Consider the following 72,089-nt stretch of genomic DNA (forward strand, 5'->3'; position numbering starts at 1 on the left):
TCCAAAAAAGATCTCGGTCCGATTACTCACCTGGCTGGAGATTTACTGCTGTCAGCTATGCCTAAGTGATTGAGGGAGAGATGATAAAAGAAAATAAAAAAGAGCAGGTGTTTCAGCCTCTCAGCCCTTCAGAAGTTCACTGCAAATTTTTCAAAAGTGGACTCCCATCTGAATTCAACCCATGGCTTGTCCTCAGCCTGTTCAACAACTGTCTCGAGCTGCCTTCATACCTGATGACAAATATTAAACCAACAGAGGTAGTCAGTGGTGTCTCTTGGCGTGGGATATGTCTGTTTTCCTCTAACGAGCTGATAATGCCATTTCAGCATGAAGTAGTTTGTGCTATCATATTGTCAAATACTAATATTTATACATAGGCTAAGGATATTGCTGTCCATTTATCTGGAAATTAATAATGAGGTGCTGTAACATTAGCATCTGGCAACACAAAGATTTTATTGTGTACATAAACACACTGTTTTTAAATTCTGCTAATAAGTTTTTCCAGTCTCATTAAATAAATCTGATGGCACTTCTGCATGTGTATTTCTGACTCAGAACCTCAAAAAAACCCAATAACCCAACAAGGACTCCTAGCTTTTTTCTTACCCATGGACTAAAATGGTCATTTTCCAAACATGCCATTCATTTAACAAGCACGTTGTTTTGACCTGTTTTACTGAGCCAAGACAGTGGATGATATGCAAAATATTTCCAAAATTTCTGTAGCAAATTGACTCACTGTGAAGTGGTTAAGAAACTAGACCCCCTCCATCAGTCATGCACATGCCATCCTGATTTGTTAGATTCATTGCCTTTTTAACAAGAAAGCTCAAGATAGCATATCCACCAGAATAGCAAGCCAAAACAGCTTCATTTTGATATGTTCTTGGCAATAGTCAATAATGAAGAAGGTGTCATCTTTCCCTAGGATTCTTGTACTACCAAATATCTTCCTTTATCTGCATAATGCTATCAGTCTTCAAAAATTTTCCAATAACTAAGAATGACCTGATGGCTTAAATAATTTCCTAATTAAAAATCAGCACCCAAATTTTCAAATTTCAGCACCAAATTCTGGCTTAGAAATATGCATACTACACCTGTCTGTGATCTCTACTCAAACTCATTTCCTCAAGTAACCCATAAGCTTTGTAAAACTGTGAACCTGAGTATTCAGAGTTTATCCTCCTTCTTTCTCCATCTAAAAAATTCTGCCAAAATCTGAAACTGGTGATGCTGAACACATTCTCTAAAGAATTAAAAAATGTGGACTCCCAGGCTTCTAGCTGCAGGGTCTGTACCCTAGAGCTAGGTATTAAGAGCTCCATATATACCATACACACATCTTAGGCTGGGCTTGAAACAGGCTATTTGAACATTCGTGACAATTCAGGAGTCTAACTGAACCTGATCCTACACTTATCACCAATCTGAAGATCAAGCAGATTAGACAGGCACGAAGGAGATGCTGCCAAATTTGATGACAAAAATGAGCGTGTTCATTTCTGAAAACCCTTCACTACTATTGGGCTTACTATGCCTGTAGTTCTAAGTTAAAACTTGTATCTAGACTTTTGTTTCTGGTTCTGCTAACTGTGACACAAAGTCTTTAGTTTTACACTGGCTGTATTACTGGAAGTGTGTATGTGCACGTGAAAATATCCATACTTTTCCCTGAAGATTCATTTTCTAGCATGCACCATATAGCAAAGCTGTCTGTTTTCATTTTTGCATTACCATTCTAATATGTTGCATCACATTTTTTTGCAGTCACATAGGTATCCCCAGTTTCAACATCTCTCTGTTGTTCCTGTAATCTCCATCTTTTCTGTGACCCATATCCCTGCAAATCAGCAATCAAGCCACATTGGGTATACTGCTGGTGTCTGCGGGCAACCTCATCTACCTCTAGCTGAGTGCTCTTTTCACCCTTTTGCAGTGCTAATCAAACAGGAGAAACCCCTATGCATAAACCCACCTGTGTCATCTTTGCATCTGAGTAAATGTGCAATTTTCTTTTAAATCTGGCATTAAAATCATGACCTTAATCATAACATTTGTAACAACTTCCTATAATCTGGAATTGCCACTCTTACTGTTGTGAAGAGAAAGATGACAGGGTTATAAAGCACACCAAGGATTTTAAAGGTAAACTTTGTACTTAGCTGTGAGCCGGATTTTACTGTGATTTCTAAAGCACAGTAACAAAAAGGAAGTGCAGAAGCATATAAAAAAATTAAAGGTGGGTCAATATTTAGAGAATATACGGGCCCTGAACATTGCTCAGGGGAGCTCACTGATGCTGAGCATCTCTGATATTGTTCTGGTAGAAAAAATTGATTTCAAGGTCAAGTGGAATAGTTGTATCAGGGCAGTGAAGGGGGAGGTGTGGAATATCACTTCAGGCTGTTCAAACACTGAAAACAGAAATGGGTCTTTCTCACAGATCCTCACATGTGTAAGGATTTGATAGGAAAGGCTTGCTACCTAAGATGCCAAAAAGCATGTCTTTAACTTAAACCTCCAGGGTTATATGTCCATCCCTCATGTAAAAGACATGTACACCTGAAACTTCCTACCTATTAGGAGATTATAACTCCAAAGAGAAATGCTTCTCCTCAAATGTTAGCTGCAATTGTCAGTGGCTAGTTCAGAGATGAAACAGAACTGATATAAAACCATGTACAAGCTACAGAAGTATAGAAAAATAGAGTAATATAAAACGACAATAAAAACTGTACCGGATGTACTCACTCATCACTAGATATGTTACATGATTAATCACTTGTCCTCATTGTAACAACGAAGCCAGGAAATCCACAAAACCTCAATATGTATGTAATAGTGCATTTCTAGCTAACAAATTACAGCTATCAAGCTACAGAAAGAAGCATGCACTACATTTACTATAATTTAACATACTGGCCTTCCCTGAAAACCTGGCAATGTTTGCTAACGTATAAGCCCATAGGATCAAAACTACATATTTCAATGAGAGTAAAAATTCTAGTGTTCACCATTTACATGAGATTCAGCCAGAAAGACCAAGATAGCTTTGGGCAATCTGCATAAAATAGTTCATTTTGAAGGTGCTTATGATAGTCCGGCTAGGCCAACACATCCATTCCTAACCATTAAAAACAGAGCAAATGTTATAAACAGGTTGTGGTGGCATTACCTGGAGCCAAAGCACAAGCCTGGCTGCATCTCATGTCAAACCACTGACCAGTCCTACTGCTGTTTGGAAAGTATGGCTGACATCCGACTGCGGGCCGCCCTGTGAGGTTCACCAAACCACTGGCAGTAGAGTGGTTATGCTGCTCTCTTCAAAACATTTTTGTGGCTTTCTCGAGAACACAGTATTTGTCAGGTGAGTAGCACAGCCGGGATGGTCTTATCTTCTTACAATAATTAGATGTGCTTCAGTACCATTCCAGGGCCTCCTTCCTGATCAGTGGTATATAAAGTATATGAGGAACCACCCTCTAGCTTAGAGTAGGTTCAGGCATCAAAACACATTTTAATGCTAACAAGGGACATTTTTAGTCTTAGCTCCTGTACAATAAGTAGAAAATATCACCCAGTTATTTATATACCTCTGCTTCCAGCATTTTCTACTTTTTTTCCCAACCATAACTTAAATAACGTTTTTACCCCTTAAGCCATAGTTCTGTGGCAATCCATAATCAATCAATAATTTCTTAATGGGAGGGTGCTGCAATCCAGAAAATAGTTGCTTCAGTTCTTCACAAGAGGTGGTTCATTAGCTCCTGAATTAACTATGTGCATCTCAATTAATCCATAACCAGCTCCTAACATGCCTGTTAACATCCAGCTGCCACACACTGTTCACTGCTCCTGACCTGTTTCCCTGGAGCTTCCTCAGTCAGATTCAGTTTGGCAGGAGACTCCTCCTTCACATGGTGGAGAGAGGGAGAGGATTCCCACCAGCTCCCCGCATGGAGAGCAGTAAGTATCACCCAGCTTCACAGAAAGAGAAACTAAAAAGCACAAGACTGGAGACTTATCCAAAAGCTCTTTCAGAAGCCCCATATCAGAACTGTGTAGGGAACTCCCTTATTCCAACAAGGGCACAATGTTTTAGACATTGTGCATCTCACTGCAGTCTTTACTGCTCTGGCTTTAATAGCAATATTATGCCATTAAGAAAATGATACAAGGTGAGATAGCATCAGATGGAACTTCAGATACTTGCATTTATCATGTTTTCTCTGGAAATTCCTAGACTTCCTGGTCATGTAGCCATGGGTTATGCTACCATCTTGAAGGTATTCATCAGCTAAAACAGAAAGGAAGAGGGAGACATTTCATCATTCTAACCTACCAAGGAAAGGTTTTCTAAACTATGAGTCAGGTACTCACCAAAATAACTGGCTTCAAAATCACAAGGTCTTCTCTACAAACAGTCAGTTTGGGACTCTTGTTGCCTTCCGGTTTCTGGGTTTGTCAGAACAGAAACATGACACATTTTCAAGCTTTTCTTAGGAAAGGAAAGAAACTGAAGTTCTAAAATCTTCGTTTGACTAGATTTGGGAGTGTAAGGAAAAGCTAGGTTTTGTGGGATCTGGCCAAATACACCTTCAAACTTCAAAACTCATTAGAACTCGGGATCACTACTATTCCATTCTACAGAAGGGGAATATCAGGGGCCATAAGATGCACAATTAGCCTTGGGTCAAAACAAGGCATTGCCAGAGCTAGGTACTGAACCCAAGTTCACAAGCAAACTGAAAATAAAGCACTGCAAGTCTCACATATCTTCTTGTTTCCCTTCTGAGACAGTAATCTATGCTGATTTTTATCGTTCATGTGGCTGAGATTTGCCTGGCTACAGTTTATTGTGCATGTTTCACTAAAAAGGGAGAGGCTGAGCAGCAGAGGGGAAGGCTGGCTGTTTGACTTGTCCTGGCTGCTATGCTCCTATGCAGGCTGACTCAAAGGAGATTTCACTTTCTCTGAGAGTATCTGACCACCTTCAGGGTTAGAGAAGTTTCTAGACTACAGGACCTGAGGTTTGGAGACCTTTAGGAGCAGTGGAGAGAAGACCTGAAGCCAAGAAAGGCAGAGAATTCTAGGGGCAATACCCAAGAGGCTGCGTGGGACTAGCACAATCCACAAAGCCCACTGAAGGTTGCTAGACTGGGAAGGAGGTCCAGAGAAAAAGTCCCACCCAGCAAGGACACTACAGGCAAGAGGAAAGGAAATCTTTAAAACCTTTACCTAACCCTTCTCGTCCAAAAGGTTTTTTAGAGTTTTTCCTCTATTTTAAAGAATTATTTTCTCCTACTTTGTGTTTTGGTACTTCAATAAAACCTAGCTTTAGAGATTGGAAGCTGTTGGAGCATGTTAGCATGCTGACTTCACAGGAAAAGAAATGAGGTAAATCCAAGGTTCTGTCAAATTCAGTGTACCCTCACGGTACAAGACACAGCATTCTATTAAAATCTTACTTGCCAAGGGACACCTCTGTCCCTATATGCACAGCAACTTCGTTATACCCAGAAGAAAGCAAAATGCAATGGAAATGGTATTACTGCAATAATGATTCCTGCTTCCAGTACTGTTGGTATGATATCCGATATCAGTGTGTCACACACACACACACACACAGAAACTCAGCTCTGCACTACAGATTGGGGATTCACAGTCAAGAAGTGTCTTTTTTTCTTTTCTTTCCTTTTTTTTAATATGGCAAACGCTTGCAAAAATGCTGTGACCATACTGTGCCTCTCTTCTCAACATCCTGAGATTACAGAAAATGCAGACATTAAAACAGATGTTGAATTTATGACATGACTGTGTGTTTGAACACTGGACTTGAAAACAGAAGATAGCAGCAGGAAATTAATTCCTGTTCAAATTAACTGAGCTGCCAGGGTCAGGACAGTGTTATGACCACTGTTCGTTCTCCTCCTTTTTCTCTGTGTTAATTAGACATAATTACATGAGCTTTAGCCACAGTGCACTTCTAGTCTAGTTATCAAAAAAAAAAGGTTCACATTTTAGGAAAGAAAAACGAATGATGGTAACAAACAACCTTCTTATTGCTGACTTATGTACTCACACCAAGGGTTATTTCCCTAATTAATCTAAAATACTCATCCAGTGTCATCTGGATGACTGCAGCAAGGATGACTTCTTAATGCACTCAAATTTTCTCTTAACAGTTGCAGAAAGCTAATACACTGAAAAATAGTAAGTCAAATTTTAAACACACCAACTACAAGTCAGGCACATACCATAAACAGCAGCATTCCAAAACCTAAAGGAGAGGGGAAAAAAAGCTCACAAAATAATTTTAAGCAGAAATTATCATTAATCCTTCCCTAAAACCATGTCTCTAAGAGCCTCTCAAAGGCACTTTGATCACACTGATGAGGGCCCTCCAGACTCCTTGGGGAATTTCCAACACCCACCTCCTTATTTTCTCAGGCAGTCACAGGAAAAGAGGTTTTGCTGAAGATGCCAGCATGTACGAGGCTAGCCAGTATGTCTCAAGGTTAACTCTTTCATGACTCTCACCACCCTGAAGATATAATCTTCACCAGCCAGGTTACAGCATTAAATTGGGACATAAACCGGTTATGTCCCAAACCTCCTAAGCCAACAGCATCCAAAATGGGCATTTCCTGTTGCAGCAGAAACATTAGGTAAACATCTCGCAATCTTGCGGCAGTTATCTTGGAAGCTCTCTTGCGCACAGCCACAGTTCCAGTGGCTTTAAACTCCAGTACATTCACTAAATGTAAAATCTTACTCTTCTCTGATACATATTGCATAATGTACTTTAAAGAGGTCTGTTTAACAGGACAGTTGAGTATTGCCATTTCTCTGGAAATAATTTCTTTAAACAATTATGCTGGGATGAACTTCTTCCACAGTTTATTTTCCAGAGAGTCATATTCCACTTTCCAAAAGAAGCATTATACATCTCTTCTAAATCTCCAATTTGCAGGGTGAGGAGATGGTTCTCCATTGTATTTCTGTTCATATTGAACTAGCATTTTTTGGAGCATCATGAGTAGTATGACTGATTTTGTGTGGTTAATCAATTCAATTGCAGCATCTGCTCAGAGCACAGTATTATGGGGCGATAATTATGAAAACACCTCAATTTCTCTGTTTCTGAGAAGGATAATTGTGTCTACTGTTTGTTATTAATCATTACCATCTAAACTGAGACCTGATGTAAGTGGGTGAGACTACTGGGACTTTTCCAGCATTCACAAGGAACGAATTTTGCCCTGTTTGTGCCTGGAAGCAATTGTCATGCAGCACTCCAAATATACATCTACATGAATAACATAGTATGTTAAATTTACATTATACTTCAGTATCAACTTAAAACTTATTTTCAGATCAGCATAAAATCTAAGGGTTTTGTTAGCAATAAGCTGAGTTCCAAACCAAAGCAACCACAGATTACTTTCCTTCAGGAGTGAAAAACTCAGCCAAAAGCAAGTTTGGTTCTTCTTCACTGCTTGATGATTTCTGGTAGGCAGCGTTATTCCAAAGCCTCCCAACTGAGAAGACTCCCCTTATTGGTTTTAACCGCTTCCGCCAGCCAAGAACAAGAAGGCCAGAAGTCACATCAGGACAACAGAGTAGGGTCAGGAAAGAAGCAGAAGGCAACAGCCATGCTACAAATTGGGCAAGGGACAGAAGTAAGCAGAAACCAGCAAGAGCCACAAAGAAAGTATGGGATGAGACTTAGAGGTTATAGGAGGTGGAAACTGTACAAAATAAGAGATTCGTAATAAGTGGGCTACTGCAACAGATGGAAGAAAGAATACCACATTATCACACCATTTCATTCTAGATACTCATCTTATTCCTGGCTGTAACATTGGAACTTCAGGAAACCAAGTCAGGTCATCTACACAAGTGTCCTCTTTTGCCCCTTCCCCTCACCCCCCACAAATAATAATACTAAAATAACTCTTTCACAGTCCTAGGAGCAGCAGCAGTCACTTTAGGAAGAATGGAAGCAAGACAAACCATTTATTTTGGCTAACTGAAGGCCCCAGTTTCAATCTTCATAACTCCTGTGGAAAGGTGTCACGTGCTCACGGACTAGATAACCAATACCTTCACCACAGACACTAGTCTCATGCTTGTCATGGTTAGCTCCCTTGCCCCAAACAGTCACACACTTTGTGGTTTGCCTTAACAGCAGGGGAAGAAACAGCATTTGATTAACCTGGCATTCAATAAATAACCAGCAAGGTTAGTGTTCAGGGCACATTTCTTCAGCCTCAGCATGACTCATTTTCCCTAGCCAGCTTCCAGTCGGAGGCTTGGAGCGGTAACCAGCATGGAATTCAGTCACACCAGAAGCTCAGGCTATGGACAGGGAGGAAGGTACAGGCAAAAGCAGCAGGAGATGGAGTAACACACATGCTGGGGGAAGACTACGGAACAGCTGCAGACTCAACTCTCAATTTAATACACCAAGGTTAAACAAAGTGCATGGATACTGTTTTGTGGTTGAATAAAGTCAGCCAGAACCAGACTGTCAAAAGAAAGAAAAAAGTCCAGGCAGGAAGAAGAAAAGCTCAAGTAATCTTCCACATGCATATACCCTTCTTCTCCTACACAAAACCTCTTTTTTTGTCCCCAAACATGCCACTCCAATTTTTTTTTTTTTTTGGCTGTAAAATATTTTAGGAATAAGTTAAACATTTGCCTGATTCAGTTAGCATACATTTTCTACATGGTCGAACCTGAAGTATAACTCAAACACATAAATCTTCTAAATAGGTATGATAATGATACAAAAGAATGTTCCTTTTGGATACAAATAAATACAGTAACAACCTCCAATAAGGAAACATTGCAAAAATAAAGATTCATGCAAAAATGGGTACAACTACTGTTTTAAAAATAACTTTAGCAAAAAAATTCCTAATTCTTGAAATGAAACCCTGCTGAAATTATTAGTTTGCAATACAGTTGTATCTATGTGTTTTGAATTATATTTGCAGTAACAGTTTAATCTTAAATCTTAGAAACTGTCTATATACAACATCTTTGATCAGCATTATGATTTTGTGGTACTTGACAATAAGTTGTCTGGTAAACCTTAGTTCCTGAATGTATTTCACAAGATACCAAAATACTTCAGGATTTTAAATAAGCCTGTGAATCACAGAATCACAGAATCGCTGAGGTTGGAAGGGACCTCTGGAGATCATCTAGTCCAACCCCCCTGCTCAAGCAGGGTCACCTAGAGCATATTGCACAGGATTGCATTCAGGCATGTTTTGAATATCTCCAGAGAAGGAGACTCCACAACCTCTCTGGGCAACCTGTTCCAGTGCTCTGAAACTTTGTTTCGTATAACGTATTTCCATTAGCAGTATCTTCTTGTATTTATCCAGAAGACTCCAAAGCTGGCTTTTATGCTATCCCAAATAGCGTACCATGTGCTGAAGACTAACCGCATTCCACATGGAAATAGCAATACCAGTCTCCCTGACCTAGCTTTCAGGCAAGACATGAACACACCATGTCCAGCCATTAAGTATAAGAGAGATTTATGCAGACTGGTTATTAATGTCTGTCTTATACTGAGTTATTATAATGGATTTCTTGCCCAATCTCTCCTTACAGAATCCATGCATTTCTTTACTTCACATGACTGTAACACTAGTTTTACCTTCCAACTTAAAGACAGTAAAAGTGTTCTAACATCCTTCCCAGATGCTAATTTAATCCTGTAAAAAGTATGCCATCTACTGATGCACTAGCACTATTTACTATGAGTTCCTTCACACAGTCACTGACTAAGGCCAATCTTAGTTGCGAGAGCTGAAAAGAAAAATATTCTAAGAATTTACAAGAATGACAGTGCTCTTGAAGCCAGTGAAATGTGTTTTATTTAAGCCACTGCTAAAACAAGGACAAATTTAGTGCAACCTGGAGTTCATGATCTGAAAACTGAATATACTGTTAAATTACTAAAATAGCAAAACTTATCACCATTATACAGTACAAGACCTTCATATTCATTGAGTACAACTACATAAACACTTATAGTTATTCAAACTGCTTTTGGTATACAATTGCATCACTAACTGGGCTGTGAATTACCGTAACACTGCACAAATAAGCAGCAGTTCCAGCAAATTATAATAGATTTTAGTATTAAATACTATTCAGACATTACAACAGAACCAAGGCCCTCTAAAACTACAACTCCAGCTATACAACAGGAATGTACAAAGATGGTACAAAATAAAGTGACTACAGTGGCTGGGGTCTGTACTTGGCTCTTCAGAGCTCAAGTACAGTAAAAGCTTGACAGTAGTGGCTCTTGCTGAAAAGCTAGAATTCTTACACTAAAATCATTCCTGAAATTTGTATTTTTCTTTGCAAATCACCTGTGTAAAACTAGTTCTTTTTGCGCTGGTAACAGTGTTTACTATGTACTGTATTCCCATCTCCAACAATATGCATCTATTTATAGAAAAGGTCCCATACAAAGTTACATTAGAAAATGTAACATTTAAAATTTGATACTATCTTTGGGAGACCTAATTAGTCTCGGAATGTGTGTGGTTTTTTTAATTTATACAATCTTTTTAATCTCAAGAACAAAGATACTATGCAAATTACATGTAAGTACATGGCCTTAGCTTTTTCACATCCTCATTTTGAGACAGTAGATAGTCCTTAATTTTAGCATATGGTTTTGTTTTGTTTTCATAATGTTAAGGCTTTATGCACACTTTTGTATTATTTATGCACCTCTTTCTCAATGTTTTAAAGTTGTTGTAAATATGGTCACTTTTAGTGCTAATTTACAGAGGGACTATTTTCACAGTGCTTTTTCTACAGAATCTTACAAAGCATATCAAAACACTTCCATCATACAGAATAACAAATGCATTTATGAAGTGTTTCAGAAAAGACTGTTTTTCTTGAACAATATATATTTTCCTCAAACTGGAAATTATATTTCCAAGTCAGGTTTCCCATATAGAAAAATGCAAGATGAGACAAATTCTACTTTATTACGTTTGTTTATAAAGCAGATTTGTCTGGTTTAAACAGACTGAAATTTGGCCCTTCATGTTTTTACAGTTCATCTACATTTCTGTATGTGTTCAGGAGTTTTAAATAAACTCAGTAATGATGTAACTCAAGATTCAGTCCAGCGAAAAATAGCTTTCTTACCAAAGAGGCAGAAAACAACAATTAGATTTAATCAGAATAATGCTTCCCACAAACTACTGCAATTACTAATTTCTAATAATAATTGTGCCAAGCTGGTTTAATGCTTTTCCAATTCTGATACCCAACAGAAAAAAAAAAGGCAAAGCCTAAAGAACACAAATTTAAAATGATTTGTGTAGAAAACTACTGTTCTTGAAAGTAAAAATCAAGTATTTTACAACACATTTTTCTCCAGTAAATTTGGAAACTCTGCTACATTCCTCAGAGGCTAATAAACCAAAATTCTTCCTTAATATAACACCAGCAGAGCTACATGATGTATTTTATCCAGTCTGAAAACAACATTCCTTGCGTAAAAAAACAACAACAACAACAAAAAACTCTGAGTATAACTATTGTCTACTTAAGTTTTGATATCATTGTAAGCTTTGGGAATTGCAGAGTCTTCTGCTTTTCTTCAGAAAAGTGATTAAAAAGAAAAACAACATCAACTTTATAAAATCCAACATATCAAATAAATTAGTTAAAAACTGGCTGTTCTTGATTTTTTAAAATCTATTTATAGATAGCTTTGCACATTTATGATGTCTTGAATTTCTCTCTTTTGATTTGGACATGTATAGAAACACTATAGTAATTCCATTTTATCTTCATTTTCTGAAATTCCACTTTGATGGGAATGCAAGGGATGAAAAACCAGAGCAAAGTTCAGCCTTGAGGCACTGTTCTTAATATTTTATGTTCTTGTCATTTAAACTTTAAACTTAAATTTATGTCTGTAAGTACATTATTGCTCTGTTAAAGAGAAGATGTTACAACCAAAAAATGGTTTCAAATTTTTACCTGAAACAAAAGTTGAAATTCAACATTCTCAAAGACTACATCCTTTAAAAGGAAAAGAAAGGAAGATGGAGGATGGAAAACAAATAGGAAAAAAAAAAAGACAGCTTTTGTACAACCCGTCTAAGTTTATTACTAGCCCCATCTTCCAAATACAGAAATTGAGAACTTTTTTTTTCCCCTAGAGCCTCTAAAGATAGCCAAATCCTGGTGCTTTAAAATATCATATTGCCTGCAACAAGGCAAAATAATCTGTGATGTTTTTCATTCTTTCTTGTCACACAGCATATGTAGGTCTTTCAATCAGGGAAATGATACATAAGGTGAAGTAATAAACTATGAACATAATATAGAATTTTAAGCTAAAGATTTAGGTTATATGTCCATATAGGTGAGATTTCATACATATAGATACATATACAAATGTATACAATGTGTGGACATGTGTACACACACACATGCATTTATAAAAACTTAAAAAAAAAAATCTTCGATTCAGTTTGAAAGGTGAACTTTGTGAGGTCCAAGGCAGGGTTCCTTTTCAAATCCAGATGACAAAGGAAGGACTAAAACATACCAGGTCCCTGTAAAAATACCTTTACTGAACATTGGGATGCCTTCCTGAAACACAAAGACATTGCAAGGAGAGTGCTATCGAGTTCACCAGTGTGATGTCTTATAGTAATTTTGGGGGTAGGGAGGGGATCAGAATTGTATATATTCCACTAAAATTCATAGATGTAAGGACTCCATTTCTCAGGGTCTGATCCCAAGCCAGGAGACTTGCACACCTATCAACTGTATATTTTTCTTTGAAACAGCCATTAAAATTCTTTTATTCATCCAAAATAAGTGAGACTCCATGATTCTCTTGCAAGTGATATGAAAACTCATACAAGCTGGCAACATGGTAAGTACCAGCAAGTGCCTTTTTCTCTCAAAGGATGTATTAAAAAAAATAAATAAATAAAAATCCAAAAGCACTTTCAGACCATAGGATATGTAAAGATCCAGATTTCCGCTCCAATGGAAATGCAAGTCAGCAGCACTGGTACAAAACCTTAGATCAGACTGCTAAAAAGACTTGATTAAAAGTGCCTTAAAGAAAATAGCAAAGGTAGTTAAGAAAAATAAAAAAAACAATTTGCAGCAATTTTCTTCTTTATGTCTTAACTAACTTTCTCTCTTCACTAACTCTGAAGTGCTTATGGAGTAACAAAGTTATCTTTTCAGTGAAGAAAATTTATATATGGATGCAAAGAAAAATAAGTAGACTGGTCAAAAGATGGCCAAAATTTAATAAGAAGAAAAAGCTGTTTGCTACTTTTAACCTATCAGTGTGTGAGACAAACACACAAGTTCTTCAGACAAAATTAACGTCATAGAAGTACTTACACACAAAAAGCTTTAGTAAGGAAAAGAAAAAAGCGATTTAAATTTGATAGGCAAGCTTTGGCAAACCTTGCTGAAGAAGATTTCAGAAGTTATCTTCAGCTACCCACTCTGCCCTGCTGCCAGTAGTTATCCTTCTACAGAAGTCAAGAGAAGGGAACACATACTTGAACCTCAATGATTTTAATGCAAAATCGCACATAAAGTTAAACTTGATAAAGGCAGCTATGAAGCTAGTATTAAGAGGCTCCTTGGGCACTGTCACAGTTTTCCTCCTGCCAATGCTGCCCATGGGCATGTAACACCTGGCAAAGAGCGGTAATTTCTTTAGGGTCTGCAGCAAGATTTTCCAGAACTCTCCATCAGTGTTCTTAGTCTCACTGTGAATTTAGCACGCCTTGAAGCAGGAAAGAGCTACCCTGGCACAGAGGAAATCCTGAATATCACGCTGTCACCTCTGAACTACTAGCACAGATGATCTATATTTTCATAAACTATTTCAATGGTCCGAACACAGCAGTAAATACAAGTTATGTGTGGGTGGACAACACCGATTATGGACTGGATAAACACATCATGTACACAGTATCACAAAGCACAGCACAGCTATCTTGACTTTCACCTCAAAGTCTTTTAAATGCTGACAATTACTAGAACATTCATCAGTTAAATTTTACATTACATATCTGGGTTCTTCTTGTCTTCTTTTAAAAGGGGAATGAAGCAAAGAATGTTGCATCTTTGGATTTTTCAGACATTTTCCAGAAGCCAACCAACCAAAGACTTATTTAGGACTTGTTCTCCATCAGATGCCTTCTCTATTATTTCACAGTACTTCAGCACTGCTTGCAAGAGATCTCCCACTTTCCAATCACTTTCTCGCAGTCTTCTGGAAAGCTAAAGGAGAGATGGGGGAACACAAAACAAAATATTTGTACTAACACATCCTAATTAGAAGTTTTAGAAGTTATTCTTAAAACATTAGCTCATAAGAGAATAACTGTAAAGAGTTAATCATTAATCCCACAGCTATAAAAACAAAAACTTCCTCAAGGATCAAGCACTTCTCTTCAGGGCAGTTTTCACAGAAATTTCTTCTGGAGGGAGTGACATTTTCAAATGATGTGGTGCCACAGGTATGAGGGCTGTGGTTCATCAAGACTGCAGAAAACAGGAAATTCTGAACACAAGATTAAGACATTCGCTACCGCTCCCATCCCAATAATGCACATATAAAAAGACAAAACTCAGTCTTAATAAAAGGATGTGGATTTTGCTTTCACAACATATAGTGTGGTTTGGGTGGCACAGATGCTACCCTCAAAGGAAACAGTGTCTTCAGAGTTAGGAAATTATAGCGTCTTAGGAGAGAGGAAAAGGTGAGGATTAAGTTAAACTACCACTTGGAAGCAGAGGTCAGCGTAGCTGAAAACAATTTTTCCCCCGGGGTCCATGCAAGAAACTTTCCTTGATTACATGTCAAGATCAGCTATATACAGAAGAAAGCCTACCCTAAGACATAGATGAATTTGCCATTTTGCTTAAGAGTGAAAACTTCTAGTTTAAAAAAAAAAATCATTCTGGGCAGCTTTCTGAATAACTGTCAAAGTTGCATTTAATAGATAATTTACACAACATTTACCCTACTTATTTTTGGAACTGTAGATTTTCTTTCTTTCTTTTTTTTTTTTTTTTAAATAGCCTTCATCATGATATCCTATATTAAGTTAAAAAAAATCCCAAAGAAAGTTCAGTAAAATAGATCCCACATCTACCAAACAAAGAATTCCTAAGGATTCTTACTCCTAGAAAATATGTGTAAACAGCAATTAACTTCTTATAGGACATACTTGAACAAGCAAAAAAACCCAGACATCTAATCTTATACACAATATATCCTCAATATTGAAACTTTTCAGTGAAGAAGCCCATATATATTTTACATAAGCATATCCCGAAGACAACTGAAATCTGAAATTGTTTCTTTGAAATATTTGTGAAATTTAAAATATACCACAGGAAACAGAAGTTTCATTGTCTACAACATAGCTATTTTGTAAAGGGTGATTGTTGGTTTATAAGAAAATGGCAGTTAGTCTTATGACAAAGAAGTTTGGCTAATGTCCAAAGACCTGTTTAGTCAAATACAGTGTAAAGTTTCTGTCTACTTTTCAAATCACATTAGAAAAAGATACCATCATGTTAAGATACACAGATCTGGCTTCACTAATCTTGGTTTTAATTTAGAGTTCAAGGATCAACCCCATCATTTCTTTTTCTGATTGATCCGTTTCCTACTGTCAGACAAGTGAAATATTGAAGTTTATTCAAAATAGAAACCAGAAATTCTAAAATAACTAGATATGATCTGATTAAAAATTTAATATGTATGTATATCTATACACTTATATTTATTTTAATCCAGGCACTTGCATATCCAAGCTGCCAGGATTCGTGAAAGAGTCAAGAACCATCTATTTACAAGCCTCTTGTTTTAGCTCCTAATCAATGTATTTCACTTCATACATTAGGATTCATGTTATGCTCAGCAAGGCAGAAAGAAGTTGAATACCCGAGTAAGACTTCATACTGAGTTTCAGCAATTAGTACATTGCCTGATATATGCTAGGAGTACTTTTGTCCTTTAGAGAGCAACACCGCATCAGAGGCTTGTTATCATACTGTGATCAGCTAGCGTAAGCTTTTCTTCTCTTTTGGAACCTTCTGACTGCTTACAGTGAAAATTCTTGCTTTCAATGGGATCTCAAGCCCAGACTCATTCCCCACATTGCTTAGGCACCTTATCAAAGCACCTATGAGATGATCTAAAAAATCCTTTAGTTGGAGAGAGAGATCAGCATCTATAAAGGTCAATTAAGTTTTCTGTTAGGCTGCAGCGCCCTCTGGAGGTGCCTGTCTTTACTCCTTAAGGAACTGAGGATGACTATTTCTAATTTAAGAATCTCAATTTGGCCAGAATTCACTGGGCTCAGTCTGGGACTAGCTGCAAGACTTCTTATTTTGTACTACTCAGTATCTCACTTTTATTAATACAATCCTGAAAGAACAGTCTATTTTCAAAATAACCTCCCTATTAAATTACAAAAATCCTTTCAGAAAGTCCTCATTCTTTAAACTTTAAATCTGATGATTTGTTTTTACATTCTTACTTAAAAAAAAAAAAAAAACACCTATGTATGTCCTAATTTTCCTATACTAGGTCATTCAAACAGAAATAGTGTTCCGAAACCTGTGTATTTTGCTTCAAACCCCAAGAAATGGTAAGAGATGTGGAGTCAGACTAACACGACAGGTGAAGTTCTGGTGTTTGGCAATTTTTAGGCATAAACTCCACAAAGTGGACAAGGACACAAATCTGCAAAGAGACAGTATTACACATTCTGATCGGGAAATCAGATAGAATCAAAACAGGTAATCCTTCCCTGCCCCCAAAAGGGAACAGGATTTGAATTCATTTTAAAATAACTGCATTTGGAGAACTAAAATAATAATAATAATAAAAATAAAATATCAATATATAAAACCAAGAGAATCAATTTATTACTTAACATTTTCCAGACTGCATGACTACTGCCTGCCTGAAGGTCTTATGTTTTATCTTTAGCTGTCAACTAAGTATCAATTTATGACTGAAGTCAAAGTATCAAGTAGAAAAATATTACAATTTTTAGGAGTGCATGCACACTAGACACTTCTATTTTCCAGAGTGCTCTTCTCAGTATATTCTCTTATTAGGGTAGCTAGAAACAATTTAAAATACATACGTAGCTAACAGCATCTGTTCCAAGTATCTTTAGGCAGATTCAAATAGTAGCATCCCAACTGCAAAATCTAATGAAGTCAGACCTGGCAAAAGAATTAGAGACTGGGGGGGGGGGGGGGGGGGGCCACCTGCCATCTATTTTTTGTCTAACATGCTATATATACACTGCAAGATCAGCTACAGGTCACAAGAAAGTTTACTGCTAACACTTATGGGTCCTAACACTCTTCTACCTGAGTGTTTGCAATATTGCAATTCACACAGAGCAAGTACCAAATGGACAGATCTACAGATGAAGACAAAACCAGACTCACAAGGAGAATTAGTGTAATCGCTAAGCAAGACTCATTCATATCAAAAGAAGAACTGAAATGGACTTCAGAGACCTCTTGGTCAGGTATATAAGAACAGAAAAGTGAAGCATTTTCTTCCTTATGTTAGACTCTTACAAACTGTAACAGGGAAGTAATATGAAAAGAAGGATTAAGTCCAATAATTCCAAATAAAACCAGAAATGGAAAAAAAAAAAAGTGTTCTCAACAAATTGCCTTATAGTTTAGGAAGGCAAGAATAACACCACACCACAGATATTTCTAAATCAAACGCATACCGATCTCCAGAAAAGAAGAACAGAGGGACATATTTCAACTTGCCTAAAAATATTTCCCAGTTTTCTGGGCTACTTTAAAATAGAATAAATTAAATAAGAATGCAAGACTTCCTACTCTTAGGTTTGAGTATATACAGTTACACAAAAGAAATCCAAAACTAGCATTATTTTCTGGGCTCTCTACAGCCAAAAAGGGAGAAGGCACTCTTAGGGCAACTCAGCCCAGGTAAGATCCGAACTGACCTCCAGAGATACCTTTCACACTCTATTAACACAAGTCTACAGTAACTAAGTACCTTCGGTGCGCACATTCGCTTAATTAAACTTTATGTTTAGTAATACTGACTTCTTCCCTGTCGCTCCTAGAATAATGATTCAAGCTTTGGAAAGCACCTAACTGAAGTCTCAAAACTAATTTTCTGAACTGAAAGCAAGTTCTTGCTTCCTTAGATACTAATAAACGCCTCAAATCATTTTTGTCAAGATCTTTGTTGTAAAACGCGTACTAATGGCATCACATTAAAAAGTCTCCTTTACCCTTTTTCATTTGTTAACACATTACAATATAGTATCTGATAAATTATCATCCCTAGCAATCTCATACTCAGAGACAATGTCCACATATCTGTTATTCTAGTCTTTTAGTAGCTAGGCATAAAATCATATTTCACAGGCTTACTGAAAACCAGAATGCCATTTGCAAAAGTGAAGAGCCATAAAGGTAGAAGATTCAGAAGAGGTTAAATATAATAAATGCCAGATTATTATGTGCAGCTTGGTGTATAGTCACATAAAGGAGCGAGTTCTACAATTTTACAGGAATAAAAAGTTTCTATTCTGTATTTGTGATAGAAATAACTCCAAGTCAGTTTGTATGATAAAATTTTGGCTCTTCCCTAAGTGACACAAATTGCTGAAACCTCTTTGACTTCTTTTATGCTCCACTTTCTCTTTCATCATATATTAAATTCAATCTATAAAGCCAAAATAAACATTCCTAAAAATAGTTTTTCGAGCCTTCATTCTTAATAGTTCTGGTTGAAATTGCTTCCAGAATAAAAACATACTTAAAATCAAATTTAATTAGAAGCTAAAATTTATTCTGATAAGAAAATGTGTATTTGCTAGCAAAAAAACCTTGAAACAGAACATCAGAATATTAAGTTAAAAATTCACTTGCATGAGCAAGTTCTCAGAAACGACAAGATTCAATTTATAGACAATTAAAGCAAACACTAAGTAAACAGTGCTTCAAAGAAATACATTTTTTCACTAAACAAGAACATCATAATTGTATCTTTTTTGGAGAAAGCCAAAGAAAACAAGTTGTGAAACAAGATATAAAAATATACTGTTAACTCTGCTTTAACTAACACTATTTACAGCACATGCACAGACTAACAGGCTGTTCTACTCTGACATCTCAGGATTTAAATAATGTTTTTTCTCAAAAGCAAATTTTTCCTTATTATTGTGTGGCAAATATAGTAGAAATAGCTGATGTATCAGAGCAAATCAAAATTAAGGTAAAATTACAATAGCAAATCCTTCTCCCCCCACCACCCCAAACCCCAAATACTTACAAAGACAAATTCCCTTGTAGCAGTGTCATGAAAATGAAGGTCAGACACCTCTGTTTCAGAAGCTGCCAGCCACTGGAGCGCTGCTCTGAGCTGGGGATCCACTATATTTGGTTCCAGATCAATATTCACTATTGCTAATGTCTTTCTTATTTGCTCCATACCTAACATTAAAAATAAAATGTTCAAATCTACAGGTCCAAACTGTCTTAAAAGAATTGCTATGCATCACTATTAGATTATATTATCTTAAATATTTCATTTTAGTGTATATAGATAATGAATGGCAAAAAACATCTGGGTCTGAAATGTTCTGTTCTTCTGGGATAAACTCTTCTTGCACATTTGCAGCTGAACGTAAACATATCTGAAGATTAAAAAGCATCTGAACTTTAATGCAAGATTCCAAGTGATAAGGACTTTTAAACAGTCTTTCATAATCCATTCAAACAGCAATGGGCTCTTACACTGTGCTTCAAGCAGTCATTTCAGTTTCAATCTGCTGTTTTTTGCAATGCCTTCATCTACTAAATTTAATAATGTCTGTGTTTCAGAATTCTTTCCTGTACAGGCAACAGACTGGTCAGGCTGCCTCTGTTTTTCCAAAATACAGTGCTGTTGTTTACTGAGGCCTATCCAATTTTTCAACACTTCCTTTACAGCATGAGTTCCAGAAATGAACACAGTATTCAAAGAGCAGTTGCATGAATAACAAAAAACAGCTACAGCATCATCATCTTCTGTTCTCAGTCTGCATTTCTTATCCAGATATCACAGTAGTCCTCTGTCACACTGTCATAACCAACTAAGCATATGTGTAGGGCTCTCCAAGTTCTTCCTGAAGTCAACACTTACAGAATGAAGGCAGTAGTCTAGAAGTATGACTTAACTTTTTAGAGAGACAGAATATATTTGAAATAAAAACATGTATTAATGTGCAGTTTACCTTAATCTCACTACTCTTCCAATCAACCTTATAAAATTCAAGTACATAAGGTATACATTCCTACCTGCCAAAGATAAGCAAGAAAAAACAGATCTCCCCAGGAAGAAAAGGGTGAGAGAATTTACCTAGTGAACTGTCAAAACAAGAGTGCTTTTGGTGGAAGACAGAGTATTTGTCTAGAGCCCCAAAATCTAATATATTATAGAAGAATAAACCAATTATAAAAAAATTAGCAACACTTACTGGATGGAAAGCATTGTGGTAATGTATCTATATAATCACTGGAAAAATGTGATACGTTTTTCAGTTTTACAAAATAGTTATGCATTTGGGAATAACAAGGCTTTGTCTCAAATTATTTGCTGAACAAGGTGCAGTTACTTGAGAGTAAACCAAACTAGCTACTGACATAACCAGATCTTCCAAATGTACAGCACCATATACGAAGGTTTTCTACTCAGAACGCAATTTAAATGGTCCTATGACAAAAGTTATCTGAAATAATCTTCTCAAATGAATAGTGAGATGGTGAAGCAGTTAAACTTTATAACTTCACTAGAAATGTTTTGCAAGAAATCCACAATACAGTAGGAAGCAGTCTGTTGCACTCCAGGAGACACTTTACTTGTGTAAAAAAATAAATTCAAGCACAATTGTACTCAAACAATTTAAGTGCATTCAAAATCCTAGAAATGTTTCGAGTCAACAACAACCAACAGAAAGCAACATTATACTGAAAACCTAAATGAAATCTACAGAGCAAAAATCATGTTTATTATAATTATTTTTAGTGGATAAAGAAAGATATTTAATAATTTAGTTATTCTTTAGTATAAATATATTTACTTATGTATCCTCACAAACCCCTAATGGCCAGTCAGATTGGATTACAAAATTTAAGTGTGGTTCAAATTCCATACACTCTTCCAGGAGTTAAAAATAGTTTTGATGTAGGCAGAAAAATGTATTTGAAGATGTGCAAAAAGACTTAATTTCCTCTATAAGTAGGTAAAGGAGGTTTCTTGAAACTCTGATATTTCGCCTTCAGAATATACCCAACACAAAGAACAGCTCTGTTACAAATTGGTCTAACATCAGCTCATATTTAAACCAAACTCATGCTGAGAGGCCAAGACATAAACAAGGCACTGCCTATTCAGCCTGTCCTCATTTGAGGCAACAACCCTTCGCAGTTCACTCTTAGGCTGGAACCCACACGGAGCTCCTCTTAAAACCAGCAGGCTGTCAAAAGCTTCTGGACAGAATCTATTTTACATTACACTGAAAAGAAACAGTATAACAAAAATACTGAACCCAAGCATTCTCATTTGTTCCTCATGACTGCTCTTACCAAGGTAAATATGGCCAATTATAACATGTTCTTTAGTGCCTTGAGAATAGTCATGCAGACGTGTTGCCATGGCTCGTATTGAATATTTTCCAAAGAGATTATTCCATACATATAAATTCACACTTTCAACAAGCCGGATCAGCATTCACTACCTTAACATTAAGAACGTGTTAGCTGAGCATCAGACTGACAAGCATTTCCCATAGGCTGTATTCAGAGTATTAAGAAGCGTTCATAGGGTATTAATATAAGAATGTCTTCTGACTCTTGATTGACATGAATTATAATGGATAAGGATAATACAGTTACCACCTTGTTTTGTAGACTAAGAATCAAGAAAAATAATTAGTGTAGAGTACACAAGTCAAGAACAGCAGCCTATAATACTATAATTAGTAATAATAATACTACCTTCTACAGCATCCTTGGAGTCTTCATCTTTATCTTCTGTTCCATCACTATTTTAAAAGTAAAACAAAAAATTTAATACAATCCACTATATGCACAATAAGTGTAATCAATCCCAAGTTGTTAATCAGTAAAGGACATGAAGACCATAAAAGAATTAAGGAATGACCATGAAAAGAAGCTTTGCTTCTCACACCATTTCATGTTGTAAGTGGACTTGTCAATAAGTTTACAATATTTGCTCTTCAGGGAAGAAAGGGGAGGAGAGAAACAGGAGAAGAGTGTTAAGAAGATATTATAACATGAAGACATTTTAAAATAAGACAAAGCCCTTGTTTTTAAATTAAGGGGGACAGTTTAGTTTTGCTTCACATGTGAAAGGATTGAGCAGTCTTGGGTCACAATTATGAATAGCTAGAGGTTATTCAAAGCTGTATGACATGTGTTCTACAAAATCAACTACCAAGCAATTTTGAAAGTTTTCACAAGCTAAAGGAAAATAAAAACAGAAATCCCATAGGAAGCAGGCTCTAGTTTGCATGAAAAAGTAAATCTAAAGACTTGTAAAATCGCAAGCAGGAACATGCATGAAAGGGACCTATTGTTTTGCAAGCAGAACAGGCAACATCAGTTTAGCACAGCAGAATTTATCCAATCAGTATGGATTAATTAATGAAAAAATCATATTGTGATTAAATGAGAGGAGTGTGAATAATGTATCAGCATAAAAATGCACTGTATTCTTGTCTTCAAAAAAAATGATTTCATGCATTAATTATGAGGAATCCATCTGGTTTATATTTCTGGACTCAACCAACCTGTCTGATGTTGGAAAGGATAAATTCTCCTCATACATATCCCCTTCTAAACCAAGACTGCTCCAGCTACTGCTGTTACCATTACTGCCAGGAGAAGAAGAGAACACAGCTGAACTAGAAAAGAACAATAGCTCAAACTAGAACCTTCGTTTTCCTCAGAGTTGTTTTGTCAAGATATTTAATGCTAGAGCACTGAAACTTCCTAAATGGGTTTGCTGGAACAGAGTACAAACATGACTGTCAGTGCTATTCAGAGCAGCAGTTTGCACAATAATGCAAAACTGGTAAGTTCTGTATACCAGTCAAAGTATTAATTTGTACTCATTAATTTTCTAGATCAGTGCTAACAGTAATTCTGTCCTCAGGCCTAAGCACACAGCTTTTTATTTATACAGGCTCAACAATTTCAACAGGATTACTCACAGGAATATGGATTACAAATATAGTATTTGCTTAAAGACTAGCCAAGAGTTCATGAAATTATATATTGTGAAGACAACTACACAAAGAAAATCCTTCTCTATCTCATTCCAAAAACCAAGCAGTGATCTACAGCAGCCTGATGAGCAGGAAATACTTAGGGCAAGGAAAAAAAAAAAAACCCACACCCCAAACCCCCAAAAGATACTTCTTAAAACAAAAATCTGAATATTCTTCTTAAAGCTTTTTAAAAAAAACTTTGCTATAAATCAGTGAAAACAAGACTAAAAAGATTAACTTGCTCACAGTTCACAACCATACTGCATTTATTCCACAACTATGCTCAAATCAATGCGAAGAACTGAAAACTTGAACATGTCCTTATACTGGTATATTCTAAGCATTAAAATTTACAGAGAATATGGGGCCTGTGCTTATGTACAAATCTGAGCTGCTCACATGATTAAAACTCCCTTTCCTTGATTTGATACCACCCCCAGAGCATGGCTGGAAGCCTTCCAAGAATAAGATGTCAAGAGAACAGAACCAGCGTTCTTGGAGAAGGCTATATTGTCCATGGATGGTATGTATGACAAGCCATGAAGCAACTCCAGAGAACAGCTGCTGCAAGAAGATGCTTTTAGTTGTCTGTTCATCTAAATGTTGTGTTTGACTGTTAAAGATCTTTTCCACTCATTCCACTCTCAAGACAAATAGTAAAATTTGAAATCACAAATAGTGTAAAGGAGCACTTCAAGAGCCAGACATCGATCTCTTTTTGAGAGGCAGCAAACAACAGCATCAATTGCTTTCCAGTTTGTCTGTCTGGATCCTTATTTCAACACAACAACAGCAGGTTAGTAAACTTGCAGTGTGAATATACTCTAAAAGAAAAAAAAAAATACTAAAAAAAAAAAAAGAAGTTGGAGATGCTTTATTCAGCACATTGTTACTGTTGGTTATTTAGACAAAATGTGCTAAGAACAATCAGATTGTTCTGTCATTACTCAAAAAAAAGAAAATTAAAAAGAAGCGTCCAAAGAAACTAGCTTGTCTCTAGAACTGCAGCAAACCTATTAATATGCACAATTAAAAAAAATGCTAATGGCAGTTACTTACTTTTACCAAGACTTCATAATTACCTGTTAGATTTGCATGGAAAAAAGCAAGCCTAGTCTTAAGAACATTTCTCAAGCTATTGCACAAGACTATCATAGTATGTATGAAGTATTAACATTATATTTGATTCTTAATTACATGTACAGAACATATATTTAACATAGCCTATTAATATCAATGCTCTGTATTCATAGATACTCTTTGATTGGAAGTTTTCGATGCATAACATAAATGCAAGTAAAAGCTGCCCTAGTTGTCAGATTAAAGGAAAAAGTGTATGGAATTTAAGAGAATGACCTCATACATACATACCACTGTTCTGATTAGAGAAAAAGTTAATGTATTTTACAAAGGTCAAATTCAGTCTGATATAATCAGATATTTAGCTATGTGATTACAACATATAGCAATGTTTAAGGATGTTTTTTAACATGAACTTAACTTTTCTGTAAGACACTGAACACTCTTGAAAGTCTTGCAGCCACAGAACAGGCAACAAACAGAAAAAGGCACTGTAATGCCTCTATAATGCTTCGTGCTGCTCTTCAACATAAATAAGCAGGAAAATTACCAGAAATAAAAGCTTTCAGCCTATCAAGTGAGGCCAAACAAGTCTCAAAACTGTACCATACCTATGTGAACTAGAACTCAGATCATCTGCTTTGAGATTTTGCCTTAGGTATGTGCAGTCAAAGGCAAGAGGCAGGCTTCTGCTCTGAATTATAATTTAAATCAGATGTTCTGATTGATCCTCTGGAGAAGCCTATATCTATGCAATAACTGTGGAGGAAGCTTAAGACTACTAGATTTCTAAATTTAAGCAGCTAACATCACATGTGTAAAGCAGACAGTGTGAATACTCCCCTGAATGACTAACTTTACCAAGTCCACTAAAGAACTTTCGTTCCTATTTCCATTCAACACAACAAACTAAAGCGATCACGCTCTGATAATTCTCTCCAAGTTGTCTTGCTCCCTTGTTTATGGTTAGTTTAATCCTCTATGAAGTATAATTTTCATACTGATCTGCATTAAACGCATCTCCTCTCAGTCCAGAAGTTAACAGACTAACAGAGCACGTACAATGTCACTACAGCTACTACATGTCTTTTTTTCCCTTAGAAAAGAAAGTAAAATAAGAAAGTAAGGTAAGGTAAAATGAATTGGACTGTTGCAGCTTGTATTGCTGTTTTCTTTTATGGGGATTCTGATCCTGTGTTCCACAATTTAAGCTACCATTAATAGTATCTCTAGGTTTATCATTACGAAGATGATTTTCAAAGTGTCAGCTAGAGGAGTTTCATGTACCAGCATCTGTTGACTACTTCACAAAGCCTGGAAAATACTCAGTGGGAGAGTGGGGGGGAGAGTGGGGGCCCTCCCCCTTCCCCCCCATCCCCCCCGGAAACTTGTTTCAAAGCAAAACAAGTATTTGTTTATAAACAAAAGCAATCAAAAGTCAAGCCAAATTTACATAAATTTCCACTGATGGAAATAAAACTCTGGATACCAAGAGCTACTTGATAGTACATTTAGATGTTCCAAAATGACATGGTTTATATTTAAACTGTGCAATAGTTTTTAAACAGATAGCCTTGACAGAGGGTGAGGGGGCAGGGGGGATTTCAACTGCTGTAGCTGCAAGAAAAATGCCCTATTACCACTGAAAAGCATTTCCCTGTTTAATTATTTCCTGTTTTTTATGTTAAAAAGACCAGGTAAAAGCAGTATACCTTCATCACTGCCATGTAATTCTTCTATTTCTTAAAGAGATTGCTGTAATAAGCTAACACTGCTCCACGCAGAGTGTTGCTACCAAAGCTTGTCTTGTTACAGGATGTCTTTTTCTCCCCCTATCTTTTTGCAATAAGCCCAGGTCCCCTCACTTTCATCTGCTAAACCTCAGTGACACAAGGGAAACATGCTGTTACCAGTCCACATAAGTTTTGTAAAGCTAGCTGGTCAATATGTGCATGCCAGTTTCTTCTGCTGGCACCTGGCTATCCAAATTATGCGAGTTAATGCTAATTTGGATCATTCCTCCCTCTAAGGAGCAATTGATTTTTCTTGAAAATTGTAGACAACTTCTTAATCTTTTTTTTTTTTTAAAGTGGGTTTTGGGATGATATACAAACAACAAAAACATTGGCACAACAGGTCCAACAATTTTTTTTTTTAATCTAGTTTCTTGTTAGCATCAACTAACCTGTATTTTATTCACTACTTGTAATTGCCAATATGATTTTTTTCCTTATACTCTGGTTTTAATCATGTAAGTCTGATTTGTTTTCACTCATTCAACAGATGTTTTCTTAAAATAAATTTAAGGCAAAGTAGTCTCTTACAAAATTATTCAGTTGTTATCAGTGATAAAGTGTAATATTGGTTTGATAAAACTACTTTCAATTAAGCAAAACGTGAAGATACTACAAAATTAAAATGAGCAGTTTCACTTTAGTACTGAATAATTTATTTGTAAATTATATAAGCAAAGACTACTTCTGTATTTTAACATCTGAATGACGCTGGAAGTACTAACTAGCAGGCAAAAGAATAAAAAAAAAAGCTGAACTTTCTACATAAGTGATACACCAATCATACAAAATTAAGTCTACTCATTCTTTGAATCTCCTGTATACAGAACCTAGGGTCACAATTCTCCCTCTGATTTTCACTGGCAACAGACATATATTGCAGACTTTTTAAACTCTTGTTCTAATCTTTGCTGATTATCAAGCAGCCGAGTGGAGGTGTAGCAAGAAGCTCTGCAGAAAAAAGCTACTATCCTGAACAGACTGTAAGTTCCAATACACCTATAAGCTCTGGTTAGTAGGATGTAAATACTCCACCACTATCAGTTAAAATACCTTATAAATTCAACCCCCCAAAACCCTAACACCTGTCTAAGCTCCAGAGACAAATTAAATTCACATTTTTTATTTTCAAAAGTACAGATGAATTTACAGAAAATACAGAAAATACATTTTTAATTATTAAGTTTTAATATTTCAGAGCATGAGTAAGATGCACTACTTTCAAGTAGTATTTTATATATGACGGTTTTTAAAATGCCTGCATTTTTGCTAGTACTGAAATTATAAGCGTACAGTGTTACTTGATGTCATTTCTTGATATCAGTGAAAATGCAAACTCTACATATTTTATACTGTGTGTAGTATTAACATTCATGAACAAAAAAGTTTTGTAATTAAACAGATTTATACACATTAGAGCTAATTTTAACAAAAAAGCCATTGTTTCCTGAGGAGAAAAATAAGTTCTTCTCTCCCCATTCCCCAAGAGAAAACCACCTGATATCAGTAGACACCAAGACAACTGTTTAACTATGCTAACATAGTTACCTGTCACTGAGGTGAAGAAAACTGCTGCTTTCATCAGGATGTTCATCTTCAAAACTTAGGTTGGACCAACTGCCAGTGCTATCATCACCAATACTCAGACTCATCTGCTGGCTAACAATAGATTCAACTGAGTGAAATCCTTCTCTTCCAGCAGAGCTAAACAAAGATTTAAGATGAAAACATCACTTGAGCTGTATTTCATGCTGATCTATATTAGTTCATCTAAAGCAATTTAACACCATTTCAAAGATACTAAATTCCAGGCAAAAAGGGGGGGTATACACTAATATGTAGCCTGCTTTCCAAATAAGAAATGGAGCAACCTAACGAAGTTCAAATTCCAAGAAATTTTGTAACATATACATATACCTGGCTTAGACCCGGGACTGCCATTTGGAACTCATTCACTAGAAGAAGGAGGGAGCGGTACAAACAGCTCTCTCATTTGGAAGATTATTTGCATAAAGCATAGTATAGCTTTAGCACCTAGGCATTTTACTCTTACAGACTGATCAAACCACACTTTTCAAGTGGGAAGAATTAGCATTTCTGAGCTTGTTCACCATAGGACAATTTGGCTATATCCCCTCTCTGCCTTCATTACAACCAGCTAGCTACCAGTGGTTTGCTATTGTAGACAAACTGCTTAAGAGCACACTGGTGTTTAAAATGCTGTAACTTTTCCATTTTTGAAAAAGATCTTTCTGCAAATAAAAATTTCTCTTCCTGCTTCAAGAAGGGGCAGCAACAGGGGCAGCATACAGAATTTGTCCATAAGATTTTTTTTTTTTTTTTCCAAAAACCAGTCAATCAAGTATGCTCAATAACAGACGGTCTTTAGAAGACCCTTCAAGACATCCAATTTTATAAAAGAAGTTTGCAACTTTTTCATAAGGAGTTCAATCTGAAAATATACCCATATGCACTAACTTTTAGGGTCAAACTGTGGTTATCTATATGTAGATCAATGACAGAAAGTTCAAGAGAAACTATTATCCTACTACTACCATAGATGGCAATCATTTCAAGATTGTTGCATTCACCATTTAAAAAGTCAGCCTTAAGCACATCATGAATAACACTTCACTCCAGTAAGCATGCATTTTTGCAGGCAGTGATGTAGCTTAGAATAAGTACTGTTTAACTGTTTAAATCTCAACTCATTTGGGCAATATAAAAGCTATTTTTTTCCATTTTTATTTACAATTATACCAGTGCTAGCAGCAATTTTTTTTTCACTGCACATAAGCAAGGCAGCTCTCAAGAAGCATACACATTTTATACCACACTTTAGATACCAAGGCAAAAAGCACTTATAAACTGGATGTTATGTTAAAAACCTAACATCCCCTCCTTATCACAGAAAAATAATAAACAGTATCTCTTCAAACCTTGCCTTTTAGATGCTCTACCATATTCTAACTAGAAGTTTTAGATAACATTTTAAAGTAGTGATTCAGAAACAAAGAGTCAGCTCTGATACTGTTGGTATTAGAAAAACACCACCACATGACATAAAATGATATTTTTTGGTCACACTGATTAAGGACCCAACCATGGGGTTGCCATGAGCATGCAAAAACAGCCATAATATACAACTTACTAGCATTTATATACTGCTAGAATTTTTGGTTAAACACTTTCATTGAAAGGCCATAAAAAGTTAAAACAGAGCTTATTGGTATAAATCATTTTGTAAAAATAACCCCCATACACAAATCAAAAACTTCCATTCACACCCAAATACTACAAGCAAGAGCTATTATGCGTTTCATATCACATCTTGAAAAAATTGGTTTCAGTCCCACTGTGGGGGGGGGTGTGTTTAGTCATTAAAAACAAATAAATAAGTTTTATTATTCATCATGATGTCACTCTAGAAATCAGGAAAATGAATCCTTTGCCACTGTGAGGAGCCCCCATGCAAAAATATTCAGAAAGTAACTACTATAAATTAGAAAGATCAACACGGTAAAGATTGTTCTTGGACCTGAAGAAGAGATTTCAAGTCATTCTGATCTCTGCACAGTCTGTTTTAAGAAACAGATGATGTTTTCCCCCAAGTTACTGTGGCACATATTTCTTATTCAGAGGCATATTAAAAGAAACAGTATATCAGCCACTGATAAAGATACATCTGAGAGTCAGTTTCTATTCTAGTATATTACTATTTTATAAGCTAAACCATGTCTTAGAAAGTATTTTTTTTTCTAAAAGTAAGTTTCATACTACAAAGCAATGGCTAGCTTGGTTTCCTAGTACCAAACACTGGTCACACTGACAAAAAACAGAACTGTTTTTTTGTTTTTTTTTCCCCTCAGCACAAAAGAGAAAATACAGGTATGGAACAAACCTGGACTCTGTCATGGCTCACAAGACAACAAGACCTTTAATTAAGGTTTAACAGTCTCTACAGTAGATAAAAATAGAAGGCATTTAAAGTTGAAATTCCAATTGTTAGTCACCTACCAGAACATACACATCCTGATGTATATAGAAACTTTGGTTTTAAGCTCCCACAGGTGGAAAAAAGTATTTTTTCCAGGTCCTATCACCAGAATAATAAAAAGAACAAACATTCAAAATATAAAGTGTATATTTCTAAAAGAAAAAAAATTGCTTCTGATCACACAGTGATTGTATTAACAATCCACCTTTTTCTGGTACAGAATGCAAGAAACAAGAAAATGAATATTACCTTATGTTAACTGCCTGACCAATATTAGTCATAGCTGATGTCATTATTTCAGTAGTAAGGCTTTCGGCAAAACTGACTCCATCTTGCCCAATACCACTGTCAGCCGTCAGACTCATGTTACTCAGTTCTCTCTCTGCTTTCTCAATAGCTGCAGTAACCACCTTGTCAGAAAACACTGCCTTCTGTTCTACATCAATATGAATTTTAGGAATATCAAGGTGAAATATTCTTGATTTTTGACAGACACCACCCAACCTAGAATGAGGAAAATGCCTCACTGGAATGGAGGATTCTTGTGCAGGTAGACGAGATGTACTCTCTGTACAGTACAGATGTTCCTTCATACTGCAGCATCTACAGACAGTTCCAGAAAAAGGAGACAATTTCTCAGTGTATGAGAGTCCATCCCCATTTTTTCTGTTTTCAGCCGCATGGAGAACAGCAGATTCTAAACTCATTTCTAGAGTATCGTCTGCTACTTTCCTAGCATATTGTTCTATAGTTTGAATTATGCCTTCACTATAGCCATTTTCATTTAAACTGCCTGTACTATGATACAGTTTACAATTGGGGGAGAAAGGAAGAAACGTCCTAGAAAATGTTGTTTTAATAAGATCCCCTGTGATTTCATCAAATTCAGTCTTTTTATATAGACAAGAATCTGTTAAAGATTTTGGCAAACACGTTCCTGACATTTTCAATTTCTTCCTGACATCACAAGTTATACTCTGAGCAAGGGATTCCGAAAAACGTAACAACTCTGTGTGTTCCGCTCTCTGTGCGCAGACATTCCTTTCGCAAGTTTGGTCTTCACAGTGATGAATCCTGCTTTTCACTTGCTGTAGTGAATCTTTATTCATTATTTTGAAGAGCTCCAGCTTACCATTTACCTTTGTATTTTGCCCAGGCAATGTCTTTCTGTTGTACCTCAATTTAGTTTTCCCAGCAGCTTGCTGTAGGCCTGATTTTATAGACCTGTAAGCAAGTCTACTAGCATACTGATCCACTAACAATTCAGCATTACCACCTTCTCTTTTCAAAACTCGAATAATATGATCTGCATATTCATCAGTCACACTTTCACAGCTTGGGTATTTGGAAGTCAAACCCATCATGCCCAAACTTTGTGGTAAAGAAAGTACAGAAGAATCCCTCTCCCCGGGCCACTGGTCCTGCCCTGGACCCCACCATTCTTTTGAACTATCAACTTTATCACCTTTTCTCAGATAAAGGCAATCCACCTGGCAGTTAACCCGCTTCAACCTCAGTTTACAATGCCTTGATTTCACCATTTTCTTGGCCTCACTGATAACTTTTCCTGCCATATCACCTGCATAATTCCATAAAGAATTGCAGGTCTCTTCTGGAATATTTATAAATACAGCAGACCCATATCTTTTGTTCGGCATACTTAACTGAACCTGTTTATTAGCTTCACCTTCATTTGTTTTATCATCTAAATGGGAAGCAGCCATTTCAGTTGCTATTGAAATTATATGACTAGCTAAGTGATCTGCATACTGTATTGTTTTTTCTGGATGTTCCTCCTTCTCAGCTAGCATTTCAGAATAATCTTCATCTTCACTACTTTCCACTTCTTCAGAAAGTGACCGCATGAGTTTCAGCATAAATTCTTCCTTTTCCAGAGAGTTGTGTTCAGTTTCAGACAAACCAGTAACAGATGGATTATATGGCGTAGAAGGTGGTGTTGCGGGTGCAAATTCCTTTGCTAATTCTCCCTTGAGTTTCTTAGATAACTTCCTTAGGTTCTTTTCAGAACTAGCTTGACATGGAACTAAGGGAGTTGGTGGGGGTGTATCAGGCATTACACAGGTATTTCCATCCTTGATAACTGATTTATCTTCCATCTGCAAAGCATCTACACTACCAAACATAACTGAAAAGTTACTTGCATGCAGACAACAATCATCCTGCCTGTAAGTTAGAGATCCAGACGATGCTTTTTGAGTGTCACGGTATTTTGAGGGCTTATTTAAGTACTTTATTGAGCAGCTTCCTGTGTCAGTAAAGTCATGCTTAGAAAAAGTCACAGTGGAACAACATGGTGGTGAACTTGAAAACAACCTCCGTCCTTTTTGTTCCTGACAACTGTCTTTAGATTCTGAAGAACATGGAACAGAATGAGCTGGAGTAAGAAGTTTAGATGGATTATTCAAAGGCATCCGTTGCTGTTCAACAATTATAGGGACGTTATTTTGTTTCTCAGCCTCTTGCTTCATTAACACACTATATTGTTCTTTTCTACTGTTATCTGTGTATGTCTGTGAGCCCATATTATATGCTAAATAATCACAGGTGTTGGATACGACGCTGTTACTTTCATCCACAGATTGTTTTATAATATACTTGGCCAAGTGGTCTGCAAACACATTCTTGGGAAAATCTTCACCAATGCATTGCAAATAAGGTTTTTTCTCTACTATTTTTCTTGTTAAAAAATCTGTATACTCTTCCACTGCTTTTGTAACCCTGGATGAAGTTATGGCTTCATAGGCTTCATTTACGATCATATCTACCATTGTTCCAGAGAAACTACTGATGCTTTTTGACCCACTTGTTAATTCTAAGTTATTATTCATTCCAGATCTGTTATTTGCTTGTTTGGTATCATTTTGGTTATGTAAAAGTGATGAATTATTTTCAGTACTTTGACTGGGATCTGAAGTTAGGTATATATTTCTGAAAGAAGCAATTTCCTCCTCTCTCTTTCTAGTTGTGAAAAACAGATGAGTAGAGTCTTTGTACACTTTCATATTGCCATCAGAGTTTGAAGCAGTCCATGCTTTTGCTTTATAAACATCAGAGGAAACCTGATGTTGACAAAGAGCTCTTCCAGCTAAGGGCACAGGTATTGAACTTACAACACCAGAGGCACAAAATAGAGCTTGCTGTACTGTATATTCTTTTCTGGATTCTTGTATGGGATTCAGTGCTACTCTATCATTAAAACTAGGAAAAGCTGTGGAAGTCTGTGTTGACTGTAACATACTTTCTGCGCTCACATATTTAATGTTGTCCATGGAAACACTAATGGCTGCTTGTGTTGTGAAGGTCACATCAACCTGAGATAGTTCAATAAAAGCCTCCTGAATGACAGATTCAGACAAATCTCTGGCATAGGATCTTACCACTTTGTCTTCAAAATCAAATGATGAAGGCTGTGCAGCTGTAGGTGTCGATGGATATGAAAACTGGCATACTTCCATGATTCCTTCAAATACAAGTTCTTCAGCAAGGTCTGCTGCAAATCGTGCAACTGTGTTGGTAAATATTTGTTTCTTTACATGCCGCAGTTCTTTCAAAGCACCAGTTATAGCTTCACTCACCAAAAAGCTTGCCAGCCCATTAATGGCACACTCCTTCAAGGAAATTGCTCTACGTCTTCCAATCTCATAAAAAGCCATTTGAAAGACTGAAGAAGTCAACCTAGCAGCCAAATGACAAAGTGCATTGGTGCATGAAGAAACGCCTTTTTGCAGATCTTTAAATGCACTGCCAAAACTTTTTTCAACCAATTCAGTTGCAAATCTTTGAATGCTATCTCTAATCATTAATGACTTATGTTTCGATTTAGCTTGCTTAGCCAGCTCTTTGCCAGTTTTCATTCTGTGATCTGTAGTTAGACTTTTTTCTCCTTTCAAAGCAATTCTGTTGCGTTTGGACTCATTTCCTGCACATATTTGTTCTGATGAAGACTCAGAATGAAAAACAGAACCTAGTATTTCAAATGAAAAACTATCAGCATATTCTGAGTAAGTATTATAAAGTGCGTCATGGTGGTTTTGACCTGTCCCATCTCCACCAAGATTCATCCGACACAAACATTCAGAAGAACCACAGCTCCCTAGTGGACTGAAAGCTGATGATCTAATAGGGCTGAACAAACCTCCATTCTCTTCCCCTGACATTTTAACCGGGCGAGGAGAATCTGGAACATCAAAAATGCTGCTGTATGGCGATTCTGGTTTACGAGGAGTTGGTTTCTTTACATTGGCTGGAAGTGTGGGACGATCAAACTTGAATTTTTGAGGATTCATTGTAATGCTTGCAGAAAACAGTTGCTCATGAGCAGTCCTTCTTTTCTGAGGAGGATTCCCTTGGATTGGATCCCTAATAACTTTACAAGTGTTTTCCAGGGTTTGTTCCAGTTCATCAAATTGATCAAAACTATCAAAAAATTCACTTACTTCTGAGTCTGAATCCTCTATGCCATCTTTCACTACTGGAATTTTTGGCAGTTGAAGTTTTGCCTTCAAGCTTTTTTGATATCCTTCTTCATCTAAGAAGATAATAGGGCTTGGGCTGGAGCAATCTGACTCAGAGGATTCTGCCGGAGAGGAGGAAAATAATGTTTTACGTAAAAAATTAACACCTTGATCAGAAGGATTATATGGCTTATAGAAACTCTGCTGTATCCAAGGATCAGAAATTGAGGTTGTAACTGAGTTTTTTACTGAGGACAGTTCCTTAAGTCCCAAAATATCAACCAAAGTAGATCTAGCAGATGACTTTCGATGTACAGAACCCATGAGGATTTTTGAGTCAACAGCTTCTAAACATTGAGCGGGGATGGTCTGTGAAGCAACATCTCGATGGTTTCGAGAACTAAAACTGCATGGACCTAAAAAAAAAAAAAAAAAAAGCTTCAAAAACAAAAATCTCCACACAAATGCACAATACCGGGGACAGATTTAGATAGCAATCACTGGGCTTTCTATTGTTGCAATACATTAGGTGATCTCTCATGATTAGAGTTTGAAAAGAATGAAGGATTGATTTATTAGACAAATCTAATCATTAATAAAATCACATACTTTTTAGCACACATCATAGGTTCTACTTTATCTGGATCTGACATCACAACTGGAATCTTTGGTTTATTATTTGACAGACTACTGTTGTGAAAAGAAAGGCAAAAATTTAAATTTACATTTGTGTATTACCCCTTTGAAACAGGTAATTACTGTAAAAAATTACTAGATGTTTCATATACATTTATTGTCTCATGAAGTCCTGCAACAGACAAAATTTCAAAGAACAGGCTCTACAACAAAACTCAACAGCATGCAAGCACTTACCAACACTTTGCATCTTTGAAGGCTCATCTTCATCTAAGTGTTCAAAAGCAGTGACAAAATCATCCTCAATTGAAGAAACTGACTGATTAGTATCATCATCTTCTGCATTGGATGTCTCTGTTTGATGTTTTTGCAATGAGTTTATTTCCATTGCATATCTTATGCCTGTAGTATATTTGCTCAGCAAGGTAAATACATAATCAGCTTTGATCCTTGGGAATGAAGGAGACAATCTCATCACACAAAGCACTTCAGGAAGTTGATTCTTGAAAAAGAGGGCAACAAGAAAACAAACATGTAACAAACTTGGAAAAAATTCAACTGTCAGGAGTAACAAGGGATTCCTTCAGTATATTTTTTATGAACAGTAAACAATTTACAAATATTTTACAGATAAGGAAAAAAATGGAACAGTTTGTATACAGCAATAGTTAAATCACTCATTTTAGTAACTCCTGCATTCTAAATAAATCATTGCATTAAAACAAAACAAACAGTTATATAATACAGCCCTGATAATATACGCTCAAGACTATTAAGAATATACATGTTAAAAACCTGTAGAGGAAGACAGGACTTCAAATTGTGTTCATGCTGAATATTTCAGTTTATATGTGTGTGTCATAGCAATACAATCGAATTTACATTGTATCATTAGTCAACATGGTTTTAAAAAGTTTGCTTTAACAACATTTATAATTGGAGAAGAAAAAAATAAAACTGAATTTTATGAACAGCTGACATTGCCTATGACTGTTCAGCTCAGATACAGCTTCCATTCCTCTGCAGACTTTCCTCCTTGAAATATAGGTGCCAGGAAATTATGACAATTTGATTAGTTTCTTTTTCTTTCCAAGCTGGCCATGAAAAGGACTTCAGTGAGGCAGAAGTATGGGACCAAGTCAGCAAGCAAACACAGACAGGGCATATCACGCATCAAGTAAGTATGCAAGAAGGCATTTCACTCCATACTAGATAGATTAGGCAAAATATTGATCATAAGGTGCATTCAAAACTAAAAACACCTCCAAACTTCTTAGTTAATCTTCTAAAACTCATGTTCTTTCACAAGAAACAGTCCCCAAAAGTACTTATTCATAACTCACTTGAGGATTACCCGTGCACTGCTTCACCTTTTAAGCAACCTCCTACCGAGTTCACTGCTACAGACTCATTGTAGCATAAGTTCTCTTGTGCAGCATAAATATTAAATATTTATATTAGCTATTTTGTATTAATAATAAAGCACTTAACTCCAAAGGAAAGAGTTTATTTTGAGATTTTCTAACATTAATTTTAAACACAAGGAAACCGCAGAAACGTAACAACATTAACACTGGTTGGTCCAAGATGGCCTAAATACTGTATTACAAGCAAGACAAGGTGTGGTATTACTAAACTCTCATAAAACCAACTAAAAGACATCTGTATCTAAGACATGCATCTAAGAAGACACAGAATGTTTACCTGATCTTTCATGATATAAGGTTTTTCCAAGCTTTTCTTTATATCTTTTAGAAATATAACTTCATTTTCTTTTAGTTTGCACAACTGGAGCGATTTCAGGACATCTGGAAGCTCTACAGAAATAGCTGTCAATTCCTAATTTAAATATAAGAACACATTGAGAATACAAAGTGAAAAACTAACATGTAAGTGATAATGAAGAGTTTTTGATTTCATATCCCCAAAACTGTGTATTAACAAGTAGAACAGGTTGCCCAGAGAGGTTTTGGAGTCTCCATCCTTGGAGATATTCAAAAGCTGTCTGGGCACAGTCCTGGGCAGCCTGCTCTAGGTAACCCTGCTTGAGCAGGAAGGTTGGACTAGGTTATCTCCAGAGATCCCTTCCAAACTCAACCATTCTGTGATTCTGTGAAATATTAATGGCCATTAATTTCGATAAAGCTTTTGTTTTCTTCCCTACTTCTTACCCCATCCTTCAGTTATTCTCTCAAACTCTGGTATAAAATTCATTTTCGCTAATAATTTAACTCACACTCATTTCTAATTCACACTTCTACCAAAGAAAAACGTCTACTGTTCTCATGTGACAGAAGACCTTTAAAGGTCACATGGGAAAATCTTAGAAGGAGTAAAAAGCATCTACCCATCCTACAAGATGCACAGCTACTCAGAAAAGACTGAGCTCAGCTAATAATACTTTTAAATGGATCTCTACATGCTCTTAGCGGACTTTCTTTGAATGGTGTTTTAGACCACTATTAAAAACACAGGGACAGTGCTCTTGCTTAAACATGATCTTGGATAACTTTTAGATTCACCTAAACCACACAAAAAAAAGGCCTTTAAAAATCTTTTCTCATCTTTTATATGCTTCTCAACAGTATGAGCATTACTGACTTATATGTAGCAAATTTTCATAAACTTCATCAGCCCTACTCTCTCTAAACTTCATCTAACTCTAAATGATCAAATGGTTCTTATCCATACTTGGGAGAATGTTTAGCAGTATTATTGTATTAATTTCTCAATATTGACGCAAGTTTGAACACAAATGGATTCAGAGTTTCTATTTTTATTTTTAAGCATCAGTGAATAGCAATCGCTAGCTAGCTAGCAGTCAATTCAGGAAAGTTATAGCTTTGCAGATGACAGTGGCACCTTATTATTAAGCACAACTCTATGAAGGAGGAAGTTACAAACTACAAACAAAACAGTCATGCCAAAACACTGATACACATAGTAAAACAACGCAATTTAAGCATGCTATTCCAGACCATTCCCAAACAATTAATATTTTGAATATATACATAAAGCACTGGTACTTGTATTAAAATCAAAATCAGTATTTTTCAACTATGTTTAAAACTGTTATGAATGTTTTTAAATACTAAGTGTAAACATATTTAACTTCTCAAAGAAAATTCCCCCATCAAAAAGGTATATATTATTTAGAAGGGATCACCAGTGCTGAACTACATTATTTTCCAATAGAGATAAATACTATACCTGCAAATGAGCAGTACCAATCTCTTCAGCAAAACCTATAAATGTAATCTGTAGAATAAATATATGAATGTGTTAAAGTACAGAAATGTCTAGATTTCTGTAGAAATCTAAGAATTAAAATTCAGTTGACTTTACTGTAAAGCTTCATTTTACTGTCACAAAAAAACCCATACCTTTGAGCAGCATTGCTTGCAGAAAGAGTAATACACAGTCTTACACGAAGAATAGTAAGCCTGTGCAATTTGACTTGTCATGAAAGATTAGATCAGACTGAAGAACGCATACATTTAAAACCTACTACCTAGAATTTCTTCTAGTGGCCTATTGGCTGGTGTATCTTGAGCAACATGTACAGTTCCATTATGTCTGCTGATATAAACATGATTTTGCAAAGATCAGTGCTCCTCTGTCCTTGCTTCCAGCTGGCCAGGTATAAGCCAGTTTCAATCAGTTCTGAAATTTGTGCCCATGCTGTGATATATTAAGCAAATTTACCATGTAAATTGATTAGCCTTAGGCCAAAACAGAACAGAGGACTTAAGCCACGTGTTTACATGCACTATCCAAGTGGACAAATTCCTAAAGTAAAACAAAAAACAAAAACTGTAATACTTAAAAGAAGGTCTTGTCAGGCTCAAGAAACTGGAAGGTGATACGACTGTCTAATCAGCTTCACCTCAGCTTGTTGTGCTTGTGAACAGTGATATTTTATCACATATTCCCATACCATTTTGTCTACAGACATCTTGTATCATTCAGTACTAACAAATCAAAGGACATAAGTATTTTATTTTCATTCTTCAGTGCCACTTCATGACCTACTTCATGTCCATTATTCCAACCCTGCTCTAAATGTCAGATTTATTCAGTTCTCATTTAGTTTCTCCCTTACGGCAAATCAATAGTGTATCTGCATGCTTCCAAAAAAAACCCAAAGCATTTATTTTCAAAAAGCTTGTAAGAAAAAAAAAATTCCTATTTTGTAGATAGGGAATTAAAGCACAAAGATCAAACATTTTCACTTATGTCTGGAGCTAAATTTTTGATGCCTTGGATTCAATTATTTCAGAACACTATGCAGTAGGCTGAATTGTATGTATTCAAATCGCAGGTCATACTAACTTTGTGGCAATTACTCACTGTTTCTGTAAGGTAGTTAGCTGGGTCTTAAGTGTAAAAAAAAAAATTTTTAAGGGAAGAACAGTATTATGTTCATAATCACTTATGATTAACTGGTTCAGCAGTTGATGGGGAATACATAGAAACTGTGAAAGAAACAGAGCTAGAAAAAGAAATTGGTGTAAAACAATTGTTTTGCTGAGTATTTGCATTTTGTATATTTTATTTCAATGTAAGACAAAAGAAGTCTTACTTGTAAACTGAAATCATACTAAAACATTAAAAATTCTGGCAACTCGTATTTTAGGGGGTCTTGTACTAGGAGGCTACTTTCCCAACAGAAAAGATCCTTGATACGTTTAAATCCACATATCTTAATTAGAATATTTCAGTTATGACAAAGCAGTAACCGAAAAAAAGTTTTGCAATAGCATTCCAAACAGCTCTAGGCAAAACACAGTTCTTCAGCACAGCATTCACTGTCTTAACTATGAAACAATTCCATTTGAGCAATATGCCCTTCAACTCCTACATCTTTTATCCATACAATACCTACAACACACCTTTCAACTCCTACATCTTTAATCTGTACGATATCTACAATATAAGCTGAATTCTTCCACTGAAGAGGCCTAACAGAATACCGAACGACTTAAAGGACTTGGAGGAAAACCAATTCTCTGAACAGCATTTTGGGGGACTTTGGGTTGGTTGTTGTTTTTTGTGGGTGTATGTCCCTTTTGTTTCCTCTTTCTCAAGGTAATAATTCCGAGCCCCTTCTCCCAGAGAACACTTCATTGTGCAAGACAGGGCAGTATTCAGGAGCTGCAGTCTCACACAGAAGAGGGCCAACCAGTCAGCGTATATGCTGATGGGCCTGCAGACATTGGCCAAATGACATCATTGCAGAGTCCACCTATTTTTGCCTCAGTGACAACATTAATTTGGATCTATGTGACCTGCCTTCAGTTGTCACAGAATTAACAGAAATCACCTTTAAGATTTCAAACATGGATGAAATTAGTATGCCAGTTCAGAAATCACTGGGGAGTGGACTGGGGGACAGAAGGACCTAGAATCAACAACACAAACCTTTTCCTTAAACTATAAATAGTGTATGTGGAACTGTATTTGAAGGTTATCATAATCCACAGGGATAGAAGTGCTGAATTAAAATTGCATAGGAAACCTAAATTCTGTTTTTTCTTAGTCTGAGCAATTACTTTGCAGTTCTAATAATGTTCTGTTAACACTATTCTTTATATAGGTATTTTTCCCCACATTTTTACACAAAGGAAAAAAAAAAAAAATCTGTTCTGTGATCGTATATTGACCATCTTACATTTCATCCAGAGTGCTCTTCTAGAGCACCATCTGTCTGAACAGACAACCATTACAGGCATACCTCGTTTTACTGCACTTCGTTTTATTGCGCTTTGCAGATACTGTTTTGGTTTTTTGTTTTGTTTTGGTTTTTTGTTTTTTTTTTTTAACAAATTGAAGGTTTGTGGCAACCCTGCATCGAGCAAGTCTATCAGCGCCATTTTTCCAACAGCATGTGCTCACTTTGTGTCTCTGTGTCACATTTTCTACATTTTTTTTTAGACATAATGCTATTGCACACTTAATAGACTACAGTATAGTGTAAACATAACTTTTATATGCACTGGGACCAAAAAATTTGTTTGACTTGCTTTATTGCGATATTCGCTTTATTGTGGTGCTCTGGAACCAAACCCACAATATCTCCAAGGTATGCCTGTATAGCTTGCATGTTCAGACCTGAATGTAAGGGTTCTGCTACTTTGTTAGGATACCATGCATACAACCTGAACACAGGAGTGCTCATCAAATGCAGCATAGCCAGTAATATAATTCTTACAAAATCATCTGTCCACACATTTTGATATTTAGTTTCATGATTCTCACAAAGCAGAGAAATGTCTTCTTGAAACTTTACAATCCTTTTAAAGACTGCAACTACTGAATTCAAGGACAACAATATAGAGTAGAGTTTATGGACAGTCAGCAAGTTGCCATATTGTTCATGTTTACTATCCTGCGACTTCCCATTCCACTACAAGCGGAATCATCCTTTATCATACCTATGAAAAACAAATTGTTAGGTTATGCCAAACCTCAAGAAAATTAGCTTGTTCTTCCCAATTTAAGCACTCTTCTGCTGATACACTGCATAACTCTTTTCTGCTCTGTAGCAGTGACTTCATAGAGTGCAGCACACCTTCACCAAAAGTCTGAAAGACAATAAAAAACAACAAAATATAAAGCAAACAAAATGCATTTTCAGTTTTGGATACAGGATCCATCCGTCTGTTCCCTACCCCCAATACACTTCCCTACTTTAAGCACTGTGTCAAACTATTTTGCATATAAATCACCAGGTTTGAAGTTTAAGTCTACTTCAGGACATGAAACTAACACAGATTAAGTGGTTTTTCTTTAAGCAATACTTTTATTCCAAAAGAAGTTAGCCATTCTGTATTAAAAAAAAGAATAGTGAGAAAATGCAGGCTTGCTTGTTTATTAATTAGTTCAACTAATGCCTGCAGTCTTAAAATAAGTGGAAGGAAAAAAGAAGCAGATGAATTCAAGCCCTATCTACTTCTTAAATCAAAACCTATATACGGAACTTTTCCACCATCTTTTCCTTAGAAAAACTGAAAGACCATGTAGTCAGTAGGAATAATGGTGGTGACTGCAACAGTCAGGAGAAGGGGGGAAGAGGGGAAGGAGGGAGGGAGGGAGACAGACAAGAGACATATCCTTGTTCCCTGAAAAAAAAGCAGTCCAACTGAACAGGATGTAATTATTCCTTGGAAACTTAAGATGACATGCAAACTTGGACAGACTGCTAAGAAGGGCTTGAGAATCTAAGAATTTCTCCCAATGTAAAAATGATAAATGGCAGCAGAATCAAAGAACTGCTATCTGAAATAGCTTGTAAACAAAACAAGATGGCAGAACAACAACAAAAACTCTTTTGCTCCTCAGCTTGTAAAAAAGAAAGCATCCTTTCACTTTTTTAGGAAGTCAGCAACCTTTTTCTATTTTGAATTGTCATCTTCTCTAGCAAGTGGTAAGCTAAGTAAAAACAGGATCATAATGTGGCTATTAACTATTAGTCCAGTTGTTTATCATCCCTACTCTTGCTCTGCTAAAAATGAAATCAGTGTGTCAAACTTATGAAAAGTTATTTCAATTTTGCATAGCTTCTTAAACAGCAGTGTAAGTGCTAGAGAGCCGAATTCAGTCAGAGAGTGTTTTGTTTTTCTGATACTCCCACAGCAAAAGCAATCCATTTATGGTAAAAAGTGATCTTATGTATTACAACTAAACCACAAGAAAGATTTTTTCTGTAGAAAAATGGTACTATCGCATGGGAGGTCCAATTACTACAGCATGGACAGCATTACCATGCTTTTACTCATGGTGATGCAAGATTAGGAAAACATTTCTAAAATGGCTAGACAAAAGCAAAATAGAAACTTAATTTTAGGATCCTTGAAATTACCATAATATGTTTCAGAATGTTAACAAACAAGTCCCAGACTACCACCCTTACACTGAAGGCCAAATGACGTTTAAGCAGTCAAAACAGTCATTTATATAGAAAAGCAACAGCTCTCACCTCAAGTATTTTAAACTGCATTTAATGCAGTTTTGGGATCTGGCAGCCGCCACAAAGGCGAGCACGGGACACCAGATGGTGCAGCCCATAGAAGAGGGGTTTGCTCTGGGGTGCTCCCCAAGAGTTAACAAACCCCGGGTGCATCATGGCCGGCCGGCACCACCACACTGTGAGGTTGCTGCAGCCTGGGGGAACACTCGCTAATGACCCCGTGACTGACAAGTCCAGACAAAGGAGAAGTGACACCACAGACTCACGCCATAGACATCTCCACACGGTGGAGCCATTCCCCACAGAACGATCTGCTAATGGGCGTGTTGTTACCCACCCAGGATCTAACAGGCTGAGCACAAGGTCACCTGCTGATGTGCATGCTAGTATTGACTAGAGCCATGTGGCCTTGGTAGGGCTGTGGGCTGGCATTGCTCTGACTGGGTATAGAAGGGAGTAAGCCACATACACTTGTGTGGACTCGGACCCACGGTTAGCTGGCCTGCAGACCTGAAGACCCACCCGTCAGCAGAGACACCCCTGATGTCTCCAGTGTGGTGAGGAGAAATTGAGGAAATTAGGCCAGAGGGTGGCCATAAGGGGCAAAAGCAGTTGCTATACCATGCACCTGTTGTTCAAGACTCCGGGGAAAACTGTACTGGAGAGGTGGCCCATAAGGGGTGAGAGCAGTCACTATATCATGCACCCATTGCTTGAGAATCCAGGGAAAACTATACTGGCAGGGTGGCCCTCGAGGAAAGGACGAGAGCAGTCATTGTACCATGCACCTGTGATTGAACTGTAGAACTCTGACATGTATATATATTTTCAGTTCTGCTCTATTTGCAGCTTTGCTATTCTGTTAGCTTTGCTATATTCACACTTGACAAATGATGATCTCTCAAGTTCAGTACAACTAACCCCGGAATCCGAAAGAATCCTGGACGCCCTTCTAGTGGCATGTCACAGGGTCATTTGAAGTAAGTTAACTAAGCGTGTTCATCTAATTTCTACTTTCATCTATTCCTTTGCCCCCATGTATGTTCAGTTGCAATTTTCCTTTGACACGTGTTAGATATATACGTATAGCTTTCCAATCTCTTAAGTAAGCTGACAATGTCCTGATTCTCTGGTTTCTTCCAGGTTTGCAAGTGGCTACAATGCCAACACTGCACAAAGACTCTGCCCCAGTAATTCTAGAAGCAGTTAGTCTCTCCACCACTCCTCTCAGAGAAGTCTTTTGTGAAGACAAACAAGCTTGTCTCATTTTCAGCTTCTACAATAATTTAATCAGTCACAGCACTCAGAGCAGTAATTTAGAAAAAGTCTCAAGAGCTAAACAACATGACCTGCTAATTCTCTGCAGACTAATGGTGATCCACTTTGAAAAGTGCTCGGTATGCTTCTCTAGCTGTTAGTTTTCTAAGGCTACAGACCATTAGATATATCTTAATTATAAGCAAGTATTTCTCCTTAGTTTAATATTCTGAAAGAAGAGGCAGTAGGGAAAACTGGAACAGAAGTATGGTATTAGGAGTTACTATAGTTGAGACGAAGGAAAATTCAAGGGTTTGGAGAATACCAGGTTGAAGTCAGAGAGGAAGAAAGATTCACTAATTGAAAAAAATATCACTTGGGTTTGGAAGAACTGACACACAAGACTATAGATCTGGTAGCACACTGATGGTGGCACTACATGACTGAAGATATAAAATAACTATGTTTAAAAAGGAGGAGGAAGGGTGTGATGCATGGTTTTAAGACCAAATTAATGAATATAGAAGAAGTCGGAACAATGAAAGAAAAACATATGGAAATAACCAGGCATATATAACATACTATTTCCAGAGCAGAACTCACCCATCTGGACTTCCACAGATACAGAGTACACTGTGCCATATGAAGAGTCATCAAACCAAAAAAAAAAAAAATTTAGCAAAAGAACTGTTTCTGGAAAAAAGAACCTACCCAAAGGGGAAGCAAAGGATGTTTTGAGAGGGTATAGTAGAAGTGGGCCAGTAACAACTTCCTCAAAATTTATCTTGAAACTGATTAAGTATCATCATTATTAATAAATGTATTGCAAAAAAAAAAAGTACAGATGAAGTCTAATGATAATTCACAGCAAGGAGGCATCATCAATTAAGAGGAAGAGCAGCATACCAGACAGGAAGAACTTGTTCAACATGTGAGTTGCCATAACAAGAATAGTTTAAAATGTAGCAGCACAAAGTGCAAGGTTACTTCCTTGAAAACTAACAGCAAGCTTTCAAACAGAACTGGGAATTTGCAAGTTGGAAAATAAGAGACCTGACTCTGTTACTTGATCATGGGATAGCAATGAGTGGTCAATATGACACAGCACTGAAGGGGGGGGGGGAAACAAACAAACAAACATGACCCTAGGATGCATCCTTTCAGCAAGAGAACTATCATCATTAGTCAGTGAGGAGGACATCCTCTGTAATTGCCCATACAGTATCATCCACATGTAAAAAGGAGATTAATTCACAACAAGCACAGCAAGGAAGACTATGAAGGGTAATCACTGAAATGCAGAGGCTTTCATACAAAAGCAGATTAAGACCTTAGCTTACACAGCTTCCAAAATGCAGGCTGAGAGAAGATATGATCTCTGACTGTAACTACACCATGAGGGTGAACATCAGCAAAAGAAAAAAGCCATTTAAGTTGAAGACTAATGACACCCATGAACAAATGGGTATAAATTTGCTATAAATAGTTTTAGTCTGCAATTCATAAGAAGATTCCTACTTATTACAACAGCAAGATTCAAAAAGACTTAAAAACAGTGGGAATTTTTTTTTTTTAATCTCCCCTCATTAACTATGAGACATATGTTTAATAACTTCATATGCTTATTGAAATCATACCTGTGACAGCAGAGGCCTGGACTCAAATCCAGAGAATTCTTCCTGTCTTATATCCATCAGGCAATGTAAGCAAACTCTCCCACAACCCCTGCTTGGGAGACACTCAACTAAATTTATAACTGAAAAATGGTGTGTCCCTAAGACTACCAGCTCAGTTTAAGTAAGAACCAGAGGTCATCCTCAACAACAGGATGTTATTTGTTTTTATAAATAGCACAACTACTTTCAATACACATTTACCTACAGGCAAAAGACAAAATCTCTGTAGAGCTCTGCTTGCTAGGTTTGTGTACTCCTTCCACACAGAAAACCTGAAGTCAGATGTTGGGCAGGGAATCCTATTTCAGCTGTGAACAAAGATTTTGAGCTTACTAAGCCGTAGCATGGGAAACACGAATGTCCTCAAACGCACTCAGAGCAAGACAGAACTGAACATGAAAAATAGATCTCCCTCATCTAGCTCAAGTGAGCAAAGCTTTGCATTTTCCCTTTGTGGCCAGCAAATCCAGAAGTCCTTATCTATGGATCCTTCACAGTATAGTAGCTTAAATTCTAAACTAATGGATTTCATGAATTATTTTAAACAACTGTTTTCAAACATTTCAAACAACTCACAAACCCGTAAGATGCCTATGTCATTGGCAGGGAGGATGACAGTGCTTTATATAGCTAGCTGGAGGAGATTTCAAGGAGCATTAACAGTGTCTGAAACAAACTCTGTTTTTTCCAGTATCTGCAGAGAAATCAAGTCCAATGATAGAGATTTTCATATTTACTCTGTTGTCAAGTAACAAAATAGCTCTTCCTGATTTCATATGCCGTAAGATTTAAACTAAAATGTTTTAAATCATTTTGTAAAGATGGAAACTTGGTCTTCAAATTACCGTACCACAACCATGGACTGACTTCCAAGAGCTACTGTAACAATTTATTTAAGTATTACGAAGAGGACATGAATCAGACTACAGGCTATGAATCAACAGAAGAGGAAGTATAGTGTGGTTCTGACCACTCTACTGTCCAGCTCTGTGCAAAAGGATGGAGGTTCCACACTATAGTCTAAGTGGCTGCCCCTGGGGAAAAACTAAGAGGAGGCAGCTACAGACCAAAACATCAGTCTGGCTACATGAAAATGTAGAAACCTGTGAGACACCTGAGATGGGTCAAATTCATGTTCCTAGAACCACACGGTCCAGAAGGTTTAATGGCAATTAATAGAACAGCTCAGAGAGATAATGTTTTAGGCTACTATTAGAATCAGTCAGGAATCACCATTCGCTACCATTATTAGAAACATATTTCTGGAAACCAAAGGCCTAGAAACCTAGGGGTTTTTTTGGGGGGAGGGGGGAGTGGGGGGAGTAGAGAAGAGAAGGTGTTAATAAAAAAAATAAAGGGAAGACTATAAAATATCTCTAAAATTCACTTTATATTCAGGCTGAAAATACAAAATGACTTGAATGTAGTTAAGCAATTCTATTTGAACAGGAGATTTTTCATAAACTAATAAAAACTTTTATACCTTGTATCTTAAAGTGAAAGAATAGTACCCACAGTTACAAACTGAAGTATGGCTGTTATCAATCTATATCAGAAATTGAAACAAGTGAATATCTGCAGCAAACTAGCAGACACATAATGCAGATCTTTGCTTTCAAGCTGTTTTTACAGGACCTGTATCACAGACACTACTTCCCTTAAAAAAAACAACAACAAAAAAACTGCTTATGGAATAAAGTAATGTAATTTTCAGGTGACACTATTTCCTTGCTCAGATTCCCCTCTTTAGCATTGCATATACCTGTAAGAAAAGAATTTATTAGCAATCAAGAAAGACCTAAAAAATACTCATCTGCATTCAATTACTTTTTGAGAAATACGCTTGGATAAATCAATTTGTTCCTTCAGGATAAACTGCTATGTATTACTTCCATTTAAATAAGTGCTTATAGAAGTTTCAAGAAAAACATAGGAGTATATTTATGTTCTCCAAGCTAAAGCCACAGAATTGAAAAGAATAAATAAAGCAATTATAATTAGTAGACATCATATTGGTAAAAAAATATATAACTCATTCATAAGTGCTAGACAGATCTTATTTTTCATCAAAGCACTCCCCAAAAGTTCATGTAAACATAAGGATAAGCCAGTCAAGAAACCAAGATCTAAAGACAAGGATATTACAATAAGTCTTAACAGATTTCATAGAATAGTTTTCAGTGAATATTATGCATATCTTAATTACATATAAACTTGAATAATCAGTGCTCAAAAAAATATTCACACTCCACTAAACAAGGCAAATTTTGATATTTAAATACATCACAATTTCATCAAATTACCTCAAAATAAGAGACAAAAAGCAAATGCGCATGCAGTGTACTCCTTTCAATTATTCCATCTCCCAGGTCCACTTGGCTAAATATGCCAAAATATAAAGCAATGGCAGTTTTTTGCCTCCTTGAAATTTTAGCCTATCAAAGTTAAAATATATAAAGCAAAAACCAACCAAACCTACCAGTCCACTTGGTTCATTACTAGACTGTTAGGATTAGGATCAAAAAGCCTTGAAAGTACTATTGCTTAGAACAGATAATTACCTTTTTCACAGATATCCTTGGCTTCACTCGATTGCTCTGAGCCTTGGCATATATATCCATGATTTCACCAATCTTTGTATTTGATGCAAATCAGCTCAAAAATACCTACAAAAAACATTTATACTTGATCATTTTATGTTTCCTCATTTAGTTAATATATATTTTGAAAAAGCAAGTGGATGAAACAAGAACCAATGAAAACAAGTAAAAGCATTTTAAAACCGAGAAAGTTTAACAGGTATAACACCCATGCAGATTTTGCCTTTAAAAAGGCATACTGCTTTAAAGATTTTAAAACCACACAAAATGTAAAACTAAAAAAGTAAAGTTTTAGTAAAGTTAAAATTTAAAAAGTTAGTTCCAATATGTTTCTTTAAGCAGATTTCAAGGTTGCACAGGGTGGGGTGGGGGGGAGCATTACACTTGATATCATTTTACTATGGCCGATAGTCTAGTGAAATTTATTGGCAGATCCCTGTATCATACCACGCACTAGGACTACCCTCCAACAATCTGGAGAGGAAAATGTACTACTTACGCTCTCAGCCAACTGGCCTATTTACTCTGTCATTCTAAGTACTACAGAACACAGGTGACTCCTGTTTAGGATAACATGCATTAATAGTCTTGTTCTCTCACATTGCTCTGGACAATCCTCCCCCAACCGGTAAAACACAGGAGACCAAGCATAAATCTACCAGGACTCTCATATCACCAAAGTAGTAGTCAGAAGAGCTTCTACCTAAGTTAGTTACCCTTACCCTTATATCCAGTTCTAACAAAAGATACAGCAATGAAATCAAAATACATTTTACAAGTTTCCCTCTTTAATCAACAGCAATGAAAAGAAACAGAAGAATTCAGTTTGTTTCATTCATCTCTACCACCCAAAAATTAGCAATAAGTGAGAGAAAGCATGTGCTGGACTCTTTAAATTCTACAAAATTATCTTTCTTCTTGGTCACACAATTTAGCCAACAAGAACTTCTAGACTACTGAAAATAAACCAGGTAAGGAGCAAACACATTAAATTGACTTCAAAATAAAAAATAAACATGCCGACATCACAGTAAAATAATCTTAATGAAGATTAATTTGCTAGAAACTTTTAAAAAGTTACACAGGTAAATAAACTGTAACATGTTCATCTACAGAGCAGGATATGCATCTTAATCTTCCAAACTTCAGAGATCCAGTTAAGACAATAACACAAAGCAGGTCTCTAAATCTGTCTACCATCTATTTTTTTAATATATATACACATATATAAAAAGAAAAAAAACATGGCAAACTTTATGGATGGAAGAAGAAAAAAACTACAATCACACTTCTCTTGAGATTTACATGTTAAAAAATGCCATGAAACAATATCAAGCAAGAAAACAGATCCACTTCACTTTTCCCTACTGCTCCATCTTAAATGGCTAATCTACTCTTGCTAATCTCATTGTATCAGGGAAACACTCTTTTAATATATCCTTGTCCGAAGAAGGACCATCAATGGGAAAAGCTGGTTTCCCACATAGGGTCAAGTACAAGTACTTGAGCTCCACTACCCGCGGACTGCTCATTCCTTGCAGCAATTCAAGAAAGCCCTCCCTGCACAGGGAAATGACAGAGATGACTTTGTAACCATCTTGGGTCCAACAGGATTTACTCAGGTACAGTAGTTTATGGTTACAGTACGCTGCCTTCAGGCAGCAGGTTAAGCATCATCCTATGGCACAGGGCTCAACTAGTAAACTCCAGAGACCTAAGTACCCACACAGAGCCACCTACAGTGTCATCTACACCATGAAACCAACAATTCTGTAAGTCATAGTACAAAGACCCTGAAAGATGCTGGACAGACACAGTCCTGGTTTATCCTTGACTCAGCACCATAACCATTTTGTCTTCTCTGCATTCTGTCCTTCAGCACTTGCATTATGCAGGCTCTCTCCACTGCCTACGGTATCCCAGCTCTCTGTCATCCAATAAAATGAAGAACAGCAATTTCAGAGAAATCTGAAGGTTCCCATTTGTCCAACAGTACAACACAAAACAGAACAAAAAATCTATTCTTCACCTTCAAAAATGTAATGGTCTAATCATCAGAAAAATACCAAAACTTTAAAACTAACTGGAAAGGAAGTGAAAGCACTGATAGGAAAGACAGTCTGGAAATAGTTCATAACTTACATAAATAAAACCTACTGTTTAAAATTATTTTTACTTCTTCATACTGTATTTTACTATTAAGTTTCATTTCCTTCTATTGTAAACTTCACAAGAAAAGTGGAATAAATGGCAAAAGTCTCAGATGTCAGAGGAACAGAACTTTTCTGGCTGATATTTATTCAGGAACACGGGCAGACATTCAAAAAACAAAAAAAAGAAAAAAAGAAAAGACTTTGATTGTGAGAATCGCCAATAAATACCCACACTAAGTTTAAGCAACAAGTAATAAGCATTTAGCTTTTCAAATCTCATTCAAGTATGCAATGTGCAAAATTCACTAGTGAAATTAGCTCAAAGAATTCAACAGAAATTTTGCCCTGGTTTTCAATTTTTTATATAAATTCATCCTACACATAAATTTATTAAAAATCAGAGTGCACTTACAACCATTAACTAACAGAGGTAGAAAGTTTATTTAATGTCTATAAAATGCAAATGTGCCAAGTAAATCTTTTAAATAGCTATGAACATACACACACGTCTATGTTTAAAGGCATACCAGCATATGTAAGAATTTGAATTGTATATGCAGTAAATTTGAAATGTATGTAATATATTCCATTCTTATTAATTTCCAATAAAAGATTCAAGCTGAGGAAAACTGTATGTCTATGACTATGTTCCAAAACATATTTTTGCTATAGTACTGTTTAAGAGGGGGAGGGGAGGGAAGAAATCTTTCTTTTAAAGCAAAAATACTTTTTGTGCCTTCAACATAATGACCTGAAGTGGCCAAAAGAGCTTAGCTGATGATTTCCAAAAGCCAAGCTTAAGCAAAAGCTGAACTTGGATACACTCATTCCAAATATTAAACTTAAAAAAAGAAAAATTAAAAACAAGAATATGCACTCCTTTGTAACCTTAACAAAGTAAATGCTATTGAAAAATCAAATGAAACAATCTTGCACTGACAAACACACAGAATAGTCTGATAGATGCTTTTCCATTTCTTATTTCTAATAATTTATCACTTTCACTAATAGGGTTGGCAGCATTGAAAAAGTCTATTTAAAAAAAATGCAAGTTGTCTTGACTGCAGCTATATCCACGCTAAGAAAAGGTGGAACAAATTCAGTCCATGAGTGCTTTCATTCATCAATTGTACATTAAGATCTGTCTGAAGATTTGGCTCAAACATTTTCTTTATAAATTGCTACCACCACCCCATTTCCTTTTGATTCACTGATTCCATTATTACAATGGTATTGCCAGTATACTGCATCACAGTCTTTCCTCTTCTTTTTGTAAAAAAAAAAAAAAAAAAATATTTTCAACATTCAACTGTTAAAACAGACAATGATTAAAAAAAATGCAGCCATATATTTCAGAATATATAGCTGAAAAACTGGAAAACTTGCAGTTTTCCGTCTACCCTAAATTGAACCCCTTTGCTATTTTTTTAAAAAGTTTGATAAGCAGCTACCATAGAAAATTGTCTCTTAATATTGCTACAGTATAACAAGAAACATTTCACATTTTATCATAAAATAACTACACCATAAAATGTCATAGGAAATATTAACATTTCTCATGCTATATCTTCTCTAAAAGATTAAAAATAAACTCTTTCACTGTAGTAAACAGCAAGTACTCATCTTTTCCCTGTGTAAGCTCACTCAATATTAACATGATTGTTTTTATTTACTTTCTGATTGCATATCAGCAACACAGCCATATGGCATCACAGCCATAAAAACAGCACTAACCAGTTGAATGCCACTGTAGCAACACTAAAAAACTACAGAATCATCCCCTCTCCTCCCCCTCTCAAAAAACCATCTTTTACTGTTTTTCACTTTTCCTCCCTACACAAGGAGGACTTTAAACAAAAGGGATATTTGCCTTTGTTCACCTAAAGTATATATTTTAAATCACTTTAGGAAAAATCAAATTAAGTTTAATCTAAACAAGCCAACCTCTCAACTGTTAAACACCAGAAAATCTGTTAAAACATAAAGAACACTTGTTAAAACACAAGAAACTTTTGGGGGGAGTCTGCATTCTCAAATACAGCCTTTAAGAAAAATATTACTTTTAATGTACTAAAAATACCCATTAGTCTAGACTTTGGGGTTTATGCAATTAACTTCTTGTTTTTGCACTTTATTCTGTTGTCTAATACATAACATGGCTAAATCTTTTTTTTTTTAAATGATTTTAAAAGTAACAGCATTGCAATAGTAACATTGCATTTTTCAAGCAATCTTATTTCCCCTTGGAGAAGAACATTGCCAGAGAATACCCTGTTTAGGAGGTATTTTTCAGACTGTACCATACTAAAAGATTAACAGGAAGAAGGAATAATCTAATTTATTTTATTATTTTTCCACACTGCATAAGACTTTCCACCACTATACTCTTCCAGCTGTCAATGGATTTTAAACAATCCATGAAGGATAAGAAAATACTGTGAGTTATCAGACAAGATGGCATAATTTCATTACCAAGCTTCAAAAAGTCACCTTGCCTGCTCATGCATGCAGACCAAGGAATTTTTCTGGACAAATGGGACCCACGCTATAAATATGTAATTTCTCAAGAATTAATTAATACTGACAGAATCTCTCACAAGATTAAAGGCTAATTGTATAATTATGAAATAAACTTTCAATGCAAGTAAGACTTTTTCCAACTCTAATATGGACAACTTAAGTGCACTTTGTTACCACTGACTTTATTACCACTGATCTTTCTCAGATAAAATAGATCTTATTATTTTTCACCCTATTTCATAGTGATTTCGTTGAACTACAGTAATATGTCAAGGCTTCAATACAAATCTTATTGTACCGGATCTAAAGCCACAGTTTACGGTTTTTTTTTTTGGGGGGGGGGGTTGTTTTTGAATGGATATTAGGGAAAACCAGTGCGACCTACAGAAACAGGTAACTTCAGCAGCGAGAGAAAGCTCCTCAGAAGAGCGAGGAAAGTGAACGCACAACACTCCTTCCACCTCCTCCCTTGAGGGAGGAAAGGAAGTGGGAGAAGGATGGGGAGGGGAAAAAGAAAAGCGTCTTTTAAAAGGCTAAACGCCGAGAACGTGGTGAACTTAGTTAACCCGCGTGCATCAACCATAAAACAGGCCAGCACGCAGCCGGGACCACAGACGACCTCCGCCGAGGGGGTCACCGGACTTCCCTCAGCGGCAGGCCTCCGGCGCAGCCTGCCGCGCCTCCCGCGAAGGCCACGCGGCGGGGGGCCGCGAGCACCGCCCCCCCGCGTCTCGGGGCCTTCCCCCCACATCCCCCCGGCCCAGGGCGCTGCGCTCCCCTCAGGTGCGAGCGCTGCTGCCGCCGCGGGCGCAGGGAAGCGCAGGGCCGGCGAAGGAGCGCCCTGCCCAAGGCCACGCAGAGCCCGCTGGGGAGGAGCCAGCAGCGGCGCGCCCCGGCTCTCCTCCCCGCAGGGGAGGCGCAGAAGGGGCAGAGCATCCTCACTCCCGTACCCAGGCGGCAGCCACCTGTGGGGACGAGCCGCCGCCCGGCGGGCCGGGAGACAGCGCTCCGCCGCTGCCCCGCGGCCCCGCCCTCAACGGCTCCCCCGGCCTCACGCGGGGACGGAAGCAACGGCCGCCGCGCCCCCCGCCGCCAAACGGCCGGGGGGGGGGAGAAAGGGGGGAGAAGAGCGGGCGCGCCATACCTGACTGCCTCCTCAGCATCCGGCACCCACAGCCATTTCGCCTCCTAAAGCAACAGAGCAAGCACCCAGCCCGGCCCCCTCCCTCCCGCCGTCACCGCAGCGCCCCGCCGCCGCCGCCTCCCCAACCCGGCCCTCGTCCCCCGCCCCCTGCGCGCGTGCGTGCCGCTCTCGCGACGTTTCCCCGCCCCCCCGGCAGTCTCGCGCGCCCCCCGCAGGAGGGAGGGCGTCACGTGGCGGCTCCCGCCGCGTCCTCATTGGCCGCCAAGGCGGGAATCCGAAGCCGCCCCAGCAGGAACCCTGGGAAGGAGGAAGACGCGCAGGCGGCGGCCGCGACGCCTCCGAGCGCCGCGCGCCTCCGCGTGGGGTGCGCGCGCGGCCCCCGCCCGTTATGGCCGTTAGTCGCCTTCCGGGGGCCCGGTAACGGGCGTATGTTCCATATTCTCTTCCCAGGAGCCGCATTTTACACACCTCCTCCTGGCAAAGTCAGGAACAAAACCCACCTCGTGCCTGCCCCTGGCCATCTGTCAGGTCTGCCCCTCTGGGCCTTGACAGGCGCCCTCTCTGAGGGGGAATATGTGAGCTGGTGCTGCTGCCCTCCCTCAGCACGCCTGGCAAAGAGCCTCTCAGCCAGTCCTGCTTCGTCCCCTCTGCAAAAGCTACAGTAGGGTCACAGCCAGTATCTGCCCTGCAGCAAGAAACGTGGTGTGGCTTGAGGCTACCACCCTTCGCTCAGTGCAGTTACAGCCTTCACACAGCCCTTGAAAAGTTGTGTTAGAAGCAGGATGTCAAGCTCTGTCCTCCAAGGCATATGGGAGAGGAGACCTGCGAGGTGGGTCTTTCCTGCCTAGTTAGTCTGGACTTAAGACTCGCCTCCTGGTTGCACACAAAAACCTCTCATGCAAGGCTTGGCTTGCCACCTGGCTGGCTGGCTCAGCAGGGCAGATGGGTTAGAGGCTAAATCTGGTTTTAGTCACACAAGGCACAGACAGCAGACTTAAACTCTGCCTGAAGCCTCCGAGCATTTCCTTCCTTCCCACCCTTTTTTAAACTCAGTGCTACCAGATTCCCCAATAATTTAGGCACAATAAGATACGCCATCAAATATGCAATTTATTTTCAAATTCTCATGAACTATGACAGTGATGAGTATTTAACTGTGCATGGTGTTGGAGCATTGGATTTCTTTCTATCTGCATGGAAACAGTGATCTAATAAAAGCTCATGCAACTTCACAACATTATTCCATTACAGCACCAGCTCTGTCAGACCCTAGCACAGCAGCAGCAAAGGACACAAAACAGAAAGTCTGTTTACTGCAGTGGATTCTCTGCACTATCCATCATCTGTGGATAGTCTGTCACTGGAGGCTAACAACTCTCTCCCTTCCCCAAAAGACAGACTCCCAAAATCCAGACCAGTCTTTCTGAGAGTCGGCATATAAGAGTGAAACTGAGGAGGGGGAAGAACAGAACCAGAATTCCACCCTAACTAGAGACTCATGCAAGGTGGCATGTGATTGCAACAACTTTTGCAGGACAGAAAAGAAAGAGCCCCTACAGCTGTTTTTAGCAAGAATCCAAAGCTTTATATACTGGCAGAAAAGGAAGGAAAAAAGAGGCTAGCCTTCTAGCTTTTTATGTACTGAGGATTTCAAAGTGTGACCCATCTACTTCACAGAAAGAGAGGGACAAAGAGAGACAGACTAGCCTGACTGCCTACTAAATTGTGTTTATCTCTTCTTCCCACTAGTACCTGAGCCCTGTAAAAAGGCAATGAGAGCGTGTTCTTGCCACAAACAAACAAACCTTATTTGCTATTGGATCACCATAACTTTTTCTGTGTAATTCCTGGCTTCCACCTAGCTTCTGTTTTTACTTAAGCCTTTGCTTTTATTTCTGTTTAGTCCTTGATCATTTGCTATTTCTGGGTTGCATAATCATTTTAGCCACCTCAGAAGTCAGGATGCATATTCACTTATTCATTTTACCAACAGATAGAGAAATTTCATTTTAATTTGCCCTAAAAACTAATAAGCTGTGGGGCAAAGCCTGCAAACCATGCAGGCTAGCTAGAAAAAAGAATCAAAGGATCACTGATTCTAAAGTGCTAGTAAAGTGGGTCAAACACAAGGTTTCTCTTCTTCCCAGGCACTGCAGGTCCCTATGGGGTGGGGAGAAAGTAAATGAATAATTGAATCAAATTTAACTCAGGTTAGTCGTCATTGCAGTAGTCATTGAGACCATGCTATTTCATAAATTTACTGACCTTTAAGTAAGGAAATTTTAACAGTTTTGCAGATCTCTGATCAACCAAAAGGTACCTCTTTTGACCAACTCCTTAGTTCAAGGTACCTTTCAGTTTTCATAAAAACTAATAATTCTGTAAAAGGGGGTTGTTTTTGTTTTTCATATATCAAGACTTACTGTAAGTAAGTGTTCCAAAACAAAATAATTTGGAACAACACAAATATGAGAAAGCATGCTTTAAAAATAAATTCAAGACTTTTCTTCCTTTTGTTCTGTAATTCCCCTTAGACTACTCAGAATAATGAGTTCCTATGGCTCTCTGCCAAAACCTTGAAAAAAATCAAGACTTACCCTCATCAGGAAACTATGAAACATAACCCACAGCACACCATTGTTTGTCAGAAAAATGTTTTTATGTACAATATTAAAAATGGCAATAGCTTTGGAATATTGATTTTTATTACAACTGATTTAAATACTGCCTTTGTAAATGTACAGGAAAATTGGCTGGTGAGTCAACACTTCTTAAAATGCATATTAATTATGAAGAAATAGAGTGTCAGTTTCTGCACTCTGGTAATTTATGTCCTGTAGAGCACACTTTAGTCTTATATTTTTCATATACTTTGGGGTTGGCAGACAGAACAGGAGAGAGTTTCAGAGACAGCAAATGCAAAAGCTGACAGTCATTTATAAAGCAGAAATCTAGTAGAATATTTGATCAAAAGAGCAGCATTCCCTTTATAGCGAAAACACTAAACTGAAAGGTGAAGAATAATGAATTGCTTTTTTTAACTAATGCATTTTCCTACTTAATACATGAGTATAGGTAGATAAACCCAAAGCTACACCCAAAGCATACATATCTAACATAGATCCAACAGGAATCAGACTTATCCAGGAGACTAATCTGATATCATGGAACACAGTTTTATTTGTCTCATTAATTACCACAGGAGTATTTTCATGTTTCAAGAGGGGTTCCTGACAGGAATATGTAGGGTGTCCAGCGGCTGCTATGGTTTTATTTTCAGGCAGGTTTGGTTCTTTGCCAGCAGTGGGTGTGTAAAACTTCGCTGCTAGTAGGAGAATATGGACCTTGCCTAGCAACAACATCCGTTACCAGGCCCTATGAAAGTGAGTAAATGGAAGCTGGACTTCATGGTAACTTTTCAGGATGCAGAAGAGTCAGTAGTAGGGTCCCTCAGGAATCAGGGCAGGGACCAGTTTTATTCAAGTTCTTCATCTCTGACCCATAGAAGGGAGTGCACAGTGAAATCTCCAGGTTTGAGGATGATACTAAGTTCTATGGGGTAGACAAATTCCGTGCCAATGGCGAGGAACATGCTCACCACAAACAGTGGCTCTGTGAGCAGTAATCAGAGATGGAACAGTGAATTGGATGGAACCTTTTTGTTGATCCAATGGGGCTTTTCTTACATTTTGGGTTGATTTTTGTCCAATTTTCTTTTTCAGGTTAGAAATATATAAAACTTTTTTGGACATACTTCCAAGTTTCAGAATCTTTCCCTTTTTCCTTTTGTAACCATATGCTATAGGTGTGTGATTATATGGAATACTGCTCCACTCAGTTTCTATGGGAGGAATTACAGAATTCATAAACTATTTAAAAGGATAATTTCTGATTCTATAAGCTGTATACTTCTCTTTTAAGGTAAAAGAACATTTCTAACAAGTTATGTTACTTTCATTTGATATGCAACATGACAGAAATGAATGCAAGACAGATTGTGATTTACTCCTGGACATTGCTGCAGTTTTGTCATGTAGACGCTTGCAGTGTTTTCTGCTTTTTCTGTATCAAAAACATCTTGATATGTATCGCTAGAATCTTTTCTGGCAGAAATATTATTGTGTCACTGATACTATCCTGAGTCACTATCTGCACCTGTCTTATAAGCTTGATATTTTCAGTATCACTGGCTTAGAGCAACTTGTTGAATGTCTATCTCAGACTGACTTGTATGTCATCTCTCTAACATATTCAATGCCAGTTCTATAAAAGGAGATAAGAACTAGTCTGTGAGTGTATGGCAGTTTTCCATTCATTTTCTTATTAGTCCCTTGCTAAGATTTTTTTCCCTTGTACAGGAAAGCTATTTAGTTGCATAATTCAATCAGTGGTTTTTTTATGACACCACCTCTGGAGAATGTCCCTCTATACCTAAAGCTTTATTACATCCAGGCAAGACTTTAAATTGCATTATATAAACTACACGGATGTAGTAATATGGATTGCCTGCTCAAAGGCAGATAGACAGTTTATAGTCTTGCCATTCCTACCTTCAACTGGAGACATAGCATGTATTTCTTGAGAGCCTAGATAAGCCTTTCCATTGATCCTCTTGTGGCAAGCTGGGAAGGATTTGCCATGCTTGCTACTACTTTTTCCCCCAAATCTAAAGCTTGTCTGATGGGAACTAATGATACAATTTCTTGAATGACTTTTGGTGGCTTCTCTGTTTATAACATAGCATTCTGCCTCCCAGCCTCAGCTACCTGCTTCTACATCTGCACTGCTACTGGACTGTGCCAGCATGAACATTTGTGAAATCAAGCAGTAAATGAGATGATTGGACTGAGAAGGCTAGAAAACAACCTGCTTTTCTTCTTTTTCACTGATCCAGTTCACCAGCATAATAAATGTGTCAGCATGGCACTGGGGATAGCACAGAGACAACTGAGAACAGGAACAGCTTAAATTGGCTTGTTCTGCCACCAAGTGCATACCCATGTGTTGACTTGCGTTGCCATTTAAACCCTGCTCAGTTTCTCCTTGAAGATGATACTCGTAACACACCTACCAACTAAAAAACTGGAATGCTTTGTTTGAGTGTATAATTTTATTAGTCATTCTGTCATGAATCTTTGGCCAGTGCTGGACCATGGCATTTATCTCTGACAAGGGTTCAGTTTATGGCACGTATAATGACATCTGCTGGTTTCTTTTCGCTGAAAGTTTCACGAATCTATTGTTTCCAGTGATATGTTAATATTTATTTGCACGTTCGTGAGTATTTTAGCTCATTGTTTTAACAGTGAAAATCTAATGATCTTTATATGTATATAAACATATGTTGCAACTATCATTGGTTTTTCTTCTGCATTACTTGGAAACTGAAACTGGAGTTGGATGATCTGTAACCTAAGTAAATTGTCTTCCAAAACAATACGTGTAAAAGATGTAATCCACAGACTATATTCAGAATTTATCCGTCAGTTGGCCAGTTATGTCCTGCTGACAAATGAATTTTAAGAGACAACTTAGTAGACCTTTTGATACAAAATGGAAAGCATCACAAACTAACTTTATAAAAAGGTGCATTGTACTGCATAGAGCCTGTTTCAGATGCTACAAGATTCTTATCCAATGCCTTAAAACACTCTCTGGATTAACATCACTTCTGTGCATTGTATTTGTATAAAGGATGTGATAACACTGTCACCATGTTACACAAGAGTGTACGATAATAACTAGAGTTGGCTGGGAAGTGAAATTTTTATTCTGCAGGAAATTCCAGCTTGTCAATATTATGTTTCACTGAGCACTGGAACAAAACACATTGGCTGGGCTGCCTTTCTGGCAAAAGTGGAACAATCTATTGCTTTGCCACTGGGGAGCCAAGAAACCAACCGAGCAGTCGGCAAATTGCCAGGTGGCTAGATACGCAGGCAGCTGAGTTACAGCAAACAGCCAGCTTGGTTGGATTTCTGGCTGGCAGATCACCGCTTTAGCTTCTGTAAAAAGTTTTGATGAAACCAGTACTATCCGACGTTTCCAGTGCAAGTCTGTTTTTTAGAAAATGCTTGAACACCCTCTCCATAACTGACTATTATTAAGTCAGTTAATAATGACTGAATGCAGCCCTGCCTTGCTCTGGATTCCTTTTGGATTTCTTCAGCTTTGCCTTGTTATTTATGCACAACTTTATTGTGAATATGAGCTTCTGATATCACTGAATTTTCCTGTATTTGATCTGTGATAATACTCAACCCCATGAGGGAGTTTTCAGGTTGTCCTTCATTGCTAGTTATGCGATTAGTGTTACCAAATAACATTGCACGCCAGGAGTACCCAATAGTACCTGCTTGTGTATCCCTGCTAACCAGCAGGTACAGTTACCACTCTAGACAGTAAGGTACTAGGTTGAAATCAATACTTATATATGTAACATATGAGACACACCCTGTCTCATTGTCTTCAGTGAGTATTTGTGCATGAATGTAGGTTAGGATGAACTAGCAAAAATGAGATAATGAGGCACCTATATCTTCCAAACTAGGTAAAGGATACTTATTTGTATGCTTTACTGGGTAACTGGTAGTGCTGAGATCAGCACAAATTCAGACACCTTCCTTCGTTTTTAGAACTAGCAATGCACTAACTTTGCTGAAGTTAACCTTATATATTATGGCAGAATTCTGGCAGGGTTGAAGTTATTTTTCCACTTCAGTGTTTTTGGACAAGTTTGTAAAACTTTCAGACAGGTTTGTAAAAAATGACATCTTTGCCTTCCTACAGTTTAAGATTATGGTATCATAATAAAAAAAATCAGCTGCTTTTTCCAAATGTTTAGATAATTTCTCTTCTAAGATAAAGCTCATCATTTTTTAAATCTGCAGATACTTTTTACTCTGCTAGTCTACCAGAAATCTTCTATCGGTTGTTTCCAACCAGTTCCTGCATATACTTCCTCTTTAAAGCTCAGAGATGTTATATACCATTGTTACATTAACTGTGGTAACTCCAGGGAACAATGAATTCCCTTGTAAATGTTTAGTGGTAATTAAATTTTCTGCAACTTCATCTATTTAAATGGTCTCTAATACTCCTGCTGTGAAATTAGAGGAACAACAGATGCTTTACTGAGCCATGTTTCAAATCTTGTTCCTTCCACTTGTAAATAAACACAACTCATTCTTACTTTCTTGTTCTCTCTCAAATTCAAATCCTGTAGAGATGCTACAGCAATCTGGGTGAATCCCAGCCTGTTACCCACAGATTCCAAAGGAATTTTGTGATAGTTGCTTTGCTTTTCATTGACCTTCATATTTTCTGTGCATGGCCCAGTTTATGGCAGTTTTTACAGAGTTTATTCTTGAACAGGAAATCATTTGCATTGTGAGTCTCTTTCCCAAAATGAAAATATAGTGTGCTATACATGGTGTGCTTACTTCTTCCTTTCTGGTGGATTTGTTGTACAGTTTGCCATACACTGCTGCAACAGATCTTAAAATGTGCTGTTTATCTCAGCTATAACAACTTCAGCGTATGTTTTAGGTTTCAGTCAGTCTTAACACGTCCATCTGGGTTGCCCAGCTTTATATTATACATACCAATTACTGATTCAGTGTGTCATTTAAAGTCTCTCTGATGCCTAATTTACTCAGTTCAGCCACATACTCAGAAGTTTTATTTCTTTTCCTTTCTGATATCAATAAAAGAAATGCCATTTAAACATCAGTGTGTTTTAATGGAAGTTTTATAGTCTTTCCCTTCAGAATATTTGAAGGGAAACTACCAAATTCTTACACTACTTGGTGACACCTTTTCTGCTGTAATAGGAGTACTGAGAGCTTCTCAAAAAATTCATTTTCAGTTCTCCCAAAAAATAAAAATAAAACTAGGAGTAACAAGGAATAAAACACCTAAGACGAACTAGAATGAGTGATTGTATAAAAGGTCAGTGTGATACAAGGAATCCCTAAAAGCCATATTGCAGGGAAAGGGAATTATTACCCTGGGGTGCTGCCATTGTGGAAAGCGGCCACTGTAATGCTCCGTTCCAAGGACCTCTTTGGAAGTCACTGCCTGAAGACTGAAAATCTTGGCCAGAATGAGACAAAGAATGGAAATGCCTGAAAGAAATAATGTGAGTTCTTCCCCACCCAAGTAGGACTTCTGAGTAACTGTGTCTGAGTTTTCTTTGCTGAAGGCTATTTCATTTTCATTGGGAAAATGAAATAGCTTCTCCCATTTAAATTTTCATTTGAGCTCAGAAATGTTACATTTGCACATCATATTTAAAACCAAAGCAGCTTAATTTCCCCTATAAAGAGAATTGACTTCAGCTGTCACTGAAGCATATCAGAGCAGAATGTAGAATGTAAACAAAAAAGTTTGAAATGTATTTCCAGAACACCTCCAGTTCATCTAATTGTAGTGATCATTACCCTGTGTACTCCTCCTGATTTCTAAATATAACTTTAGCCTACGTGTTTACTATGGACTAAAAACTATATGGAATTGAGCATGTAGAGACCATTGGGCCAGGCCAGAGGAAGTCTGGAATATGCAGTGTAATCATGAACTATGCCTGAGTCTAAATAGGAATGATTTAAAAAAATTATGCATCTACAGATACATGGATCACGATAACAGCAATATCTATAATAATAATATTCTATAAATAAGTCAAGGTACAGCTTGAAAAAGAACAAGCACGGCACTTTCTGGAAGAATTAGCTTCATGATTTTGTACTGACCAGTAAGACATCATGTGAATGGAACAGACTTGGCCTCTCAGAACAAGTCTTTGTATTTTTTTGTTGCAAAAATGTGGCCTACAGAAAATACAGTACCTTTTGCAGAGCAAGAAAACTGTTCCAAAATATTATCAATAGTTATTCATTCACACTTGACTGTGACAGTAAATTAAATAGTGTTTTTCAAGATTCTAACATAGCTTAAAATTTTACATCTTGATAGGATTAGATCTTCATGTATTACCAATAATGTATTATTTATTCTTTTAATACAGAAAAATAATGAAAAAGTTGGTTGAAAGGAAAATATCTCCTTTGTTGTCACTGGAAAAACTCTTGTTGCTTTAAAACCATGGAAATATCAAACATAATTCCAAAACTTTTCCATTGATTGAAAGGGAAATAATTCACTGTCTGCTTGGCTAATTTCAAGAAACTGCATTAGGAATATTTGAAAATGTAAAAAAAAAGGTATATTAAATTGTTTGAACTTTAACAATGTATCATCATTTACAGTTGATAAGACACTGTTCTATTTATAAATGAATGGAAAATGAGAATTAGTTGTTTGCTTTCAAGTAATTGCCCAGGTCACATGTGGCATAATAAAGCACATGTGCTATAGATAAGTCATAATTTGATTCTGAAAGCTGTATTATAAAAGTATTAAATTATTTTTCCTTATCTGCCAAAAAGATTCCAGAATTACCAGCAGCTTTTTATTTTGTCAGCTTTGAACACATGGCAATGTTGAGACCTGTCCCTGCAAGATGGTTATCTTGAAAGATAAGCCAAAAGGTTTTTTTAAGTGTTTCTTTGCTACTAAAAGTAATTTTGAACCTTAGGTAAGTATTGCCCAATTGCAATTTTTTCCTGTTCTTTAGGAACAATGAAGATGGGGTACAGGAAAGAAATCAGTGTTTGAAACCTCCACAATACTCTTATTTCTTTTATTTTATGCTAAAAACTTTACAATAGCCATAAACTTAGAACAATCTGATCCTGTATGAGTTGAAGTTAATGGTATAATAAAATCACTGCAGGGTAAGTTATAATAAAGTAGTGATGATGGCTTCTTTAGTAATATAACACTTAAAACACATCATGGCAAAGGAGAAAAAAGGAAATGGATTTCATTTCCCCTAAAGGCCTAACTTCACCATTTTTATATCAGAAAACAAAATTATATTAATCTGATTTAGCCACTTCATCTGCAGAATTATGTTGATTTTTTCAGGGCATCTAAAGCATTTTTTTACAGTTGAAAATTGATCAAAGCCCAGTATAAATGGTTTGTGTGAGGAAAACTGAGCATTTCAGGGTTTCAGAAGAGTCACTGAAGAATTTGCACACATTTTTTGTTAGGAAACAGTCTAATGCTTCGTCTTCAGATCCTGTTTTTTTTAAGGGTCTGGCAAGGCAGGTTTGCCTGAAACTGTACTTTCTAGTCCTGCTTCCTTGATCATCACAGAGGGGAATCTGTGGGGGACTGCAGTTCCTCTTATTCTGAATGCTCAATTTGCCTCCTTTCAGAAATTAGAGTACATTATGAAGCACAGTATTACAGCACAAGTCCAGTTCTGATAACTGGGATGTGACGGGCAATACCCAAACCTGAGAAATAGGAAGTATCCTAGGATCATCAGTAGAGATTATAGTCTCCCCCCCTTTTTTTTTTAATTTCAAGAATTTTTTTTGTCCGTATCTATCTAACGTGTCACAGGGAAGGATAATTTGCTATTTTAAATGCACTTTAAGAGACTGCAGAAACCTGATATTGATATTGATGGTGTTAAGGCTGAGTTTCTAAATAAAGTTAATTCCAGTTTAATAGCTGACAAGTTTTAGGATATGATTTAAAAAAATTAATTAATATTTGTAATTAGTTTAACTAATAAATTAAAACTTAGCATGACTGAATTGTATATTTGAAGGCAGTATAAACGTGCATGTGCGAGAAGAATACTAAATGCTAAAGAAAATATCTTATTTTCTTTAAAATATCTCTTAAAGTGCTCCACTGAAGGCTTTAAGTTTTAATGTGGTCATTTTGCAGTTCTGCCCAGGAAAGATAATGACCAACACTGCAGGTAAAGGAAGCTTGTCTGGGCTAGGATAGTGCTCACATAGTGGACTGAGGAAGAGAGTACAATGTGGACAGGCTGTTATGGTTCCCCAGACTTCAGAAGCATCCAGGAGAATGGCAAAAAGGAGTTTAAAGCTACTGTGCCCTGCACCTTCTTCTCTCTGTGCTCCAAATCTGCCCTCTGCTTCTGAAGGATTCTACCCTTGCCAGCTTTCCCACAATCATAAATGCAACCCAAAATAAAAAAGCCAAAACACCTACAGAGTCATCAGTTGCTGGTGGGTCGCCTGACAAGTCACACTGTGGGCAGTGATGAGAAAAATACATAATAAATTCTCCACCGACAGTATTCTCTGGAGCAATCTTGAAGTCGTGTTGTAGAGCTCTTTGTAAAGTATGCTTTGATTAATTAGAAAGAAAAGACTGATTTAAAAATATTAATGTATTGTGATAAGACATTAAGGAGACTGCTATTTTTTGAACAGCATTCATCGTGTAAAAAAACTTCCCAACATTCATCTGAAGTGATCCGGGAGCGATCGTGCACACGTCTCTCTTCATTCAACATCTTTTTACCATGGATGGTCCAAAATGAATGAGAGTTGATATTAGGTCAAAAGTAAAGTTCTGCCAACAAAGCACTGAGGAGCACTATTACAGAATTTTTTTTGTCCATCTATGCAGGTACCATTTTACCAGTGACAACAAAACATCCAGTCAGTTTGACGTAACAGATCTTTGAAATAGCTGCTGACAAGAAGCTGCATAGGCAGGCATGCAGTAGTATACAACAGCATTCAGTTTACCACTTTTATCTTGTATAATGCAAAGCTTGCTTTAAAATTTGGAGCCTTTCTGTAATTTTTTGAAATTTATGACCAAAGGAGCCTCATTTAGACCTTACTTTCTGCTAACTTTCTCATCCTCATAGGAGTGTCAACATTTCCATGCAAGATCCAACAGCCCAGCCAGTACTCTGTCTCAGACACTAGCTAACAAAAGATGTTTCATGAAGGTGCATGAAGCCCATTAACCAAATAAGAAATTTCTGACATTTAATCATTTTCTTAAGTTGTACAGTTTGAGACACGGTATTTCTACAAATGTTGTTAGTGATAAGGATCTGATCCACTAACTTGTGTTAAATTTGTTTAGAAAAAAAAGAAAACTCTGCACTTCTTTGAAGGCAGACTAGAAGAGAAATTACTGATTTTCACAGAATGGGAACAGAACAGTAACTGAAAAGCTGAACCTATGCAAGAAACGATGATGTTGTTAAATACACTGGAAACTATGCACAGCTGAATTCAACTATGCTATACTACAAACAGAGCTGAATAGCTCTGTATTTAGTTTTTACATATGTGCAAAAAATCAGAACTCACCTCTCACTTGAGATCACTGAGAGAATTTTGCTAAGGCGAAGGAGATTTAGCCAGTGCAAAATTTGGTCAGGATTGCTCATCACCAGACTTTAGACACACCCTTGAGAAGTGCCATGAGACGTTTAATGACCACAGATGGTTAGCTTTTCTTCTTCTGCCTCATTGGGAGGAGAAAGGAAAACTCCAGCAAAATGCTGGCATGAAGTATCTTCCCAGGACACTGGTTACATATCAAATCAGACAGCTGCAGAATTAGCAACATCATTTCGAGCTACGCTTTTCAGCTTTCTTTGGAGATGTCACATTCAAGTACGGCGACTGCTTAGCTCATGATTTTTTAATAGCACTTGTAAAGGACTGGGGCTTTTTCTCCTAATAGCATTTTAGTGTCAATTAGCAGAAGTTGTCAGTGTTTCTACCTTAATTCTGTTCTTGTTTGGAAAACTTGAGGCTGCAGTTTCTGTTGACTTGCTGGCACCGAAAGGGGAAAACCATGCTTCCTCTCTCCCTTTCCTCACTCCTCTTTTCCACCTGCACTGCCTCCTCCTTGGGCCAGCCCTGGTGTTGATTAGATCCTTTTATCAGCTGATTTAGTTCACTAACCCCACAGACCCCTACCCTGTTACGGTTGTTCCCCTTTCTTGCCCACATTAGGGAATTACATTGATTCACAGGTCTGACAAAAAACAGTGCTGGAGCTAAGTAAGTAGCAGAGAGCAGGGCTGGGAACAGGCAAACTCAGTACATGTGAAATCACAACCTAAAAGCTCTGTTATGGTTGATTAGAGCATAACACATAGTATTTCATGAAAAGTAATGAGCAGCTTTCTGGTTTAAAGGGAGAGCAAAACAAGCTGTGTGCAGTAGTTTTTGCACTGTGGTGCAGCTCTGTAAGCACTAGGTGGCCTACTTTCAAAAGAAATCAGAAATTCCATCTATTCCAGCATGCAAGAGAGGATTAAAAAGTAGAGTTTGCCCAAGTAATCTAACTATTTCATAAATCATGCTATTCTGTGACGATTTCAGGGAGTATCAGTTGCAGAGCAATGGAATCACAGAATATTGTACTCCCTAAATGTGATTTATCAGATTGTTGAGATTAGACACAGGATAAAGTTAATAAATGAAACTGTGTGCAGGCTCTTGTTGTGTGCAGGTTCTTAGTTTAAACTCCTTTCATAGAGGATGAAATTCAGTTACCATTGTGACAGATGCAGAGTTACCACAGCTCAGCTGACGGGTGGTATCCTGTGACATGATCATGAGTATGACCCATTGGGAACTGTATTTCCAACTCAACAAACAGCAACTGCAGCAGTTAGGGATTAATCCTGTATACTGAAAAAATATCATTTGTAGTTTCAGAAGTGCTTTTCCCCAAAGGGGATGAACCAACAAAAAGACTTCAACCTCACCTATAAAATGATAGTCATAAACTTGAAGGAAGAGACATTGCCAATGCCGGGCATCAGAACTGCCAAAAGAAACAGGTTTGGAAAGACCTAAAGAGATACCTACTGGCTCCTTGTTGGAGCCAGTCGGCTCCTCAGATATGCTTTCTGTGTTTCATTAATTATTGTCCTGTTAATTATTATTGAGAATAAATAAAACACTAAGTTACAAAAGCTGTTTGGTCACTAAATAGCACTGGCACCCAAAGAACAGAATTTCAGCTGCTGAAGTCAAGACCGGCTGAGAAAATGACCTGCAATCACAGTGCTCCTCTGTGATGGAGCAAGGAACCAAGAGGTTCTTGAATGCCCTCAAAGAAACTGGGAGCAGAAGGAGAAGGCAAGAGGAAAGATGCAGCTGCTATGGCAAGTGTGATACTATCAGCAACCATTTTTCTCCAATTCTTATTTTTTGGTATCTAAAAGGGGGGCAGGAAAGAAAAAAGCAGAATAAGGATGAGAGTCAGAAAAAGAAATTGCATGTTGGCTGAGGTATTTGAGTGTCCTCTGGAAAAGCCCATAAAATAAGTCCTGCTAGCAGCTGTAATTTATATACATCTCTAAAAGAGAATGGCTACTATTATAGGCCAGTAGAAAGAGTCAATGCAGAAAGAAACACTTCAGCCTTTTTGTAAAGATCTTGAACCACTAAGTAGAAATTTTTCAATTAATATTGAGAGCTAAGCAAACTTTTGTGAAATAGTAAATGGCTCTAACAAGAAACTGCAACAGCATCAGCGTGCACCCCTCATATCCAACAACGCTCTGGGTGCCAGTGTTACCTGGTGCTCAAGGTGAGGCTACAGCAAAACTCTAGCATGGAGTGGACCCTAAAATTCTCATTTTTTCTCTGTTTAATGTGGGAAGTAGGAACCTGAATGGAAACATTAACAGGTCGATAAAATGTCATGTAACTTATCTCTCCAGTGTCCGTTCCTATGCTTCCTCCCAGGCAAACCCCTTCTCCCAGCCCAGAGATATGCTGAAGGTCAGATTCCCACAAGTCACAAAGCAGTAGGTCTGCTGAGGGTAGGAGTGCTATTTAAATTAATGAAAAACATTTTCTCTTCCCACTTCCTTAGGGATTAATTCGTCTGGATAGCAGAAGCTTCCAAACTAGGTCCTAGATTTACAGATGTAAAAGAATCACCAAGCTTTATGTTCTAGTCTTCTCTTTTTAATCCATCAACAAAAAAATTTAATAAAAATCCCACATTAATCAGCCATATAAGAAAACTTGGGACAATGAATTTTGCTTTCAAAATGTATATAGTTTGAGAGAGGATTTATAATGAATAAACAAACTCTGATCTACTGTTGATCCTGCTGGCAAATGATTTGAGTTAATAATTTAACTTCTGTTTAAAAACTAGCATTTCAGCAAACCTTAATTGAGCTTTGTCAGCCATTAGCTATGTTTTTATGGACTGAGAAATAAATCGTGATTGATTGTCCTGATATAATTAATGGTTATTGGATTTTTTTTTTTTTTTAGAAATTTAAGCTCATTTGTCCAAGCTACTCTTTCTGCAATGTTTGAGAGATTTAATTAATATTCCTATCAGTATTTTAAATAGGTTCTAGATTCTGGGAATTATAGCATAATCATTTTCATGGCTGAGTGGCCATAGGGAGATGCAATTATACTGAAAATATTAATAGTGAAGAAGTTTGATTTGTAAAGTACTGTATACCTTCCTAATACAATTTGGGAAAATTTTACTGTATGCTGAAACTATTCATTTCTAGATGGCCCACAATACTGTGTTTCAGCAGGCTTGGCACAACTATTCCTCCCCTCCAATTCCCCTTGTTTAGCTACATTATTACTTTATAATTTTTATTTATGTATAAACTCATTCAAATATTTCCCAGTAAGATACACAAGAAAACAAATGACAGATACAACTTTAACAAGCATCTGGAAAAATAATTTCAGATTTCAACTGACGTCTGATGCTCTCTCATCTCTTGATCTCAAATATCCCAAGTGTACAAACATTTACTTGGGTTTATTGCATGCAGATTACTTCAGAGACGGGGTTCAAAACACAGTGGGGTGGAAGGTGGAGGAAGGGAAGAGAGGAAGAGAGACTGAACAACAGAGCATGATCACATAAAACTTATTTCTTTATTCATTTTTATTCATCTGAAATCACTCACCTAATGTTTCTCATTGAAATCATGCTTTTAAGCTAATCCAATCTGGAAAATAAGTCACCAAGCCTAAATTAGAAGCACCAGCTCTGATAGTGTGTGCAAGTCACCAGCTGCTTGCAGATTCCTGAGCAAAAAGTTGCCGATTTGACCTTCAGAGAACTGAATGCTTCAACAGAGAGGAGGGGAGAGGCCGTGCTCAGGATATCTCAGCAAGGTGCCCATCCCTCACTGTGAGAGAAAATGCCAGTTGCACCAGGGACAGTGTGCTAGGGATTTGGAGGTGTTAATTGTGTGATGTTTAATTAATGAGCTGGATCACTCGGAGGACAGTGTGAACACCAGGAGAACATATATCTGCTGTTAATCAAACTACATGTGAGCTAGGCAGCACATAGATTTAGGGGATGAAATTGAAGAAGGGAAAGGAACTTGCTCATGGCAAACTTTAACTGGGAAATCCTTCAGGCACCTGAAAAGCTTTGAGACACAGGAGAGGGAAATAATGGCAAAAGGGCAGAGCAGAGGGATGAGTTCAGCAGGGATAAGCGCGAGCCCAGCTGTGCACTGCTGTCAGGGAGAGGAAAAGGAAAGCAAAGCCCAAGCTGAAATCCTGCTGCTTCAACAAGTCATCTGCCACGATACAGGATGTCCCCTTTCATCACCCTGAAATCTATCCGTCTCTCCCACTATAAAAAGAGACATGCATTTCCATGTAGATCCCTTTCATTCTTATCTAGGAGGAGTCGGGTCAGCTGCTGCTCTGTCATCTGTTGTGCATTCAGCTTGGGCAGAAAGCATTGCAGCTGCCCGTGTACTTTGTCATGCTGAGGAGGAGCCAACAAGGAGAGGTGTGCTGCTGGACCTCGTACTAACAAACAAAGAAGGACTGGTGGAAGATGTGAAGGTTGGGGGCTGCCTTGGCTGCAGTGACCATGAGATGGTGGAGTTCAGGATCCTGCGAGGAGGCAGCAGGGCACCAAGTAGGATCGCAACCCTGGACTTCAGGAGAGCAAACTTTGTGCTCTTCAGGGACCTACTTGGAGGAATCCCATGGGTGAGGGCCCTGGAAGGAAGGAGTGTTCAAGAGAGTTGGTTAATATTCAAACATCACTTCCTCCAGGCTCAAGAGCGGTGCATCCCTATGAGTAGGAAGTCAAGCAAAGGAGGCAGGAGACCTGCATGGATGAGCAAGGAGCTCCTGGCAAAACTCAACCAGAAGAAGGAAGTCTACAGAAAGTGGAAAGGGGGACAGGCCACTTGGGATGAATATAGGAATGTTGTCAGAGTATGCAGGGATGCGACGAGGAAGGCTAAGGCCCATTTGGAATTAAATCTGGCTAGAGATGTCAAGGACAACAAGAAGGGCTTCTTCAAATACATCAGCAGCAAGAGGAAGACTAGGGAAAATGTGGGCCCTTTGCTGAATGGGGTGGGTGCCCTGGTGACGAAGGATGCGGAGAAGGCAGAATTACTGAATGCCTTCTTTGCTTCAGTCTTTACTGCTCAGGCCAGCCCTCAGGAACCCCAGACCCTGGAGGCAAGA

At 37.4% G+C, this 72,089-nt stretch overlaps 1 protein-coding gene across 4 annotated transcripts; it reads right to left on the reverse strand.

Annotated features, from left to right (window-relative positions):
* Window positions 1–9,884: 9,884 nt before the first annotated feature.
* On the reverse strand, window positions 9,885–54,782 carry AKAP11 (A-kinase anchoring protein 11). Of its 4 annotated transcripts, XM_067292439.1 has the most exons (12): window positions 54,712–54,782; window positions 48,856–48,960; window positions 41,860–41,976; window positions 38,603–38,650; window positions 37,097–37,231; window positions 35,630–35,894; window positions 30,531–35,172; window positions 27,833–27,988; window positions 22,932–23,015; window positions 22,117–22,163; window positions 19,412–19,572; window positions 9,885–14,331 (listed from the first exon to the last, which is right to left on the reverse strand). In XM_067292439.1, the coding sequence occupies exons 2-12, from the start codon at window positions 48,913–48,915 to the stop codon at window positions 14,185–14,187; spliced, it is 5,862 nt and encodes a 1,953-aa protein (XP_067148540.1). In that variant the 5' UTR covers window positions 48,916–48,960; window positions 54,712–54,782; the 3' UTR covers window positions 9,885–14,184. The 4 variants fall into 4 exon arrangements, with proteins under 4 accessions (XP_067148540.1, XP_067148543.1, XP_067148547.1 ...); XM_067292442.1 differs by lacking the exon at window positions 38,603–38,650; XM_067292446.1 differs by lacking the exon at window positions 22,932–23,015.
* Between the last annotated feature and the right edge of the window lie 17,307 nt (window positions 54,783–72,089).

Source organism: Apteryx mantelli, chromosome 1, assembly GCF_036417845.1.
Source record: "Apteryx mantelli isolate bAptMan1 chromosome 1, bAptMan1.hap1, whole genome shotgun sequence".
Classification (NCBI taxonomy): Eukaryota; Metazoa; Chordata; class Aves; order Apterygiformes; family Apterygidae; genus Apteryx; species Apteryx mantelli.

Coding starts and splice junctions, on each gene's coding strand:
- AKAP11 (XM_067292439.1), bottom strand. CDS start 48,915: ATGGATATATATGCCAAGGCTCAGAGCAATCGAGTGAAGCCAAGGATA. Junction 27,989..30,530: donor GGTCAGGCAGTTAACATAAG/GTAATATTCATT, acceptor ATCTTTGTTTAG/CTCTGCTGGAAGAGAAGGAT. Junction 19,573..22,116: donor CTCCAAGGATGCTGTAGAAG/GTAGTATTATTA, acceptor TTTTAATGTTAG/GTATGGAGCAAATAAGAAAG.